Genomic DNA, 72,089 nt, shown 5'->3' with positions numbered 1-72,089 from the left:
ATTTTTTGCTACACCCCGAGGGATTGAGCCAATGAAGAGGGATTGTTTTGCTCCATAAATCTTACTACAAATCTTTTTTCAGCATCCAACACCATAACCTATACATCTTGCGTCAGCTAAAATCCATTTGTAGCACACTAGCACCCTGGTGTGAATTCATGCTTCCAATTATACTGTTGAAATCCTGCAGTATCTATTAGATGCTTATTTTATGGATTCAAATGTCACAACTAGAAGAGAGAACCCAGTGACAAGGTACAGATGAGGGAATGTATCATGCCAGCAGCCATTGCGTCACTCAAAGACTGCCAGGATTTGAGCATCTATACATCATTTTGTGCATCTACGTGAGGATAATACTGAACATAATTGTCGAAACAAAATAATTACTTCGATCCATAGGTCTCTTGGACTTTCATAAGAAACACAGAATGGTTGGTTTAGTTTTGCAGAAGAGATGGTTCAGTTTCAAGGAGAGTGTGTTGCAACTTGCAGCAGCCATGTATTCTCTGTTTGTATTTTGGCATAGGCTCATAACAGAATTGGAATTTTAGGTGGGAGGAAGGGGTGGAACATCTCAATATTAAAAGTTTTATCTGGTAGAGGTTCTTCTAACTATTTGTGTGTAAACTTTGGAATGACTTAATACCTTAACAATGTAGGTGTCAACTCGATTTGGTCAGTATGACATTGCTTCTGCAAATGGCTTTCAGTGACATAAAGCTTGTGCTAGAAACATCTGATGACAATTGCTTCAAATCACACTGCCCTCCACAGATAATTTCCCAAATTGTGCAGGCTTCTTAGCATACTGACTTGCTGGATGTAGATGACGATACCTTAAATGTGTCATAATATGGAGTACTACATCTGGTGGATATATGGGAGACAAAATCTACTAAATCATTCATGTTACGATCTTCTACATCCGAAGTCTTCCCCTTATCTGTCTTATGTTCGTGTAGAATTCAGACTGAATGACTGAACTTGCACTTGGACTAGATTTTTTTGAGACGGGCTTCTTTCTGGTTTGCAGGTACGACAAATGAGAAACAGCCAACTGCAAATCCCAGGGTAGATTCGACTTCTCAGGATGGTCGGAAACGGAAACGGGTTTCGACAGATGGAGATTCGGGAACAACCAGTGTGCAAGAGCAGTTGGTTGAAGTTTTGGAAAGAAATGGAAGAATGCTGAGCGCACAGCTTGAAGCTCAAAACACCCATTTCGAGTTGGATAGGGAACAGAGGAAAGGGCATGCTGATAGTTTAGTTGCTGTCCTTAATAAGCTTGCAGATGCTTTAGGAAGAATTGCTGATAAGTTATAGCAAAGGCCCATCAGAATACATAGAGTGTACATAGCAAAAATCTGCTCCATGGATTGTAGGGGAGGCTCGAGGATGGATTTGGCTGATTAAATTGATATTTTATCTTAGGATCACATTCAAGGTGGATCTTACATCTGCTTTTTCTTTTATTTTTTATTTTATTTTATTTATTTTCTCTTTTATTTGCCTCTTTTCTTTTTTTTTGGCTTATTGCCAGTATAGGGTTCATACACAGATAATAAGGTATAGAAATTTGAAAGGGTTACCATTACTTATGCTTTTTTATTCTGACATAATTCAAGCTCATATAAGTCTTCTTTCCTTCTCTAAATGTTCCTAGTGAGTGTACTGCTTGTTGCTACCACTAAGCTTATTATTATTATTTCTTGTTCTACAATCTCTCTCTCTCTCTCTCTCTCTCTCTCTCTCTCTCTCTCTCTCAAAAGACAAACGAAAACCACACACACCCACACCTTTTTTTTCTTTTTCTTTTTCTTTTTGGGAATGTTACTGCAACTTTGGCTTCTTGCTTAGATATCTTTTGGGAGTTCTTCTACTATGCTAACCCAGCCAAACATGTGAATGCTTTGTGCATTTACATGTTCAGTGAACAATGTGTTAAAAAGGAAATATTCATTTTTTTTATAAATAATTTTCGTTTTTTCTTTTGTTTGATACTGTATTTAAAAGAGAACTTTTTTTATACTCAGAAGAATATTCTGTCAAAAAAGTAAGAAACAACTTTTACCCAAAAAAAAAAAGGCCCTTTTCTTTCAGTCCTACGAGTGAAAAGTGTTGAAGCATGGTATATAACTGTACTCGTGCCAAGTTTGGCTAGAAAAAGAATAGATTAAATGCTAACCTCTGGCCACCGTTAGCTGTCCCACCATTAGGTCTAGCCCATTAGAAAGTGAGCTTTCTCTTGTGTGATAGGCTTGGGCCTATGGATTGGGCCATTTGCCTTATATGATGGGCCAACTTTGAAACTATCACCAGTTAATTACCTATCCATCGGCACAAATGGGCCAACTTCAGAAACCAAGTTGACGGGCCCAGTCAATCCCGTCTAACTTATCAACCCACCGGCCCATGGGACAAGGCACAATCCATTGTCGATATATTAGCTCGCTTTGTTATTGCTACATGGGCTTTAAGATGTGAGAGCCCATATACTATGAGTGTGTTTGGATATTTTATTTGAGGAAATGAAAAGAAAGGAGAATGCGAGGGAACTTATTTTTTATTGTATTTTCCTTCAATATTGAATACTATTGAAAATAAAAATATATTTTAATATGATTAAAAATATGAAAAAGTTAAATATTAATGATGTATAGAATCAAAATATTGTTCCTAAATTTGGTGTATCTTTTATTTATTTTTTTTATTTTCCTTAGTAACCAAATATAAAAATGTGAATTCCTTTATATATATATATTTTTTTTTCCTTAGTGTTTTTCTAATTCCAAATAGAGCCTAAAGGAAAAGTGTTTTTCCCCCCTCGTGTATGTGTACACAAATTTAAGTCACTGATGGAGTTAAAATTAAAAATGAATGGAACAAAACCTTGAATGGGAAAAACTAGCCATGGTCGCTATGTGCATACTCTACGAGTCTCTATTTTTCAAAACTTTTAAGAAATTATAGAAAAAAAAATTAATAGTATATGAATCATTTTGGGACATGTGTAGATTGTTATAGGGATATTTTGGAATAATTATGAATAATTATTGGGATAAATTTGACATAATTATAGGGTTATTTTGGGATAGTTGTGGGTAGTTAAATGAGTATTTTGGAATAATCATTAAAAGTTAAAATGATAAATTTGAAATTTTTTAAATAAGACATCAAAAGAGAAACCCCTTTATAATACTGAGAAAATAAGAACATGTGCCCTTCCACATTGGGTGACTATTTGTGTATGGTTTTAATTTGTATGTTGTGTTCTACGTCTTTAAATGGTCTATTTAGATTAAGGATTTTGTTTGGAGAAAAAGAAAGACAAAGAAAATATAAAGGAAATTATTTTCTATTCTATTTTTTTTATGTTAAAATTTATTAAAAATTTTTTAAAAAGTTATAATATCTACAATAATTAAATAAGAATAAGATATATATATATATATATATGTATGTATATATACATATATCTATATAGAATAAATAATATAAATATGTAAAGTTATTATAAGTGGTCTTTTTGCTAATGCCAATGGCCATGACCAAATTATAATCCAACACTCTCACCCAACCCCTTTCATTGATTTTAATATTATTTTTTATTTGTAAAATTAGGACTAAAATTTAATTGGTTTGGTAATTGCTATATTTCATGTTTGGAGAGCGCTTGGATTTGAATTTGGATTTGTATTATATTTGAATAAAATATAATATATAATTATATTCAAATTTGTCTTAATCAATCTCCAAATTTTAAAATTCATGCTTCCAAAAGGTAACATATTTGGAACTTTCATTTTCAAATTTTAAATTTTCCATTTAAATATAATGGTGATTTCATAAAAATTACAATTTTATTTCTCACTTTTCTTTTCAAGAGGTAAAATATAAGTTTTAATAAATAATAAAATAGATAAAAACAACAACCAAAATATTTTTAAAAAAAAAAGAAGTAAACATTAGCAACGACAACCATTATCATCACCATCTTCCTCACTTTTGAAGGACAACAAAAAACTCAAACACAAATATTATATCTTTATTATTATTATTATTATACTTTTAAAAATATAAAATATATATATTAAGATCCGAAAAAGTGTTGAATTTTTTTTCATAAAAAATAAAATTTAATTAGAAAAATTTTAATTTATATTTCATTCAATTGCAACCACTATTGGAAAACACAAACCTCACGTTTAGGAGCTTGAAATTTACGTTTTTGATTTAGATTTGTGTGGATTTAGACAAATCATAGTGTACAATTGTATTGAGTTTCATTAAAATCCACATAGTGTTGTGTTTGGGAGTATAGATTTTGGAATCTTGGATTTGAATTCAAGTGGCTTTGAGCAAAACATAATATAAAATTATATTAGGTTTCTTTCAAATTTATACAAATTTAAATCTAAGTTTTAAAATCAACTATCTTGAATGCTACCTAAATATTGAAAATCGACTAAAATTCTAATTTCAAGAGTCATTCGGTGTTATTATGCAAAGACAGTAAGTCGTTTCACTAGGGTCAGATGAATTTTGGGGTAATGATCCTATGGAACTTTATGTTCATGTTGGGATGTGTGTATTTGAATATGATAGATTTTTATATAACTCTAGTATTGTGTTTGTTGGACTATTTGATATATGTATATGTTGAAGCCTTCCGCTGTTAGTATGTCAGGTTCATATGATAAAAAGGTTAAAAATCAAATGTTAATAAATTGTAAAATATATTTTTTTTTCATTGATTTGGTGTCTTTTTTTTTTTTCTTAGTTTTCTTCAAAACCAAACATGAAATTTGAAATCCTTCATAATTTTCCTTCATTTTCTTAATATTTTTCAAACTCCAAGTAAGTCCAAGTAAGTTGTGTGGCATGTTTTTTTTGTTGGTTGGAAGCTAAAATTGGTCACGACTACACAAAGAGATGTTTCCATCTTCCATTCTATACATTTTTCCATCTCTCTTACGATTCGAACACAGTACTTCTGCATAAAAGTCCTAAACATTATCCATTGATATATTTCCTAAGGGTCTATTTAGATAAAAATATATATATATATTACTTAAAAAATAAGAGACCAAAAAAAAATAAAATTAGGAGAAAACTCATTTTCCATTGTATTTTTCTCCTATATTAAATGTTACTGAAAATAAAAGTTTGTTATAATATGATTAAAAATATGAAAAAAAAAATCAAATATTAATGATGTGTGGAATCAAAATTGTGAGTTCATAAATTTGATGCATTTTTAAAATTTTCTTGTTCACTTTTCTCAATAACTAAACAAGAAAATATAAAATTTTTAATAATTTTCTTTCCCTTGCTTAGTATTTTTCGAAATCCAAACGGATCCTAAAGATCCCTAAAGCCCAGGTAATGACATGTGATTAATTCCTTTTCAAAAATAAGAAAGAAAAAAAAAAAACTAGACAAAAAAGGGCACAGCATTCTCAGATGCATAAGTCTTTTGTCCCACTAAGAGAAAGATTATAACAAATATATAATTTAAGAGTCTCTTATTTGGAACTTGAAGGCATCAACTAAAATGGTAGTGTCCTGCCTTCACTGCTCCTGCCCTCTTTGGTCTTTACGAATTACAATGATTGAACTCTTGGGTAAAACAGGAATTTCACACAACCCCAATTGACCAATCTTTGAAGCTCCCTCCACTTGATACATATAATTAATTAATTAACTATTTTTATTTAAATTATTTTTAAAAAATAAGTATTAGATTGCCTGATTAAGCGGAATGCAATTAGATTAGTATAAAACGGAAGAGGAAAAGCAAGGTGGGAATCCTTTCCTTTGAACTTTACTGATCTCCTCTTATGATGTGTCCCTCTCTGTCTCTTCTTTTCATTTTTTTTTTCCATCTTTTTCTTTCTTTGTTCCTCTCCTCTCCCCCCTCCGCTTTTTTAATACATACTCTCGGCATCGAATTTAGGTTCGTCGTCCTTTAAATCTCAACTAATTACGAGCAAGTTCAGTTAAATCGGTCAAAGTTAGAAAATTTTCAAATTTTAAGGTCATTGATTACATTCAAATTTTGGTCCAAATAGTTCATATCATTGTTTAGGTCTCATTTGACTAAAAATTAATTCCAAAAAAATAATAAAAATAATAAATTTTAAAATTTCTTAGTCACTCACCAAATTTAAAAGATCATGTTATGGTCCGATTCTAAGATGATTACGAGTCAATCCTTCTTTTACTGATATATAAAATTCTTGTTCCCTAACTTGTGTTCTATATTTTGAACATAAAAAAATGTGCACAACTAAATTCTAAAAATATGTTTTTTTTTTTAAATCACACCAACCAACATATTTTGTAAGGTATCCAAGGCAGGCACTAGTTTTTAAAATAATGCAAGAGGTAAAAAGGGCCATACCAACATTGCCGTGTGATACAAACATTAATTGACCTTTTCAAAAACTACACCACAAATTAGTACATTTCTTTCTACCTCCCTTTCTCTAAAAAGAAAGCAAGTTAGCAGTAGTTCAAAAATGTATAAATCCTTTTACGGCTTATTTGGTTTAGCGAAATAATTATTAATATAATTTAAGATTTAAAATTAAGAAAAATAGTTATTTCTTATATATTTATAATTATTTTTATTTTATATATAATTAGAAATAAATAAATATCCCGTGATGAAATTTGAGAATAGTTATTCATTATTATGAATTTACAAAATGTTTCACATTATTTTTTTGTTTTATAGTAACAACATAATTTATTGTATAATTAATTATTACTAATCTATTGAAATTAATATATTCTTAAGACTAAGTATTCCTCAAACCAAACGTAACCTTATAGAGTTGGGATTAATATTTGGTTAAAAGGTTTTGACGACTTCTGAAATTTATTACATTAGTTGTGCAGATCTAACATGATTTCGTCATGTATACTAAAAAATTATCTAATTTAAAATATATACACATAGTGAAATCACTTTAGATCTCATGTATATACCCGGTGTACCTAATATTTTTGGGTTGCATAATAATTATTTTTTTGATAAAAATATGATAGAGTGAAATTTTGATAAAAAAAAAAAATAGTAGTTATGTCATATACATTCATTATTATTTTATTGAGCATACAATAAAAAAGGATAGATATTCTTATGATGAATTTTAAAAAATAGTTATTACTTATATATTTCTTCTTATGGATTCAAAAAAGTCTTAGGTTATTATTTGCTTTATAGTAATAAAATATTTTTTTTATAATATAACTAATTGTAGCTAACTTATTATAATCAATATATTCTTATGCTGCGTTTGGGAGCATCATATTTGAACAATGAATTTGAATTTGTGTCAATTATTACAAAATATAACACAAAATTATATTGAGATTCTACCAAATCAAATTCAATCAAATTCAAATTCATATCCTAGATTCACATTGTTAGGGTTATCCCACGTCGATTTTAGAAGGGGCTGGTAGTTAGTTATTAAATGTGAGATAAAGTCTCATCCCATAAGCTAACTTTTGGGATTGATAAAGCCCAAGACTGTCCAATACTGGTATCAAAGCCATGATTCAACATTCTCCCTGTGGTGCCGTCGATTTGGAGTCCGATGTGTGAGAAGGAGATTGTTGGAATTATTTCACGTCGGTTGTGGAAGGGGTTGGTGGTCAATTATTAAGTGTGAGGAAAATGCTCACCCCATGAGCTAACTTTTAGGATTGAGAAGGTCCAAGACCGCCCAACACATACTCCAAAACACTACATTAAGAATAAATATTTTCCAAGTGGTATCATAAAAAAAGTACATTAATCATTAAATCAAAATTTCATCTTACTCCTAATATGTTAATCAAATCTAGGCCTCATTACCTCACAAGTGAATCTTAATTAAAACAATCGATTTTACATTAGTTTCTTAGGCATGATCTAAACCTTCACTTGAACAGTGAAGATAAATTTTCTTAATAGAGAAAAGAGGGAGAAAGTGAAGTGTGAACTTTATATGTGCAATGAAATTTTTCCGAACAAAAGTAGAAGCAAGATGAGGAAGAGTTAAGAGAGAAAGTCTTTCTACATTATTTTTGCTACTAATTTAGTATTTAAGCCACCTAGAATTTGCATTGTAGCTCACCTTTGAGAAATTATAAAATGTATCTTTCCCTCCACTTATCTATATACTTTTTATTTAGAAGTGAGACAGGTAATATTTTATAATTATTAATTGCAAATCCTATATGCAAATATCATCCATTTTTTTTTCTTTATGGTTTGTTTGGATCAAAAATTTTGGTTGGGGAATGGAAAGAAAGGAAAATAAGAAAAAAACTCATTTTCTATTATGTTTTCATTTTATATCAAATACTACTAAAAAACAAAAATTTATTTTAATGTGAGTAAAAATTAATAAAGATTAAATATAAATTGGTTCTAAAACCATATTTTTGTTTATTGTTTTAAAATAATTTTTATTTTATTTTTTACTTTCTTTGATAATCAACTATGAAAACGTGGAATTCCTTCAATTTTTTCCTTTCTTTTCCTTAAAATTTTATAAGTTTCAAACGGTACCTTAAAATTATAGCATAAAGAACTTTCACAATAGATTAAACCCCTCCTCCTATCTGTTAGGAACCTGTGAGCATCCAGAAATATGTGACACCAGAAATTTAACGTGATTCGGTCAATATCGATCTACGTCCATGGAACACGCACCAAATATTCACTATTTCGCCAGAAAATTACAATTCTCACTCTCTCCCTCCCTCTCTTCCTCCTCTTTCTCCTCTCTAAGCTTCTCACTATACATATCTTGTATTCCTCAGCCTTCTATTTATAGGGCTGATATTTAAATTGCAATTTAATCACAATTAAACATAAATGGGAAGTTACAATGGAGATTAATTTCACCGCGTGAAATTAATTGCACCGCATTCCAACTCAGCTCCTGCTCCTGGCTGTCTCCTGGCTCCAGTTATAAAAATCTCCCACTTGGAGACCGAGACGCCTCCTCAACCAGTATCATGAATAAATGATGTGCTCAAAATACATCTTCAGTCATGAAGACCAACTAAAGTTGAACACAACTTCAGTTTCTCTGTAGTTACCACCTTAGTTAACATATCTACCGGATTTCTGCTACCTTGGATTTTTTCAAGTATCAACACAGTCCTCTATCAGAGATCTGACGAAGTGGTAACGCAATCCAATATGCTTAGTTATGGAATGAAATGCTATGTTTTTTGCCAGATGTATCGCACTCTGACTATCACTGTACAAAACATTTCTTTCCTGCTTTAATCCAAGCTCCGTTAACAAACCCTAAAGTCAAATCATATCTTTACTAACTTCTGTCACTACTACATATTCAGCTTGTGTAGTGGATAAAACAACAATCTTTGGTATCTGTGACATCCAACTAATAGCTGTTGAGCCAACAGTGAATATGTACCCGATGGTGCTTCTGCGATGATCAATCTCACCTGCAAAATCAGCATCTACAAATCCTCAGATTTTCATATCACTTTTGCCGAAACATAGGCACTTATCAATAGTGCCACGAAGATATCTCAAAATCCACTTCACTGCTTCCCAATGTGTCTTCCCTGGATTTGACATATACCTGCTGACAACTCCCATTGTTTGGCCAATATCCGGTCTGGTACCAACCATAACATACATTAGACTTCCAATAGCTGAGGCATATGGTACCTTAGCCATAAATTCTTTCTCTTCATCTTTCTGGGGAGACTGATCCTTTGAGAGATGAAAATGACCTGCCAATGGTGTCTTTACAGTCTTGGCGTTGCTCATGTTGAACCTCTGTAAAACACGGCTGATGTACTCTAACTGAGATAACTACAACGTACCTTGTTGCTTATCTCTAGAGATCCGCATCCCAATAATCTGCTTTGCAGGACCCAAGTCTTTCATATCAAATTCCTCTGACAGTTGTCACTTCGATTTCCTGATCTCTTCTATATTTGATCCTGCGACTAACATATCATCAACATATAACAGTAGAATAATATAGCTAACACGATACCTTTTGAAGTAGCAGCAATGGTCGGCATTGCATTTCTGAAAATTGTTCCTGTAACAACCCAAATTTTTAAATGAAATTTAAATAATAAAGGAAGGAAAATTTGAAAAAGGGAAAAGAAGGGAAGCTGCCGAGCTTCGTCGACGAACACAGGGTTTCGTCGACGAAGGCTTTAAATATTTCGTCGACGAACACAGGGCTTCGTCGACGAGAAAATACCGATAGGGGTTCTAAGAAAACCTGAATTTCGTCAACGAATACAGGGTCTCATCGACGAAATTTATGAAGAACTCATCGATGAAGATCGGGCTCGTCGACGAATTCTGCTGTCTATATATATATATGAAAAATCTGATTCTTACTTCCCAATTAAGCTTCCTCTCTCTCTCTCCTCTCTCTCCTCTTCGGCCCTCTCACCCTCTCTCTTCGATTCTGGGTTGGTTTTACGTCGGATCGAAGATCTGAGGCTACCACGACGCTCCTAGCGAAGTTCCCTGGGAGTTTGTCGCAGCGAATCGTCGGGAAAACGGAGTTGGGAATCATCCCAAAGTTGAGGTAAGACTTTTTAAGCCAAATTAGACTTTGTGATAGTTATAGAAATTGACGTACGCATGAAAATACTGATGCTTAGTACTAGAGATTTTGAGTTTCAGGATATTGAGTAGGAAATCCTACGGAGGTCAGGCTAAGATTTTAGGGGGCCTTTCTCAGTAGCCAGGTGAGGGAGTAAACTAAAACAGTTCTTTTCCATGCAAACTATTATTGATTATGAGTAGTTTTATTTTCAGAAGAACATATGATATATTCGTTTATTATGAATGAAATGTACGATTGGGAAAATACTGCTATGATGCTTTAAAAGTATATGTATGTATGAGATGTTAGAAAATCATGATTTTGAAATATGAAGTATGACTTTTAATAGAGCATGTATGGCATGAATATTATTTTACGTGAAATGAGATAAGATATGAATGCTTTTACGAGTAAAACACATTTTTAGGTATTTTGAAAAGATGGGTTATGTTATATTGAGTTGACGAATATATGATAAATGAGTCATTTTCAAATGTAAATACCTGAAATATATTTGGCGTGAGGCCATATTTATGTTATCAGAACGACCGTATTTATATGATTTTGGCACAAGGCCATGTATTTATGCTATCGGCACTAGGCCGTATTGACATTATTGGCACAATGCCATATTTACTATGATTTTGGCACAAGGCCATACGTATGATTTCGGCGCGAGGCCGTATCTATATTTTCGGCACGAGGCCATAATGATGTTATGTATGATCATGTAGTATATGTTATCATAATCAGGATGTTAGTTTAGCTTAGACCAGGAGCTCGGTACCGTAGCTATGGGTAGATCAGATTTGGCACGAGGCCGTATTAGTGCTAACCATTCCATGAGGGGATGGGAGATGGATAGTCGATGTGGCTTTCAGTAGAGTGTGGACGTCCACCTGGCAGTTCAGACCAGGGTGTGGCGGGCCCATCGTACTTACAAACATATTTGATTCGACAGTGGTCGGCCAGCCATTGTCGGGTCCCGCCTTCGGGCTGCACAACCCGTCATGGGGGGTAATGCATGACATTAGCTAGCTAGTCATCTTAGGTGTATTTTCGGTATTACGAGTCATAATAGATGTTTATGTATGTTATGATTTATTAACGAATATGAAAATACATGATTATCCAGCATAATATTATGATTATTTCCAAAGTTATGAAATATACTGTATATGTATAAGCACTTTAAATATTCACGTTGCCACACAGCTGTATTTAGTTTACTTTCTCTTACTGAGAAGTGTCTCACCCCCAACATTATTAAATTTTTCAGGAGCCCTAAAGAGACCAGCGGGTCAAGGCCGCCGTTGAGTTAGTGAGATTACCCATGAGAAGGGTAAGATTTTGTACTAGGGTTAGAGTTATTTTGTGTGACCCTAGAGATATTTTGATGTATATGGAGATTGTACATATGAACAGTATATTGATGTTAATAGAAAGTTCTGGTATTATGTTTTATGGATGGTTGAATGGAATTTTATGTTTACTACTGTTAGGTTTTCCGCTGTGTATGACAGGAGTCCCCGTTACCCATGGGTTCGGGTTGACCATTTATTTATTATGTTCTATTTTATTGAGGGATGTTACAGTTCCTCTGGATACAGCTGTCGAATTTCTTGTACCACTGTCTAGGAGCTTGTTTAAGCCTATACAAACCTTTTTTCAATTTGCATACAAGATTCTCTTTACCTTTTCCTGAGAAACCTTATAGTTGTTGCATATAGATTTCCTTATCAAGATCACCGTGAAGAAATGTCGTCTTCACGTCTAACTGTTCAAGATGTAAACCCTATGAGGCAACAATACTCATAACAGACCTGGTTGTCAGTTTCACAACTGGTGCGAAAATGTCGGTGTAGTCAATCCTTCTTTCTTCTTGAAGCCTTTAACTACTAACCGAGCTTTGTACCTCCCGGAGCCGTCATGCTCATCTTTGATTCTATAAACTCATTTGTTGTAAAGAGCCTTCTTACCATTGGGCAACTTAGCTAGTTCCCATGTTTTGTTAGAGTTAAGAGACTTCGTCTCATCTTTCATTGCAAGCTCCCACTTGCTCGCATCTCCTGCCTGACATGCTTCAACGTAGCATTCAGGTTATCCTCCATCTGTAAGAAGTAAATGGTTCACATACCTCCTGTTTGGTATGTGCTGTCGAGAAGATCTTCTAAGCTCTGGTGCTGGAGTAGGAGGTGGTGATGCAACAATCTGCTCCATATGTTTCTCTGCCTAAGCAATCTCAATAGTCTACTGAGGATTCTCTGTGTTTTGCTAGTGTATCCTTACACCTTTTAAAACATCATTCACATTTACAAAGGTTGTTTCAGACTCTGTTGTGTGTCTATCCTTGTACATCATCTTTTCATCAAAAATCACATCTCTGCTTCTGATCACCTTTTTGTTTTCATCATCCCAAATGCGATATCCAAATTCATCTCCACCATAACCGATGAAAGTGCATTTCCGGGATTTCGGATCCAACTTATTCTTGACATGATCATGTACATATACAACACAACCAAAAACTTTCAAATGTGAAAGTCTTACCTCTTTGTTACTCCAAACTTCTTTAGGTAGACAATAGTCCAATGGTACTGAAGGACTTCTATTAATCAAATAAGCTGCTGTGTTGACTGCTTCTGCCCAAAACATCTTTGGCAGGCCTGATTGCATACGCATGCTTCTGAGTTTTTCTGTCAACGTTCTGTTCATCCGCTCGGCTACGCTGTTGTGTTGAGGTGTACCTAACACAGTTCTTTCCATTATGATACCACTTATTAGGACCGAAGGAGCCCATGAGTTGGCTTGATACACATAGGTGAACACCAACTTGACCCCAAAGCTCAAACTATTTGGGTATTGGGTTCATCCATGTATATAAGCACTTATCATCCACTTTAATTTTCCAATATGGGACAAGCTCACAAGTGGAATTCTTAATAATCTCCCCCTCACTTGTGAGTTCCAGTTGCTCCCCTTTGAACGGAAACTCTCTCCCTTCTGGGACAATTCTCCAACAGTTGCTCAAGTGGGCCTTACCACTGGCACCTTACGTGCGTCAGATTGTATTCCACGTACCTCCGAACCACTCTTACCTCTCACGTATTGACCCTATTCGGATCCATCCGCAGCCTAGATGATCCTTATTGACCTCAGCCACACACTTGGTCCTCCAACCGTTAGCACGTCAGGAGAATTAGCTTCCCGTCTCGACTTTTACGATGTTGCTCACCCAGAGTTACGAACCATCGGCTCTAATACCACTTGTTAGGAACCTATGAGCATCCAGAAAGATGTGACATCAGAATTTTAACGTGGTTCGGTCAATATCGACCTACGTCCACGGAGCACACACTAAATATTCACCATTTCACCGAAAATTAACAATTCTCACTCTCTCCCTCCCTCTCTTCCTCCTCTTTCTCCTCTCTGCTCTCTGAGCTTCTCACTGTACATATCTTGTATGCCTCAACCCTCTATTTATAGGGCTGATATTTAAATTACAATTTAATCACAATTAAACATAAATGGGAAGTTACAATGGAGAGATAAAATGGAAATTAATTTCACCACGTGAGATTAATTGCACCTCGTTCCAACTCAACTCCAGCTCCTGGCTCCAGCTATAACACTATCCTTGCCCCTTTAATTCTCACCCATATCCCTTTGTTAGAATTGGAAAAAAAAAAAAAATCCTCCATGAGTTCCGTATAAAAATGCAAACCCTAATTTCCCGAATAGACAATCAGGAGATGAACCAATTGACTCAAGACCCGAATTCAAATATCATACCTCTTAACTCTAAACTATACTCAATGAAATACCACAATGAATTTGCCTCCTAGTGACAAATTCTTTGAAAGTGAAAAAGAAAAAGAAATGGGTAAGTAGTCAAAAAGCAAACAGAGGAGGCTATAGTCTTCATCATAAAGTTGTTCTTCCTCTTTCCTGCCTTTTGCCCTTTCCATCTAGTCTACACAGATCCCTCCCCTTCTTTTTGATCATTCACTATTGCATTTTTTAATCTTCCTTTGCACAAAACTTGCCGTCCCATATAAAAAGCAGAGACTGATAGCGCTTTCTCTGGCGCGGGCTTCTCCATCTTCCCCTGCTTTGTTAGCTAATGCCTTGCTGCCTCAATTATTATCCAAATGGTAGCTTATATTTACTTCAAATTCAGCTTGTTTAAAAATGTTCAAGTTTCATTTTTAATTTATACTTGATGAGTTATAATTATTCAACTCAAAACCCTTTCTCAGTTGAAATTTATTAAAAAAAATTCAAGTTTGAGTCAATTTATTTTTTTATTTTTTATTACTATCATAATGCAACTTTAGATATATATAGGACAATAAACTTGTCCTTAGTATTATAAAACTGCAACCATGTGCTTTACTAGTTCTTGAAGTAACTCGAGTCTTGACTCATTTACACCCCTAGATATTAGTGTTGCATAATTTTATGTAGGGGCAATTAACAATAAAATTAGAATTTTGTCACTGTATTATCTGTTCCGCCTATTACTCAAAGTAGAGAGAGAGAGAGAGAGAGATGTTCCCGATTTGGGGGTTTGGATCTAGGTGCGTGTTTGATTTGTTTTTTTTTTTTTTGGGTCCTTTTTTTGTTTGCCAACAATCAAATCAAAATGATAAGAAACTTTTCAAAGAAGAATTATACTACGTTTTAGGTATAAAATGTTAGAATAAGATTACAGGTTATTTCATGAAAACGAACTTTCTTTTATCTAAATCTAAAAGAAAGTAAACCTTTTACTGAATCAGACTAAATAATAACTGAACATAACTAAGCACGTCCATATCACGCATGCGTTATTGTTTTATCACTTGAGATGGCTACTAATATGTTCATCTCAACATTGTGATGAAACAAAAAGTCAAAATTGGGTTGATATTTGACTTATAGGGCATTGAAACCTAATGGTTCAAGATTTGGATTCGCTTTAAACTTCAAATTTGGGAGACTTTATGATTCATTTGGCATAATGTTAATAAAAGTCTAAGTAAAAATGTTGCATCATAGGTGTCTCATTTGAACGATTACAACATACTTTTTCGCTTTTGATATTAGATTTTGGAAAAAATTATGGAGACATTATATTTTAATTATTATAATATAATAATAAGGGTTATATGGTGGAAAATGGGTTTCTCCTTTTGTGCAACCAAATGTTTAGTTGACTTTGCCTAATGTATTAAACTAAATAAAAAAATTATTTAATTGTAACACAATAACTTCGTGTTCAACCATTAATTTTTATTTTTATTTTTATAAAAACTTGTGCTGTGGACTACAACTAAATGACTACATGTATGGGTGAGCATTTAGTCCACATTATTGAAAAATTCAGCTAAGAAATTGGGTTAATAGAACCGAATTAGCCTTTTAACAAAACCAATAATCGACCGATCAATACTTTAGTTAAATTGCTCAACTAATTAAACTGATTTGCATGGGTTGTCAATATACATGTATAAATATTAATATATACATTAAATTATTATATAGATATTACACGTAAATTTATTAATAAATATTACATATAAATTTTTAATATATATATATATATATATAGATAATTGGTTAATTTGGTCAACTAATCAGTGCGTACCAAACCGATAATGAGAAAATTGATTTTTCATGATAATAAATATCAAATTGACTAAATTACTTATATTTACTGAATCAAATAAACCAAAGTTACTCGATTTAGTCGATTAGTTCGATTTTAATCAAATTATGCTTAGCCATAGTTATGAGTCTTTTTCCATTTTCCTGTTATTTTTTTAAGGGAATGTTGAGAGGTTTGTAGAGAAGCCCAATAAATTTGAAGTTGTAAAATGTAGATAGCCTACTCCCCTTTCATCATTCCTTCTTAGTCAAAGTTCGAAAATGAAATTTCTATTATATTGTGTGATTGAGCCCATTTTTTTTTTTTCATAAGATACATCTAGTGTCATTACAGGTGACGGGAACTCTAAATTGAATATAACTTTTTATTCAATCATTTTGAGTGATTGTATTTTTTTTAATTTATTCATTTATTATTCACTGTTTTGCTTCCCTACTAAAAAAGTAAACTATTGTTATCTTATGACTAACCATTTATTTTTCCTAAAAATAAGCAATCAATCAAAAGTAATTATCTCATTCGGCGATAAAAAATTGTGATCACAAAAAGGTTAACATAGATCATTTATACAATATAGTGTAATAAATAAATTAATTTCATGATTGTACAATTTCTCAATTGTCAAATACCTTAGTTATTTAATTATGTTTTGTGAAACTATGGCATAAATTGTATCATTAATTTAATTAATGCCATTCGATATAGTCAAGTGCATTCGGTAGTTTATTGTGTTTTACATATAATAAATATATTTAATAAAATCTACTTATCTTAGTATCAAATTTGAACATACCGACTTCAAAGTCAAAACTTTTAGCCGACAAAGTGTCGGTATGTTTTGACTAAGTTCATATTCCTCTGACTTTGGGTGTATACATGTTTTTCTTTTTTATTATTTTTCCACATTAATCTCTTAAAACAATTTAGGTTTTTTTTTTTTTTAAAGCTAAATGAGCCAATGAGAGAAATGCAAGCTTTTCCACCCTTTGACAATATATATATGTATACATAAATCTTTGCGTGTTTATTAAAAATTTAACACAGACCAATTAAATATCATTCTTCGTTTCTAAATATATTTTCTTTTAATGGAAAGGTTTCATATATTTCACCCAAACGCTCATTATTATCTCATTTTGGCAATTTTTTTTAAAGGACAGTAGAAAATATTAATTTATTATAATTTTGAAAAAAAAGGGTTTGACATTACCATTAATTATTTGTTTTTATTTTAGATTAGTCATTTTTCTAGAACAAATATTTTGTTGTTTTTGTCATATATTTTGTGATTATAAATAAATATACAGATAATGTAATTTATATTTCTACCCATACATTACATGCGATAGTGCTAGTTAAAAATTTTAAAAGTGACCCGAACCAATGAAATATTATTTTTTTAAAAAATATTTTCTTTTAAAGGAAAAGGGCTCGTGTATTTTCACCCCAAGCACTTGTTATTATTTTAATCCGGTGAGATTTTAAAGAATAACTAGGGTGGAAATGTTTGACATTATCACGAATTATTTATTTTTGTTTTATATTTCTCATTTTTTTTTTCAAATAAAGAATTATTTTTTTGTTTTAAATATTGTAACTATAAATAAAAATATATGAATAATATAATTTATCTGTCTATACATGCATAATGCTGCCATTACACATTAAGAAAAATTTGAAGCTTATCTAGTTGCTTAGACTTCAACTATATGAAATGTCTTTTAAATACGGAGTGTTTGATTTACAATTAATAAGTACTTATTTCAAAATGTATTTTCCCAAACTATTTTTTTTTAAGTAAATTAGTATTTTTTGAAAAAAATAATTTTACAAACAAATTGGCAAAAATATTTATAATATGTGATTCTAATTTATTTTTGAATAAGTAGTATTTTAAAAGTCAATATTTGTATTCTATTCAATTCATTTTTTTTTTTTTTAATAAATGCTGGTTGGGACCCAGGTGATTTGCTGTCACTTCGCTTTATTTTAAATAAAAAAATAACAATAATAATAATTGTTTTTACCCTTTGCTGCTAGACAAGGGACTGGTGGGCGGGGGATTTTGTGCGCCCCACGTGCGCCCGTCACGTGATTTTTTAGAGATGGGAGATCGAATGTTCGGTCTCTCCTCCGCACGGACTTTCACTGAGCGTGGGGCGTCAGATCCAATAAGAGCTGGCCACGAGGCCCACCATGGTTCCTCAATTCGTTCACTCTCTTCACGCGCCATGTGTGCGATGGCCACGAAGCTGACATTTACGTAGTGAAACAATATTTTTTAAATGGATTCGAAATTACTGGCGTGGGAAATGAATTTCAAATATAATTTTACACTTAATTTTTTTATTACTGCCATTATTTTATTATTTTCTCAATTCCTTATATGTTTTAATTTTGTTATGTACTAGCCATGGGCATGTATAATGTGCGTATTTTTTTTATAAAATCTTATATATTTTTCTAAAGCTAATTATAAAAAATAATTACAAATTGAAAGACATTTAAATTTATTTTAAATATTAGTTGTGATGAATTATAAAAATAGTTTAGGATAATTAGGCATAGATTAAAGGATATTACCGCAGAGATTTGAAATTTAAATTGTGTCATACTTTTAAGACAATGTGATTTTACGTTAATATCTTTATTTATTATTTAAAGAAAACAAATTATATAATAATAATAATGACATTTATAAAAAAATGACATTAAAGGGAGAATTTTTTTTTGTACTAGAGAAACTAACGAGGGGTTTAGTCTTTTTAAATAGTTATGCTCTTGCCACTACGTATAACTTTATTTTTAATTGAAATTCATCAAATAACAAAAAAAAAAAACTTTACAAAAAAATAGTTTTCAAAATAAAACTGATTTTAAATTATCTTTTATTATTTTACGTAAAACTAATTCTTTTAACATGCTAAAAGTTTGAGAATCAAGTGTGTAACTAAGACTAATAAGAATCATCTATGAATTTTATGCTTAGAAGATGGATCCGAGTAGGGTTAAGATGTGGGAGGTATGATTGGTTTAGAGACATGTAGAATGCAATCAAAGGCACGTAAGGTACGGTGGTAAGACCTACTTGAGTAGCCGTTGGAGAGTTGAGTTTGCTCCTATGAGGGAGATAATTTTTGTTTAAGGGGGAGTAATTGAAACTCATAAGTGAGAGAGAGATTGTTGATAATTGAACTTGTGAGTTGATCTCATATTGGAAATTTTGAACAGATGATGGGTGCTTATATACATGGTTGCTCATAAGAATTAATAGACTTATACTTTTTGATCAAATTGATGTTCAACCATAGGTATCAAGTCCACCCATAAACTTCTCTGGTGCTAATAGTAGAATATCTAAATTATGATACCGCTAGATAAATTATTATACATGCTAACTTAGTCTCTTCACAATCTGAGTAATTAATTAAATATTGAGTTGTTAGATACTTTTTTTTTTTTTCAGAATGAATTATTACAATTAAGAATGTGATATGTATGAATGATTAAATAATTTAAATCTAAATTTTGTTAGACAATTTATAGAAAACTTATTATATGCTAATGTAATATGCATGAATAATTTATTATAAAAAATTACGTATCGTCTTTTAGATTAGTAGTTTGTAAATAAAATTATTCATTGTAATCAATTTGTTAGCGTTCCAAAGTGGTATGTCCCACTCCGATCAAATTATAACTACTCAATATTTTATAAGTTAACAATTTAGAATATTAGCCCATATAAATAACATCTCCTAAAGAAATGAAGCTCGTAAAATAATATATGCAACAATGATATAGTACAACTATAATGAAATCATTATATTATTAGTTGTGGATACCAAACCTCATATTTAGTGTTTACAAAAAAAGGAAATTGTGAGAAAAATTTTAAAATAAATCTGAAGATATTTTAAAAGTAATAAAAAAAAAAATTAAATAAAACTATCTTCTATTGTCTTAACCAAATGTTTACGTAATCAAACCCATGCAATGCGTGGAAACAGCACATTAATTAATATGAAAAATTCTAAAATAAAATCTTCTATTATATTTATGGTGACCTTAAATAATTACATACAAGTGCAACTTATTTGTCCAAATGTGTATTTATAAATATTTATATTTAAAATTATACATGCATATTTTTAAAAAATTATGGATTATATTTAAAGTAGGATGATAAAAAAAAAAAGCTTAAAAATAGCTTTTAAAGTTGTTTTCATTAATAGCATCGATTAAAATATTTTTTTTTTCAGAAATATAATTTTTCCTGTAAATAGAGAGAAGGGGGAAAAAATTGCGTAAAAAGGAAAAAAAAAGAAAAAAAGAAAAAGGAAATAGAAAAAGTCTGTATTGCTTTTATCAATGCATCTCTTGCGGGCATGGTTTCGATAGTTGAGGTTAATCAAGGGAGAATCGCCTAATCGATCCGTTCAATTCCCGAGACTCCATTGCCGCGACCTCTAATGCCGTGATCAAGATCCTGTTTTTCCACTCCTACCTAGGGTTTTTCCCTTCCTCGTTCTCTCTGCTGATCTAGGGTTTTGAAAAAGGCAGCAACAAAAAAATTTCAGTCTGAAAATTGCGAGCTCCCGGAGCTCCCCAGACTGCGTCGTTAATGGCGTGATGTTCGCGTTAATCGAGTTCCTGTGTGTGTAGTTTGCTATCTTTGTCATGTTTGTAGGGAAATTTTATAAACTTTGAGGTTTGAGTAGGGAGCTTTGTCTCAGCTTCTTTCGGTTCAATGGCGTTTGGGATCGGGCGAGAAGGCGAGATCTCGCTTGGTTTTGGGAGCATCACGGAATCGCGGCGCTTGAGAGATTTGGTTAGGCTCAATCTGAGATGATCTAGCGTTGGTGTGATGTTAATGAGTGTTCGTTGCAGAGACGACGCAGAATCACAGTTGCAACCATGCATTTCGCGAAGCTCGACGACTCTCCGATGTTTCGGAAGCAGGTCTCTCTCTCTCTCTCTCTCTCTCTCTCTATTTGTCTGTATATAAATTTTTAACTCATTGGGCATAATTAGCTGAAATTCGCAAAATGTTATAGCTGGCTTATTTTTTCTTTTCCATTTTTCATTTATTTTTCTCGTTTGAGTGGGGCTGCACAGTGGAATTCTAGTTGTATTTGTTTATTCGCGATTTACATTCCGGAGTGTTTAAAACATACAAGTGTTTGATAACTTGGGGAAGATAGTTCAGGTTTGAATTCTGAAGTCTCCAGGCAGCTCAATCGTTGTTGTTCCTAATTCTTAAGATGCAGATTGTAATTCTTTCCCTACCGTTAGCTGCTCATTATAGACTATCTGTACGCTTAAATTATAAAAAATTACAATGTCAGTTCTTGTGGAGACATCTAGTGTGGGTTGGGTAATGGCAAGTAGGGTTAGCTGCGAGCTCAAAGAATATGATAGTTGTCACTTGTAAAAAAATTTCTATGCACCTGGGCAATAGCATATCAATATCCATGTGGTGTGAATTTCTGAATAACCACCAACATGTGTTGTTTCAAATACACATGTTGTTGACTATAGCATTCAGCAGCAATTTTGGCAAAATTATATTCGTCATATAAGAATGGAAATAATGTGGGTCTGGGCCAATTTTGGGTGCTTAAATTCAAATCCATCCCATCCTAATTTGCAAATTCAAGTGCTAGTTTATTACTGTATGCAATGATGAAAATTCTTGTTTGTCACATCAACATTTTTGTAGTCTGAAAATCCTGCATCCAAGTACGAGTTATCTTCAAAAGATCTGTTTTATTAGTTCAAAAAAGCTGTAATCCTGATGGCTTTAGTTGGTTCTCTCCAGCTTGTTTGTGCCATAACATTGTAGAGTTGAGTTATTTTTTCAAGGAAATATTTATGGCTATTTTATTGTTTGATTATCATTTGTTAGATTGGTTTTATGGATATTACTATTTTAAATCAAAAGGTAAAGAGAGTACTTCTGATGTCTCCATTTGCTCTCTCTTTTCTTCATTACCATAATATCATTTTGCATTGTATTAAAGTAGGGTGTGTAAAATATAGAAAGGTTTTGAGCATGTTGTGCGATCATAAATCTTTAAAATTAAAAGTAAAGTTCTAGAGTAGTTGTGTTCATTGACCTTTAGAGAGATTGGAGGGAGGAGGGGGTTGTATTATTTTTATTAGGTGGTTGCAAATGAGCCAAGCTTCCTTGAATTTTTAACCATGCTCAAGCTTGAGCGCCAAGCTTAAACTGACTGGGTTAGAATATAGTTCTTCAAGCTTCTTTATTAAAGTACTAATTTGTCTCTACCCAAGCTGGAGCTAATTGTTGAGCTTTAGTTAAATTTTGTTTAAAGACATTTGAAAAATTTATCAAATGAACATATATAAACATATTTTTCAAATACAAGTAATTTATATAAAATTAACATTGTAATATTATAATATCATGAGTCAACTTAGAAAACAATGTCAAGGATATTTGAAAACAAAAGTATCATTTCTTAAAAAAAAATAAAAAAACAAGGTCATTTAAAAACCTAAATATTTTCCAGCTTGCCTTGTGTCAAAATCGTGTAATTTTTATAGGCCAGTAATTAGCCTATAAACATGAAGCATGAGCATGTAGTAACTAGACTATTTGTAATGAACAGCCAGATGATCCTATTCACAAATAACTCAAATCAAATGCCAACTTCAAAAATGGATTATTCATTTGCATACTATAAATGGATTGCAAAATTAAAACCTTTGCCCCCACTCCACTTCCGGTACTAAATGAGTCCACTAATGAGCTTCTAAATGTGCCTAAATTGATTAATGAGCCCAAAATGAGTTTGTGAATGGATTGATCATGAGCGTATAGGAGTCGAGCCATTTATTAAGTGTGCCTCAAAGTTAGGCTTGGGAATTGCTTATTTGTGCAAACAGGTGAGTCCTAACGAGCAGTCATCAGGCCAAGCTATTGAGCTGGTCATAAACAACTTTGGTTTGTTTGTAGCTCTATTTGTAGGAAAAGAGTTAATTTGTTTATTTTATTTTAACTATATTTTCTGCCAAAATAAATGGTCATTAAAATGGTTAACTGCGATTGATCAACCACTGTAACATAACTCCACTAACCTTGCTTTCTTCTCTCTGATTCAATTGTGTGGCTGTTTATTAATGCTGTTCTGTGGCAGTATTTTGGGTTATTGATGATTTTTTGGTGACAGATACAAATGTTGGAGGAAAGCGCAGAATCACTGAGGGAGAGGAGTCTAAAGTTTTACAAAGGGTGTCGAAAATACACGTATGTATTCATTTGTAAATGTGTTATGTTTTTTTTTGGTTTTGTTTTTTAGTGGCACATTCCATGAATAAAACTTATCTGTTAGGACTTCCTTTTTTTTCAATTTATTATTATTATAAATTCATTTTGATATCCAGCAATACAATTAATCTGATCAATCACTTATATCTTTTCCCATATTGGCATATATTTTTTTGTTTTTTTTATTTGTTGGGGATGGGGGGAGGGTGTGAGAAAATTTCATTGTTGAAAAATTTGCATTTTTGTTATAAATTTAGGCACTGTTTTGAAGCTGCTAGGCCTATGATTGGATGTCCTTTTGTTTCTAGAAAAGAGGATACATCTTAGGAAGATAGAATATAGAAATAAAATTAAAGAAAATAATCTACTTTGCAAAATTTTGCCATGCAAATCATTCCCAAAATCCCACCCCTGGCTTCACTTTCCTTCCCTTGCCTATACTAATAGTATGATAATTGAGGGTTTTTTTTGTTTTTTGTTTATTTTTGGGGGATAAATATAAATTTTCTTAGTCATAAGCTCCCTCAAGTATTTTTTCCAGTGAAAGACAAAAGGTAGCAGTGGTGTGTTGACTTGTTTTTCATTGATTACGAAACTTGCATTAGCATTTTCAATGGGAAGTTAGTTCATATCTGATGTTTCTTTCGCATAACATCGTTTCTTCCTTGGTCTTTTTATCTGAAGGATTTTGTGTTGTTTAAATTTCAGTGAAGGGCTTGGGGAGGGATATGATGGAGACATTGCTTTTGCAAGTGCCCTAGAAACTTTTGGCGGAGGACATAATGATCCTATTAGTGTAGCTTTTGGAGGTATGTTTGCTTGTTATGGTTTTGTCTTGGAATTTACTTCATTGACTGTGAAAAACATGTAAGTTGATTAATTTGTTTTGGTTCTTACTATTTAAGTGCTTCAATGTAAGTGCCATGGGTATTTTGGTTTTTAAACTTCTATTTTCTGTTTTTCTCTCACTTCGAAAGAATGATGTTTTGATGTTAGTCATATAGATGTGTGTGTGTGTGTGTGTGTGTGTGTGTATAAGAAAGCCAACTCCAAATTTAGTTTCTAAGCTTATCACTAACCTATATTTTTGTCCCTAAGCTTCTTTGCTTGTGATTTCGTTCTTGAACTTCACTGTTGCATGCAATCTCTAGCTAGTAGATAACTAAGGTGTGAAATCCATTAAATTTAATAGTTACAAGAAAGTGCATGACTGTATTGGTGCAAAAATGGAGAAGGGACGATGTCTGTGGTCTTTGGTCCTGAGCAAGCCATGCTCTGGATGTTTCTGAAACTTCACTATACTCCCCCTGTATCATATTCATATTGCAAGCAGGCCTCTCACTCCCTTGGTGTGTACACTGGGAAGTTCTTTGCTTCGCATATTAGCTTATTCACGCTTTAAGCTCAAACACTAGTTATTTACAATCACTAATCTTGTCCACAACTTTGATGGCAGGCGTTTCTTGCTTCTAAGATAGTTTTTGTGCCAATTGATCTCATTACCTTGCAAATTGTAATGCATGATAATTTTCTTTAAATCTTGATAATTTTATTGAATTTCAATTGTGTACTGCTCTATATCAATAAAACAAGAAAAGAGAGCTGGTGAGTTAGGGAATTCCTGTCCTTAATGCCTTGTTTGGTTGCCAAAAAAAAAAAAAAAATGAAATTCTTTCATGTTTCATGATTTGGGGCTTTTTAAGAAGTTCAACTGAGCCTGCTGCAAGTAATTGACTTATTTGTTAGTTGAATGTTTGCATATAATAGTAAATCATTACATGCTAATTTATAATTTTAATGTGCCATTTGACGGACAGGAAAATGCGGAAAAGAAAAATAGAGATACATTTATAATCATTTCAGGCAAGAGAAAGGAAAGAAATTCCTTTATTTTAGCCTCATATGATAATTTAGTCTAATTGAAAAAAGCAGCAAAGAAACATAACAAATAAAAATGCTGTACTTTTTATTTTTTAAAATTACAATTTCTTGTATCAAAGGATTAGGGTTTTAAAGACCTCATGTGGCTGGAGCATGGTGTGCCGAGGCCAACAATACTCAGGGACATTGCTGCTTCTTTGTTTTGGCACCAAAGCAGTCACATGATATCGTGATATTGCTAACTTTTAACAAATTCCATTCGATGACTTAGTTCTCTATTGGAGTGGATTATGTAATTATAGAGTTCAAGGATCAAATTTTCAAGCAATATTAATTTGGGAGCAAAATAGAAGAAAGTGCTAAGTTCAAGGACTCAAAGTTGGGTTAGGCCTCAAAAGAAATGCGTGTGCATGTGTTTGAAATTATCTTTGAACGATCTGTTGAGGAGTTGAGCGGCATCCTATTGATAAGCCGTTTATGTGTTCTAAGTTATTGAACTTACTTTTGGTGTTAAGCTGCTGGAACTTTAGAAAATTTAGGCTTGTGAAATATATATTTTTTTGGATGGAAGAAGAAGAATATATTCATAGGGAAAGAATGTGCAAGACTGGAGAATAAGGAATCCTCCTAAAAATAATAAAAGAACAAAATCAGGGAGAAAAAATAGCAAACCAATTACGCTGAACATCCTGAAAAGACAATGCCTTGAAACAGCCAACAACAGCAACAGATGTAATGAAGCCAAATATTGAATCTTATCCCTAATCAATGATCACGAAGTCTTCTTTCCCTTAAGTACGGGTGTTCCTTTCAAACCTAACCCCAACAAAAAGGCATATACTCCGCGTCTCCAAAAGGCTGATCTGTCTTTACTCCTTCTGAACATTGGGAAAAAATGGCCAACATATCCTCACCAAACCCGGACAAACCTAACTTTCCCTAGCGACACCAAGACTAATGCAACCAGGGAATGTCCATAGTGGGACCAATGGCTTGGATATTTTGATGGTCTCAATTCATGGAAATTTCGATAGAAACTTCAATTTTGATTTCGATTGAAGTAAATGATGGAAATTTATAGTGTACCTCTGGGAAATATTGAAGAAGATGATTATGCATAATTTGGATCCAAAATAAATTAAAAAAATTCATACATGACAAGTTTTAGTACGTACAAAATATAAATTGCATATTGCAAAGCAAGCAAGGCTGTAAAGAGCCTTTGTAAGTGTTTTTTATAATAATAATAATAATAATAATAATAAGGCTGTAGTTAATTATGGGGAATAATAATAATAATAATAATAATAATAGGGTAATTGTTACTAATGTGCTAATTTACATATGGTATGGGTAAATGGAAGGGGTAATTGGGATTTTGAAAGGGGCAAAACAGTAAAAAGGTGGGGGATTTCAATTAGGCACTGGAGTGTTGCACAATGACATGAGGCAAGGAGCACGAACAGTCCATAGACTGCATGGGGGACGGGCTGTGAGGTGCGAGGTGCGAGGTGTGAGAGCCTGCAACAACGCCCCTTATCTTGTTTGCCTCCTGCTGTGGGTTGTCGAGAGACAGAGCAAGGAGCTGCAGTGCTTGCTAGGATTTCGTTGGAGTTTTGAGCAAGAGAAAGAAGATGAAGTGATGAGGTCTGCTGGGTTTTTTCATCAAAATTCGAGCTACAGTGCCTAATTTACCGAAATTCTCAAAATTTTGGTTGAAAATTTTAAAAATGAATCTTAAAGTGACTTTCCATTTGATACCAAAATTTTGGTGTTTCAACTGAAATTTAAGTCCTTGACTGAGACCATTTGAGCTAAATCCACTGCCCCTCTCATTCCTAGTTGCAGCTGCTCTTATGCCATAAGTTTCCTTGCACGTGGCTTGTCTGTGATAACTTATTTGGATTTGCATGAACTAGCGGGCTGATCACTGTGGGGATGCCCCTTCCAGCATGAGCGAACCTTAGAGGAGAAACAACAATGCAACAACAATTAGAGGCAGATTCAGAACTATCAAAACAGAGAACACACATATCTGGGAATAAAGCCTTAGAAGGCCTCCTATTCTGCAATTATGGAAGGAAAATCAATTTGTGGAGGTTTTATGTGTATTTATTACCATGACATGTTTGATTTTTTGTGAACCTTTAATGGTGACTGAGAGCTGTGGGACTTAACAACACCTCTTGGAGGTTTAGAACCATGATCTCAGTTATGCAGGGCTTGAAACATCAACATTGGTTTGAAAAATTGTTCCTTTGTGTGTATATAGATTGATTTGTTGTAGTTCAATGGAGTTATGGGATACTATTTATGTTTTGCTTGTTTTCTGTGGTCAAACTCAAGAAATGTCAGCTTGCAGAGTTTAATACCTCTGCTGGTGAAAGTTTGTTAATGTCTAGGTGTCACCATCCTTCGTCGGGTTTGTACTAGGGAGATCTCATCCATGTAAGGTTGGATATGGTTTCAACCTTTTGATGTGCTTTTTATCGAGCAAAACGGCCCAGTGGGCCAAAACAGATGATACTTTGAGTTGTCCTGGGGTATTGCCATTTGGGTCATACCCTACACAAAGAAGTGGGCTATTTTGATGAGGGCATCATATATCAAATGGGGAAGTAGCCCTATATCAGGTGTGTACTAGGGAGATATTGGCTTGATAAGGATGGATTTTATTTCAACCTTATGAGGGTTCTTTTATAAAATCGTAAGGCCTAATGGGCCAAAGTGGAGAATGCCTCATGGGAGTTGGGCTGAGACCCTTACATATATTTGTTTTAATCTAATTGTGTATTTTATTATTTCCAAGGATCTGTTAATTATTGGCTTGATTTTTTACTGAAAATTTCACATATCTGCTTTCTTTTAAAACATTTGGTGTTAATTAACACATTTACTTGCATTATTAATGAAGTTCTTGCTTGTTTTGCAAGGCCCTGTTATGACCAAATTTACTATTGCATTGAGGGAAATTGGGACATACAAGGAAGTTCTTCGATCCCAGGTAAATCTGATGCTCTTTGATTTGATGAAAGCTTACACTTAAATTTTTGTACAAAAATAAATAACTTGTTCTTCTTTTTGAATGTTGTCATAATAATAGCCTTTGTGGTTTCTTTTTGGCTGCTTTTGTGATGGCTTTTTAGGTTTGCATGAACTTTATATGGGTACATCATTTTTCTTGAGGATATCTCATCCTCTTTGTACTTTCTTCCTTCTTAATAATTTCTTCTCTTTTCTAAAGGGTACACTTTCGTACCTTAACTTTCTATTTTGATAACTTTGAATAAGGAAAAGTGTTTATGGCTTCTGTACTAGGCTTTCTTTTGCGTGTTAATAATTTATTTTTGTGTTCCATTTGATAGCAAAGTGGTCATAGGATAGGTGTTATGGTTAGCATAGGGTAATAAGAAAAAAAGTATATCATCTGCCATCTTGATTGTTGGATTCTTGTTAGTGTGAAGTTGATTGTGGAGCAACCCTAAAACTCCAGTTCTTCGTCTTTTCAATGTTGGCAGTGAGAAAGAAGCTTTAGCCATGGACCTTTTGCATTCTTCAGGGGGTTCTACTATTTTTGTTGTACAATAGGTTAGAAGACTTCATATTTGTGAGTTTATTCATCTATTTAGTTACTATCACGTGTGCTCCGCTTTTGATTTTGATTGACAATACTTTGTAAAAATCATGTATAAAAGATGTGCAAATAATAATTTAAATTTATTGTCACAATTTAAACTTTTAAATTTTAAATTTTATTTAATTGAAATGAGGGCGGGCCTTGAAATATTTGTTCAATGTCAAAAATTGAAACTTCAAGATGAAATTTTCACAATCTAAAGCATAGCTAGCAAAAGTTTAAAAATTTATGGTATAATTTACCCAAAACTGAAATGCTTCATTTAAAATATTTATTTTTTGTTAATGAAAAATGGATTTTAAGAATGTCTAAATAAATGTATAATCATATAATATGAGAGAGAGAGAGAGGGGGGGGGGGGGAAGAGAGAGAGAGAGAGAGAGAGCTTAGGCAGTAAGAATGGTGGGATAGGGTCTCATGAGCTGTTAAATTGACGTACCTAAAGCAAGGGGCCTCTTTCCTTATGTGGCCCACTAGTGCCATCAGGCGGACTTTCTCCCTGTGCATGAATGAATTTGTCTTGGATGTTTATATTTGCTTTATGGTTATGGTTTGCACTTTGCAGTGACAGGAAGAAATGCATTTTCCTTGCTTTTCCATTTTGCAGGGGCACCTTCTGGCCATCGCTCCTGCCAACAGATCTAGTAATAGAGGGGCAGACACTTGATTGGCCTGCCCCTCTTTCTTTTCTCTTTGTGCAACAGGGCCTCTATAGCAGAGGGCTTCCTGCTCTGCCATCAGTGCCTGGCAGCGCCGCTGCGGTGCTGTCTCTAGCAGCTTCCAGTGGCCGGGGATCAATCTTCTCAATGGCGAATGAAATTTGGAAGGAGATTGATATTTCTATGCTGCATTGTCAGGTCATAATTATGTTTTTTGCGTGAGAGGTGAGGGCATGAAAAAAATAGGAGACTATGTTGAAGCATTTTTTTTTTTTAAATTTAAAATTATGTTTATATACATATATTATTGGAAAAAAGCTGTTCAAGTTTTGAAAATTTGTATTTATAGAAAGAAAAGAGAGGTTTTGGGGGCTTTTGGCTCAAAATATGCACGTTTGAAATTGTTTTGGGTTCCTTTATTTGAGAGAAACATCACAGAAGGGCACCAAGGTGGAGGGTATATTCATGTTGCGGGCAATAAGCTTCAGCTATTTTTGTGACTTATGGGATGTCATCTCCTACTTTAGGAGGCTATGCACATCTTATTTGGGGAGCAGGAAAATGATAGGATATTGTGGAAGGTTAATAGATGTAGGACAGTAAGCAGGTAGCTGGATGGGTCATTTAGACTCAATTTGGAGACCAATTCAAAGAACAGGGTCAAGGGATTGTTGGTCCTAAACCCAAATGTGTATTTCATTTGTTGCATGTTTGTCTTTATTTGGGGGGTTCGTTTGTAACTATAGTGAGTTTTAGGGGTTTATTTGTAATTTCATGTGTCATGTATTTCCTTCTTCCATGTACCTTTCCTCTTTTTCTTCTTCTTCTTCCTCTCCTCTATATCTCTTCTGATTTCTCTCTTTGCAGTAATTCTCATTGCTGTTCTGCATACAACAAGGACAACAACAAGAAGCCTCAAGTCCCACTAGGTGGGGTCGGCTACATGAATCCTTTTCACTAATTCACCCAATCGAGAGCATTTTCCTCTATTAGATTAAGGGCTTAAATCCTTCCTCACTGCCTCATTCTAAGTTATTTTAGGCCTACCCCTATCTCTTTTCATGCCAGAAACAATAATTAACTCACTCTTCCTTACAGGTATCGTATACTTGCGACTCGATTGGTGAAATAGTATCTCTCTACGAAAAAGCCTTTTTTTTTTTTATACCGATGCACAAAGAAAAGTAAAAGTTGGATGAGTGGTATAACATTGAAAGATAAATTAAGGAATGAACATATTCGTTATAAGTTAGGTGTAGCTCCTATAGAAGATATGATAAGGGAGGGACGACTCAGATGGTATGGACACTTGCAACGTAGGCCACATAGTATACCTTTGAGGAAGAGTGACTTAGTTACTGTGGGGGGTAGTAGAAGGGGTGGGGGTAGACCTAAAATAATTTGGGAGGAGATAGTGAGTAAGGATTTAATATCCTTGAATCTATCAGAAGAAATGGTCCATGATTGCATAATTTGGTTTTGTTGTTGTTGTACAAAGAATTTTTTTTTTGTTTTAAATGCCCAAACCATCTAAGCTGCCCCTCCTTTATTTTGTCTTCAACCGGTGCTATGCCTAAATTATTGTGTATATGCTTGTTTCTTTATTTTTTAATTTTATACTACTCATCCACCTTAACATTCGCATTTTAGCAACTTTAACTTTTTGTACAAGTTGTTTCTTAGTTGCCCAACATTCTGAACCATAAAGCATAGCCGGGCGTACAGTCGTCTTATAAAATTTTCCTTTTAAATTTAAAGGTATTCTACTATCATGCAACAAACCTGATGCATGCCTCCATTTTATTCAACCTATTTTAATTCTATGTACTTCATCTTCTTCAGCTTCCCCTTCTGCTTGCATAATAGATACAAGATATCAAAATCTATTAGTGCTAATAATTGCTATTCTGCGTCATTTGCTCAATTTATCTTTCCTGTTCTGCATCACCTTTCTTGGTTAAGTAATTGTATAACATCCCATTATTTGTCAATGGGGAGAATTTCCTAATGAAAGTGGTGTGGGGGATCTTTTATGCATTTGAAAGTAGCATATTTTGTAAGGTCAGCAGTTGAGGATAAAATGTGGATAACATGATATCTAGGTATTGGTATGTGCGTAACACATGTTTGAAGTTAAGACAATAAAGGAAAAAGGAAAAAAAGGTTGCAAGCTAAGAGGGAGGAGACTCTGTTTACTCTCCTTTCAGTTGTCTCACAGCTAATACGCTCCTCCTTAATTGCCTTACTGTTAATTTGAATGGTCTTTAATTATTTCAGTCTTTGTGCTAGTGTGGGTTTTACTGTAATTGGCTTGAGATTTGTGGCACATATCACAGATGCCTGGTAGTTGGGATTTGTGGTAAACGTTTTTTGAGTGCTGACTATGTTTATGAATTTTGTGTGCTTCAATATTCAGGCATATTTCTAGGCTGTTTGTTATTGTCCTCTGCGGGGCTTTAATCTCTGCATTCTTCCCTCTTTTAAGAACTGTATCATTATATATTCTAGAAGCTAGAAAGATTTTATAGCATGTTTATAAGATGAAGCAATGCATATTATTCTGGATTTATCTTGTGGCTTACTCTCCACATAACCTGGGTACCCAGCTGAAGTAATTCTCAATGAGAGTGCAAACACAAATAAATGTTGGAAGTTCCTTGTAATATAAGTTGGAAGTTCCTCTTATCTTAAGAAAAAATGCGTCTAGATCTTGAGCATGCACATGCTTAACTAACTATTGAAGAATATGTTTACTTACATATTTTCCCCTTCATTTTGTTCTTGAAATTTCTTGTTTAGTTGTGAATGACATGTTGTTTTCTTGTCTGACATATTCTATTCTTTTCAGGTTGAGCACATGCTAAATGACAGATTGTTACAATTTGTCAATATTGATTTGCATGATGTTAAGGTACTATATATTCCTAAATTGCTGCCACTTTTGGCATTCTTTAAGTTATGATCCATACCTACTACAATTTTTTTTTTTTTCTTTCTTCTGCTTTGAAGGTTGTCAAGTGAATTTTAATTCATTTTCTTAAGGTCTAACCACTGTATGCAGTTTCATATTCTCTTATCTCATGTAAGTTTTTTCCTAGTCTGTACTATAAGGGATCTTGTCCTGGTGCAGGAGGCACGGAAGCGTTTTGACAAGGCTAGCCTTCTTTATGATCAGGTGCATTCTAATTTTTGTTGTTGAGGCTTTTTTTGGCACTAAGAATTTGTGGCATGTTCATTAACTATCCAGTCTTTGTGTCATATTGTCATCCTTTTAATGGACTGAACCAGAATGAAGTTGACTGTAAATAACTTTTAACTGAAGTTTTCTCCAGAAAATTTGTAATGTTCTTTTATCTTCAGGCTGAAAGAAATCAACAGTGTACTCCGTCCCTTTAATTTTGCAATTTTGAATAATTGGTGTTTGGATCTGATCCAATGAATGAGGAAGGGATTTCCTTATATGGTGCTGATTTGCAGGCCTATTAACAATGTTGATCTTCGCTGAAATTGCAATGCACCAGTGATGCAAGCATGGTCTTAAATTTCCACAGAATTGTTAAAATTTCTGCTTTCCATCATCCTTTAAATTGAAATGACAATCAATTTCTGTCTTGCATAAGTTTCAAAGAAACATCCAAAATTTATCGAAATCTCGAAATTTTAACGAAAACTGTTGAAATTTTAACTATAGAATGAAATTTCCTTGGAATTCACATGTGAGGTTTAGACACAAAATGAAATTTCTCTCTTAATGCATCTTATTTTTTTACTGAAACAAAAGATTATTACAAGGGCTTTTGAAATTATTGAACTCACAGCAACTTTTATTTAACCATTCATCTCTAGATTATCTTTATTTGTATAAGAAATAATATTTTATTGATTTATGAATTTCATTTATATTGACTGAGTATGTCCAATACTCCAATACACATTATTTTATGAATAAGTTTAATACACATATTATATTGTATTGCTACTATTGCACCCTATTACAACAGAGATGTATTTAATTTGTACATTTTAATCCTAAACATTACATTATCATGTCCATCAACCATTTCTAAAGTTTCATAAAGGAATTCTATCCTTTACAACTTTTCCTATGTTCTTTTATCTTCAGGCCAAAAGAAATCAACAATGTGCTCTGTCCTTTTAATTTTGCAATTTTGAATAACTAGTGTTTGGATCTGATCCAATAAGAAGGAGGGGATTTCTTTATATAGTGCTGGTTTGCAGGCCTATTAACATTGTTGAACTTTGCTGAAATTGCAATGCATCTGTGATGCATCATGCAAGCAGGACCAACAAGAATATTGCACAGGGACTGGTAGTAGTAGTTCTTTGAGTCAATTAGGGTATCTAATGTACTTCCTTTTTATCCTTGGTTTTAGTATTTATGAAAGTTTAGAAAGCAGTAGTCCTTTTGTGTGAATAAGATGCTGAAAGCCTGAAACTATTGAACACATCCTCCTGCATTGTTTATGGGCCTGAAATCTCTGGGATCTTGCTGCTCTCTGATTAGGCAGCAGTGTGTAACTGCTTAGATGGTGGAGAATAAAATCTGGGCCTGGAGGGGTATTCATAAAAAAGGAAAGCCTTGATTCTAATTTCCCTTACCATTTTTGGGATTGTGTGGAGAAAAAGAAATAGAACAGCTTTCGAGATTAGCTGAAAGATAGAGGACTACCACTATAACTGGTTGGGATAGTGGCTTGTATATCATAGACACTTATATGATTTTTGACACCTTGTGTTATGGGCAATACTTTTATTTTGACACTGTTTGTACATGGATGGCGCCCCCCTTGGTGCCTTTTAATGAATTTTTCTCTTGCTGATCCCAAAAAAACAAATATATTATTATGTTGGAATAGTTTTGGAATTAACCTGGCGCAGTTTATATTGTTTCATAAAGATTATAAATAGGTTAACATGAGTGAAAGAATCTGATGGACTTGGCCGTCTCTCTCTCTCTCTCTCTCTCTCTCACACACACACACACATTTCTGCCTCCCACCTCTCTCTACCCCTTTTGTCTTTTGATCCAGATGTTTTTGTCACTTACTGCCTCATATTTTCTCTCTTTCTTTTCATTCTCTCTTTCCTCGGGGCAATGTCAAGTGAGTGGAAGGAAAGTGGCGCTTGAAGGAGAGGGGGTGGGGGGTTGGCTAGGGTGTAATGATTAACCTGAAGAATCTTAGTGGAGGTTAGATCAGTTTTTTTAAAGCTAGTTTAGCTAGGAAATAACTTTTGTGTATGCAGTGATGGCTAGAGATTTGGGGTGAGCTTTTGTCCTCTAGTCAGGGAATTATCAACTACTCTTGGTGGAAATGTGAAGGTTATGCATACATAAACAAACTCATATTTTCATCCATGTTAATATTGTAGATCTTTATTTTACCATCCATTCCTATATTTGGTTGTGATGTATGTATTTTAAAAAGTTTGGGAATTTTAAGGCCTGATGCATCTCCCATGAATGCTTTGGATTCTAAGCTCTAAGGCACAGTTTTGTTCAGGCTGCACTCTTTTGTGAGCTTTCAGATGTGATTCTCAAATGATCTTAAAACTATGCTTGGAGTTATTTGCACTGGTAAACTATAGCCTTCAGGTGCTACATCATAAATTGGTGTATTTAGCTTCTACTATAAGCTTCATAAATTTATCCGGTTCTCAGGTGACACTGAGAACTTTATATATATATATATATATACGCACACACCCAACATATCTAACTGAATCAATCAAACCTATCCAAGTCAACCTTTGGTCACCTGAGAACCGGATAAATTTTTATATATATATATATATATGTAAAATAATGGAAGCTTTTCTTGCTTGCTGAGTCTGTTCACGTGGTCAATTTTTTGTTTCCCTCTCTTCTTAGGCTTAACTCCAGCAACAAATCTGATTCTTTGTATCTGTCTCTTCAAAATTAACAACTTCCATAATTGCATTCTTCATTCTTCATCTGTCTCTTGGTTTTCAGTGTGGCCTTTTCAATTCCCTAAAATTTCTCCTTTTAAATATTAAGAATTATCTCACTTTTTGTATCATTGCTTCTACCCAGATCCTTCACACTGACTCCCACCAACCTTCTGAGTTCTCATAAGAACTTCCTACACTTTCTCCTCCCTCCCATGCCTTCCTCAACCTTCTCCTGAACAGTTTTCTGTCATTTCACCTACACCTTTCCATGAATCTATTTCCATATATGTGAAAAAATGAAAAAGAAAATATGAGAGCAGGCTTTTGAAATGCTATAGCAATGCTGCTATGAAAAAATTGTAAAAACAGTAGGGAGAGACAACAAAAGGGCAGTGGAAAAGCAAAGGTAGGAGGGAGGGAGGGAGGGTAATGAAGCTGGTAGAGACGGCCACTCGCAACTGCAGCTATAGCAAAGTTATAGCTGCAGTTGGCTTTTGAAGCAGAGAGAGAGAGAGAGAGAGAGAGTTATGAAGCAGGCAGAGAAGGCCACTCGCAACCACGGCTACCTGTTCAACTCTCACTGTGCTGATTGCATCAGGCCCATCACCAGATCTCCTGAACTCAAAATAAATAAATAAATTAATAAATAAAGCAGACCAGTTTGAGAGCAAAAGAGATTGAGGAAGGAGAGAGTAACTAATTGAGTCCATCTGAGAGAGAAGGAAGAAAGATTGATGTCCATTTTTAGTTTATTATATTTTATATGAGACCCAATATCATTTATCTTTCCCTTTTCATTCATCTCCTTCTATGAATGAATTTAATAAAAGGAAATAATGTTACTTCATTTTGTGAAATTAAATAGGATAGGAATTGGAATAAAGTTTGATGTCATGTTGTATATTGACATGTTGTTTGTATACGACTTAATTATTATGTGTCATGGCTGTATTTGAAATACAGTGGAATATGATTATTCATTTTTTTTTGGTTGATTGACTTGAGTTATGCCCCATAGTTGAATGAGAAACACTATTACATGTATGAAAAATTGATTAGCTGTAATAATCTTACTAATAGGTGTAAAAAATCCTAGGCGTAAAAATCCAAATACTGGGTCTGACTGTCTGAGACACTTTAGTACATCTTCATTGCTTCCCATGGTTCCCTCGATTCTGACATTTTACTATTTGCATGTTTTGCAATAGAATGTTTGAGACACTTTAGTACATCTTCATTGCTTCCCATGGCTCCCTCGAAGAGATTCTGACGTTTTACTATTTGCATGTTTTGCAATAGAATGTTTTTAAATTATTGCATTTACATAAATAATGCTGTGCATCGCGCAGGTTAATATCTAGTATATATGCATATAAAATTGTAAAATAATCAATTACATAACACCGTGGGTGAAAACTAGGTCAGTATTTTGTAGATCAGTATTTTCTATGGGGCCTAACACAGACTTGTTTATTTAACTTGGGTGGGTTGGCATGTTTAGTGTGTAAATTCTCAACCCTCTTTTAATCTAAATTAACTAAGGGAGTTGGATAGTGTTGCGTAATTTGCTCAAACCCCTTGGAATCACTAACTGTTTTCCCAATCTATTCTTGCTGTGTTCGTGATCAGTGCACAAAGAGTTGGGAACTGGAAATTTTACGCACTTAATCCAGTTGTTATTAATTTGATTGGTGATCCATTTTGAATTTCTGCTTACCATCTATTAGACATTTTTTACGAGGCACTTAGGGTTGGTTATTTTTTCTTAGAGACCATAGTTGTCAAAATCATATGATTCTCAATTTCAAATGCGATTAGTTTTGATTAGCTAGCATATTGATCCAAATCTAGTGGCGACTCAAAATTATCAAGAACCGTTCATGATTGAAATCTTACAGTTCGTGATCTAGTAAGCATTCACATCCAACCAAAATTTAATGGATCCAGTTTGTTGTCATCAAACCTAACTTTTTAAAAATCCAAAAAATCACTTTTTTTTTTTAATTACAAAATGCCTTAGAACCTTTTCCGAGGGCCTTTTGAATCAAAATTAAACAAAATCCTTTATTCATCTTTTGAATTGTCATCAAAATTTGGTTTCTGAACTTTTTTTGAAGAGTTTTGACATTCCCATAAAGTCTATATTTGTTTGATTCTCCCACAAGCAGTTTATTTTGAAGGTAGAAGTGTTTAGTTGTAGAGACATTTTAACATTTTGACATTTTAAAAGTGAGGTTCTTTTACCTTGCAGGCTCGTGAGAAGTTTCTATCTTTGAGAAAAGGGACAAAGTCTGATGTGGCTACTCTTTTAGAAGAGGTACTCTCTCTCTCTCTCTCTCTCTTATTTGTTGTGCTGGCATAATGATGTCAAATTGGTCTAGTGCATGGAATTGTAATAAGTTGAGCATAAATATTGGTTCTTCAAATTCTAATATAGTTTGGAGATATTCCAGGACCTTCATAATGCAAGGTCTGCATTCGAGCAAGCTCGCTTTAACCTGGTAATTAATTTTTCTTCTCATATCTATGCCTGACAATTTTTTGTTTTGTGATTACATATTTGGATTTTGATTTTATGGCAGAACATTAAGACATGTGGATTTTGTTAATATGCATCTCTTTGGGTGTAGGTAACTGCTCTTTCCAATGTTGAAGCCAAAAAAAGGTTTGAATTCTTGGAAGCAGTTAGTGGGACGATGGATGCCCATCTTCGTTACTTCAAACAGGTAAATTATTTGGTGAACCGTTTTTCTTTGTTTGCTTCATGACTTGTACACTTTTAATGACCCTTTGTTACATGACGTGTAGGGATATGAACTCTTGCATCAAATGGAGCCATATATCAATCAGGTCTGTCAATATTTTTCTCTTTAGTTTTGAAGTTATGGCGGCTTATTTCATTAAAACACTGTAGCTTGTGGGACCATAATTATATTTTTAATCATTTTCATTTGGTAGGTTGATTGACAGAATCATTTAATTAAAACTCTTTTACTTGTGTTGGTTTTTTTATATATTCAAAAATGATATAATTAAAAGATATTTTTAAAAACAAAAATTTCCTGCCATAACTGAGGATGTTGCTTTGAAATGCTAGAATGATCGAGGAAGTTATATATTGACACCCAAACAATTGAACTAACAATTGACAAGATTAGTAGACACATTAAGATGTGGAAGAAAATAGGAAATGTTATGAAATGGCATAGCTTTTGTCCGGTTTTTCAAATTAGGTGTTTTTCATTCAAAAATAGGAGAGAGAAAAGGGAGAAAATATGAGAAAGCAGATAGTGAGTCTGTCTTTCAGGGCTTCAGGGGAGAAGATAGAGACAGCTAAGCAGAAGGGAATGCCAATGGAGAGAAGGTCAAAGCCCTTCCCTTGAATCCTCTTCATTCCTTTTTGTTTTCCACTGCTCTCATTTTGCCACAACTTGCTAAGCTTGGATATAACAAGATTGCACAGGATTACTGTCTCCTGATCACTGTTCTATATTAAATTAGTGGGGGTGATGCAGCAGCATGGACAATTTTGTTTCTAGTTTCATTTTTTATTTTTTTGTTTATGATATTTTTATTAGTATCCTTCAAGATTCTAGGGCATTCTCATGTAAGGAACTAGTATTTTAGTTAATTTAGGTTTCCGGGAATTTTTGTTTATTTAGGTTTCTTAAATTAGTTTCCTTGTCTTCCAAGCATTATGAAGCTATAAAACTGCCCCAACGTATTGGTTTTATTCATAGATTTGAATGGAGACTGAAACATATTGACTTCTAGGCTTTTAAACCATACCAGCTAGATCTCTCTTGATTATCTGAATACATTGGCGTAAACTTTTTGTGTGCTGCATGTTGAGGTAGTCTTTGTAATATAAAAAAAGTGAGGAAATGACATTATAACCCTAAGGTCACTTTAAAAAAAATGCATGATCAGTAGGATCTTCAAAGACAGACTAATGCAGAAATTAATTGATCTGATTAGCTGGTTTGCTTGGTTTTTTCATGTGCTTTCTGTGCTTCTACATCTATTAATCATTGAAGTGCAGGAGCTTCATTTCAATTTTACATATCTACTTAATAGTTCATATGTCCCTAACAAAGTGAAAGTTGGAGGAAGAATTTGTGTAGTATACCTAAAATTGTTGCATTGGTGCTTTTCATTTAGTGGAGTAGTTTGTACACTTCTGCGCTTTTTATTTCTCTTCTTGCTTGAAAGTAGATATGGTCCTCTGGGTAAGGCAAGAATGATGATAAAAAAAAATTTTTGTGCTGTTTAAAATAGTCAGTGGAAGGCTTCATCAAGAAGTTTACGAGTTCAGGTTCCTTACTGTTCTGAGTATTGACTATCATTCATTGTTGGAAACTGAGTGCTTTGTTTTCCAGGTTTTGACTTATGCACAGCAATCAAGAGAAAGGTCCAACTATGAGCAGGCAGCTCTTAATGAGAGGATGCAGGAGTACAAAAGGCAGATTGACAGAGAAAGTAGGTGGTGTTTAAATGGCTGTAATGGGTCTCCTAATGGAGATGGTATACAAGCCATTGGTAGAAGTTCACATAAAATGATAGAGGCTGTTATGCAATCTGCTTCCAAGGGAAAGGTCTGAAGGAGCAGTTTTGATTCTTAAAGAGCTCTATTTATAATATCACACAGATTTTTTATTTGTCTTCTATCTTCACACAAACACCTGAAACTAAAGCTATGTTTCAGGTTCAAACCATTCGACAGGGTTATCTCTCAAAACGTTCCTCAAACTTGAGAGGTGATTGGAAAAGGAGATTTTTTGTTCTTGATAGCCGAGGAATGCTCTACTACTATCGCAAACAGTGCAGCAAAGCATCTGTAAGTAGTTTGTTTGGAAAGTAAGTTGGCGCATGGAGGCTAAGCACCTGAAGTTGATTCTGTTTCTTATCCGGACCTCTGCTACCTTGTTTTCTTTATCCTGTTTTCTTTAGGGTTCTGCCAGTCAACTCTCTGGTCAAAGAAACAGTTCTGAACTCGGTTCTGGACTGCTCAGTCGGTGGCTTTCTTCTCATTATCATGGAGGAGTACATGATGAAAAATCTGTTGCTCATCACACAGTGAATCTGCTGACCTCAACAATAAAAGTTGATGCTGACCAGTCAGATCTGAGGTTTTGCTTCAGGATAATTTCGCCAACAAAGAACTACACTTTGCAGGTAAAATCTCATTGAAGTTGGGAAGTTGTGACTGCTACGCAGCATGTATCCTATAAGGGTTCTGTGCTTGTGTCTTGTCAATGTTGGACAGATACTCTGAAACACTCTTTTAAGTACTTTATACTTCGTGAACATGTCCACTATTTTGAAATGTATTTTTAATGTTAAATGCTTGGTCACATTGTTACTTCTTTTGAAAATACTTTACATAAATATAAGAATACATTGTAATATGTTTTTTTATTTTCTTCATGAAAATCATAATTATTTTTTGATCAATAAAAATATAGTTCATTAAAGGGCACATAGGGGGTACAATGCAAGGACAAAAACATCGCTGAAAAAGAAATTCACCCCTATAACAGGGTGTCAAAGAAGTCAAGAACAGTAAGGGAGTCAGTCATGTACAGTCCACTATACCAATTAGTAATATTGCTAGTTCATGAGTCTTCGATCATATTCAGCGGTGTAGCTGATCCTTTGAAGGCTCTTCTATCTCTTTTTGTCCACATGATCCATAAAATGCTATGGAGAATAAGAGTCAGAGCTGTCTTTTCTCTCTAATTGACCGTAAGCTTTTCCGAACCCAGATTTCTTTGTTCACACCCATAACAGTGATCACTGCTGCCTGGACAGTGCAATGGCTAATCCCAGAGGTGTCTGGTCGAAGGAGAGTGCAGAAGAATATGGTTTGACTCTCAGGCTCTCAGCATCTTCCTTGCACAAATAGGCATCTGTTAACCAGTGGCAGTTTCTTTTATTTTTGGCCTAGGAGGTAATCCTTGGAAAAATTATGAAAACCATAATTATGAAAGAACCACAATGTCAGGTCTTCCAAAAGAGAAAGATAAAAACTTTCTCAACATTTGCAATAAAAGACAAGATAAACTTTCAGAAAAATAAGAAGGAATGGAGAGGGTATATATATATTTATATTAGGTTTTTTTTTTTGATACAATGTGTTTTATAAAAGTCAAGAACTTAGCATTTGTCATATTTAAAAACATGGTGACCCAGCACACCTGCGGCACAAGTCTTCGACCCTATAAAGATCTGGTGAGGGTATGATGTGTTCATTTTTACCTGTACATTTGGAGAGGCTATTTTTGTGACTTGAGCCTGTGATCTTCAAGTTTGAGTGTCATTGGGTCAAGGCTTGCTCTCTCATGTTTTTATATATATATCTATATATAAAAGCTAGCATGCCCCTGCCATTTTGTATCCTATATATTAATGATTTTTTGTCCTTTTATTCATATTGTGTTGTTACTGGGCAAGGCTAGTACTTCAGTGAATATCGGATTTGGTATAAGGTTAATGCCTCAGCAATTTCCAAACAGGTATATGTTAATGCTTGTTCTGTATCATTTACTCAAAATGTAGCAGTAGTCCAACATATATCATAGCAATGGTTGCTATAAGGTTCTGGATTGCACACTTTGTTGTCCATGCTTATCGTCTCTTTAAACTGCATCTGTGGGGCTTGTTAAGGCTTGATACATGTAGTATATACTTTTTAGTAGTGTGAGGCTTGATACCAACCAATGGTTGATAAACTTGTACAATCATTCTAGGATCAACACTAAAAACTTATGCTGTGAATGAAAATGTAACGACAAAAGAAAGAGAGGACTGATTGTACAATCATTCTGGACCTTCTAGCAACCATTCCTATGGTATTTAGTCTGAACAGTATTGTCAACAACTATATGCAGATGTTGAGGCTTGTTATATATAGTGTTGGCCTCAACTTAATAGGATAAGTTTTCAGGTGACGAGGTAGTCTAACTGTACATGCATTTTGGATTTTGGCATATAATTGTTCCGAATAACTAAATTGATTATTCTTATGCCTGAACTGAATATTTTTCTTAAGTGTATTTTTATCAGTGAAAATTAAGTGTTATTGCATTATGACTTTCTTTTGAGTCATTATTAATTCAACTATGAGGAATAATATTTTTAAAATTTATAAATACCTCAAGTCAAAACATAGTTGAGAGAGAGAGAGAGAGAGAGAGAGAGAGCAGTGGCAAGCAAGTAGTATACATTGAAACAACGTAATTCATTAACAACACCTCCGTTAACATTGTGTGTTTAGCAAGGGAGGCAAGTAGACTAAACACGTTGACAATAGCTAGTGAGTTTTACAAGATTGATGAACACTCACCCTCTCCTAAAGAGTTTTGCATGCAATTCTCATCCTGACACTTGGAAACATCAAAGTAACCGAGGAGTCATATTGCCTTACTTGGCATATAGGGAAACAACTAGTACGTAATGAACCTACACTAATATTTACATGATGGAAACCCATCCCAAATGCACGAGACAAGCGGTCACAAGCAAGCATAATGCTCTGAACAAGCTCGGCTCGTGATGCTCTCTCACTTATGCGGTTGACGTCCTCGTAGACTTTGACGCTGGGTACACTTCTACTTTGTCCACGGACGATTGCATATCTTTCGCGGAAATCCGACTGATTTCTTCATCACCAAGGCCTTTCCACTTCACTAAGAACTCCCACCGCTTCTTCCTTGAGGATATGAACTCTCTTTCTGCAATGATATCTTCAACTTCACGCCTGTCAAGTTGCACTGTCTTCAACTCTGCTCTGCTTCATTGATTTTTGCTCGGATTGTCGGTGTTGGCGTTGAATGACTTGAGGCAGCTGACATGAAACATACGATGCACTTTCATCCAATTCGGAGGGTTGATTTTGTAAGAGGCCTTCCCGATTTTGGCCAATATGGGGATTGGTCCTTCATAATTGCGAAGTAGTCTCCTGTCTCGTCCTCATAGTGACTTGATCTATTTAGGATTGAGCTTAACAAGCACCAAGTCACCTACATCGAAGTGCTGCGGTCTTCTCCCCTGATTTGCCCACTTCTTCATCTGCTTAGAAGCTTTCTTCATATAAGCTCGGCCCCTCGGGCAATCTTTGCATTTTGTCTCCATTTTCTGGTGAAGATGTACGCACTGGAATCTTTCCTCTACACGGCTCATCCATCGTGTGAGGTAACAGCGGCTGTTGGTCTGTAACAAGCTCAAAGTTGGTTGTTGAGCTCCTTTGGGCATTGAAACAAATCTGAGCCACATCAAGTAGTTGCACCCAATTCTTCTAGTTGTTGTTGACGAAATGGCGCAAGTACTCTTCCAATGGCCCATTGAATCTCTCCGTCTTTCTATCTGTCTGTCAATAGTAACTCGAAGAGATTTCAAGTTGTAATTGAGGATTTTGAAAAGTTCTGTCTAGAAGTTGCCGGTGAATCTTGAGTCTCGATCACTAACAATGTCTTGTGGAACACCCCAAAAAAAAAGGGCAGCCCAATGCACAAAGCTCTCGCGTATGCGGGGTTCGGGGAAGGTGTGGACCACAATATTAGGGAACACCCCATTATTTCACAATTTTCTTAAAGAACAATTGTGTCGTCTCCTTTGTTAAACAGTGCTTCGGTGCGGCTATGAACGTACCATACTTTGAAAACCTGTCTATAACCACAAGTATAGGTCCTGCATCTCCCACTGTGGGTAGGTTGGTGATGAAGTCCAGGGAGACTTTCCCACGGTTTAGATGGTACTGGTAGCCTGGTAGGGGCTCTAGCAGCCCTACACTTTTCTTCTGCTCCACCTTGTCTTGTTGGCAAGCATCATCACGCATGTGTGGCCATAATACCTCTGCTTCATTGGTTCTATCATTGGAGTCATTCTCCGCGAATACCCTTCTATGAACTTCGTGTAATAGTTGGTAAGGCCAAGAAAGGAACGAAATTCCTTCACTGTCGTGGGCATCTTCCATTCTTGAATCGCCTTTACCTTCTCCATATCCTTCCGGATATGACCTTGCTCAATTACATGACCAAGGAATTTGTTACACCTTTCGTAGATGCTCTTTATGTTTCCTCTGAAACAACACCGGTGCTCCCAACGGTGTTGTGGAAGGGCGAACATATCCCGCTTCCAACAATTCATAAAGTTGTTTCCTCCACTCTGCTAGCTCTGGAGGCGCCATCCGATATGGCCTGTAGTAGGTGGTTTCATTCTTGGAAACAACTCGATCTCATGCTCCACACCCCGTTGTGGAGGCAAATTGTGAGGCAGCTTACTCGACATCACCTCTTTGTACTCATGCAACATTGCTTGGATGGTCGTAGGCACCATCTCTTGGCCTACTTCTTCATCTACCACCACTGTGGCTAGATATGTCTACTTACCCTTTTTTAATCCCTTCTTAAGTTGCATGGCTGAAAGGAACTTCCCATCGTCTCCTTTCATTGCAACGGCTTGCACCATGCAAGGGTGATCTCCCATCAGACATAGGGAACCTGTAGAAGGCATCAGCGCTGCCTTTGTCCCCCTCAGGAACTCCATTCCCAAAATGACTAGAAAGTCATCCAAAAGCACAGCTGTGAAATTCGCATGACCTTCCCACTGTCCAAGCTTCACAATCACTTGCTTGGCTATTTCCTAAGTAGGTTGGGCCACAGAATTCATTGTTTTCATGCGTCCTATATCCTTCCCCAAGGATAAGTTGAGTCTCCATGTTTCCAGCTGCAAAACAAAATTATGAGTAGCCCCAATATCCACCATAGCGCGGGTGCTCTTCCCATTGATCCTCAAGTCCACAAACATTAGTCCTTTTGCTTGTGTAACTTTTGGAGCTTTTGCCCGTTTTTCCAATTCACTCACCTAATGCATTGCACCCACCCTCGGGGTATCCTCCTCTTCCTCATCACTTTCTAGCACTTGTCCCGAAGTGGAAGTTTGTAACGCATTGAGTGTTCCCTTGTGTGGGCACTCAATAACTCTGTGAGGGCCTCGATACAAGTAGCATGAAATTTTACCCTTTCCATTGGGTGTGTTGAACCCTCGAGATGATGAAGCTTTCTTTGAAGTTGAGGCCCCACTTTTGGGTTTCCCCTTCTTGAAAGACTTTCTGCTGTTTTCTCCTCCGCCAAACTCTTTGGACGAAATGGTGTTATCACCAACATAGTCAGTCAAGTGTTTTGCGGCGGCTTGTGCGGTAGACAAGTCTTGAACTCTTTGCCTATGAAGTTCCGTTCTTGCTCACGGTTTTAACTCCTCAAGAAAATAGAATAGCTTACCTTTTTCAATATGTCCCGGATATCCAACATCAAAGCAGAAAATTTTTTCACGTATTTCCTGATTGACCTAGTATGTTTGAGGTCTCTCAGCTTTTTCCTAGCATTGTACTCAACATTTTTCAGGAAAGAATTGGGCCTTGAGCTCTCTTTTCAAGTCTGCCCAACTATCCACTACATAGCGTGAAAGTACTCACCATTCGAGTACATGGTCACAGTATCCACTTTCACCTGTTCTGAGGCCGTCCTTATAGCGTGAAAGTATTGCTCCATATTAAACAAGAAGTTCTCCAACTCCTTGGAATCACTAGCACCCCTATACGTCCTGGTTCTGGTACCTTGGTCTTGCTAAATCTCGGAGCGTTAGAGTTTACCCTAGTAAGAACCATCAGATTCATCTTTGCATCTAGATCAGCTGTCTGAGACTGCAAAGTTTCCACAGTATGGTGAAAGTCCTCCGACATTTTTCCTATCAAACTTGCTTGATGCTTTTGTGATTCCATCACTTCATCAATAAGTCCCCTCAGTTGGGCCACCTCTGTGGCCACATTGTTGGCTGTTGTCTTAGCTTTTGCTTCTAGCACGCTGATTTTCTCAACATTGGTTGGTGCCATGGTCATTTACCAAAACTTTCCCAATCCCACAATGAAGGTAACTGAATTCACGTAGCATTTCATTGAGCTCTGATACCAGGTGTCACGGGCAGACTATTTCACACCTTTGTGAAAGGGCTGTGCGGCGCTAGCTAAAGCACTCTTGCTTAACTAGCTAGTTTATCGTTTACCATAATTCATCCACGAAACACTTTCATTATCATTCAATCAAATATCAGCGGAAGCAGTAAGCAATTATGAAAGTAGTGGCAAGCAAGCAATAAACATTAAAGCAACGTAATTCATTGACCACACCTTCGTTAACATTGTGTGTTTAGCGAGGGAGGCAAGTACGCTAAACACGTTGATAGTAATTAGTGAGTTTACAAGATTGATGAACACTCATCGTCCCCTAAAGAGCTTTACATGCAATTCTCATCCTGACACTAGGAAACATCAAAGTGACCGAGGAGTCATACTGCCTTATTTGGCATATAGGGAAACAATTAGTAGAAAATAAACCTATACTAGTATTTATATGATGGAAACCCATCCCAAACGCATGAGACAAGCAGTCACAGGCAAACATAATGCCCTGAACAAGCTCGGCTTGTGACCATGGGATGCATTTTGATGTTTTGTGTGAGGATGTTATTTTCTTGCATTTGTAGTTGTTCTACCTTGTTAATATCAAAGTGATTCTAGTTTGTTTTACTCTTGAATTTATTTGAATTTTTTTTCATTTAATAAAAAAATTTAGAAATACCTCAACATCCTCTTTTAAATACAGTTGCTATTATACATTCATTTGTATATGTGTGTGTACAACGACAAAAATAACAAGCCTCAAGTCCCAATAAGTGGGGTCAATGAATCCTTTTTCACCAATTCACTCAATCCAAGCATTTTCTTCAACTAACTCAAGAGCTGTTAAATCTTTTCTCGCTATCTCATTCCAAGTTATTTTAGGTCTGCTCCTCCTTCTTCTAGTATCATTAATAGTAATTTGCTCGTTCCTCTTCACTGGTGCATTAATTGGCCTACATTTCAATGTCCAAACCATCTAAGCTGGTGCCCCTCACTTATCTTCCACCGATGCTATGCCTAATTCATTGTGAATATGTTTATTCCTTAATTTATCATTTACTGTTACACCACTCATTCACCCTTAATAGTGATCCCAAAAATTTCCTTTAGTGGGGCCAAAGAAATATATAATTAATGAAATATAAATAATTTTTCTATATTTTCCAAAACATGTAATTAAAATGCACATAAATTCAATTTACACAAGAAATAATTGTTTCAAATAACATTCATTTACTTAAAAAGGCTTTCAAAAGAGATACTCCCTAACATTTTGTCACAATTAATTTCCCTATTTTGCGTAAAATTCTAAAGTTATTCCTACTTTTTGTGTTTAAGAATGGGGAGAAAAATAGTATTTTCAATGGGGACAATCTCTTAGTTTACCAAAAATTCCTTTTAATCTTCAAAATTTTAGCAGGAGCTCTTGCCCCCACTCAACTGTATGTGGGTCCACAACTGACCTTAGCATGCGCATTTCAGCCAGTTTTTCCTTTTGAATATGTCATTTCTTAGTTGTCTAACATTCTAATCCGTATGTCATGGCTGGTCTTATAGCCGTCTTATAGAGAACTCTCCTTTTAATTTTATTAGTGGTATTCTATGATTGCATAGCACACCCAAAGCACTCCATTTTACCCGACTTGCTTTAACTCTATGTATTACATCCTCTTCGATTTCTCCCTCTACTTGCATAATATATCATAGATATCAAAACCTACTATATGTGTAAACATTAATGTGAATATATATGTTAGTATGGTTGCATGCATGCATGCATGCATGCCTGTATGTTTGTGTGTGGGTGTATCTACTTCTATCCATTTCATTGCACAAGTTGTATTCCTTTCCACTTGACAAACTTTTATTGGGCGCTTGTAACAAATTTTTCACTGGTTGCCTGTGTCAAACACCTTTGGGATGGTGAAGATTCTTTAAAATTAGAACCTTAATAATTCATGTCTTCTTGTCAGTGCAGGCAGAAAGTGCCCTGGATCAAATGGATTGGATTGAAAAGATAACGGGGGTTATTGCATCATTACTAAGTTCCCAGGCTCCTGAAAGGGTAATAATTTTGAGTGGACAAAGTAACTGTGCACCTCATGTTTTCCAACCATTTGATGATTATATTCCATATATATTTCAGTGTTTGCCTGCTAGTCCCATGGGAAGTGGTCATCATCGGTCTGCTAGTGAGAGTAGTTCATTTGAAAGTGCTGATTTTGATCACAGTGTACTTGAAGAGTACGCATGTGATAGGAGCCATGCCACATCACATCATGACCGCCCATCCAGAAATTTGTTACAGCAGCGGTCCTCTGTAAAAAGCGAGAAGCCAATAGATGTGTTACGAAGAGTATGTGGGAATGATAAATGTGCTGATTGTGGTGCTCCAGAACCAGATTGGGCATCCTTAAATCTTGGTGTTCTTGTCTGCATTGAGTGTTCCGGTGTTCATCGTAATCTTGGTGTACACATATCAAAGGTGGATTATCTATAATTAGTTGCCTTCCATGTCTTAAATTTCCTTGAAATTGTTGAAATTTCTGCTTCCATCCCCACATGATTGAAATGATAATCAACTCTTGCCATACAAAATTCCCATTGAAATTTTGATAAATCATCTATACTTTATCGAACTCCCAAAATTTCAATGAAATTTGTCAAAAATTTGAGCATGGAACGATTTCCTTGAAATTTTGTATTAATAATTTTTTTAACTTTTGAAAATAAAAATATTACTAGAAGTATGTAAATAGTAGTTTTCAGACTCTTGAAAATTTTTGGATCTCTGAACTTAAATTTGAGCTATAATATTTATTGTCTAAATTAGTTGTATTTGCACAAGAACTGATATTTAACTGATTTATGATTTTTTATTGATATTAATTAAATATGAATTCAATATGGTTATTGTATTATATTGCACCCAGGCCCTGCGTGTTATTGATGTGTTCTATTTATATTTTAGTTATAAACCATGCATAATTATATTTATTAATTGTTTCTGAAGTTTCATTGAAAAAAAAAAAAGGTCCATGCTTTGCCGTTGATTTCCATTATTTTTAAAAATTGAAATCAAAACCGAAATTGAAATTTCTGTACTTTTTGAGCCATCAAGATTTGAAATCAAAATTTAAGACGTTAATGCCTTTTTAACAAGTTGATCTCATGAAACTTGCTTTCTAAAGCATATTTCATGTGTGTTAATGCCTACTGTCAGCTCTTAAACTTCTAATTATGCGACACCTTTTGCTCAATTGTAATTGCTAGAATGATTACTGAGGATTTCTTGTACTGGACAAAGTCATCTTGCCTCCCATTTAAATCAAGCCATGTGCTTCAAATGTAATTTGCGTACAGGATCATTAGCAGATAAAGTACCCTGCATAATATTGAACCCCGTTGGGATACTCTAATTTGTATAGCACTAAGTCTGATTATTTTGAATCAGTATAGCTGAAGGACGATAGATATTTTGTTTCTTGATTTATAAGATTTGAACTCTATTCCCTTACCTTATGCCGGGCCGTTAGGAGGCCGTTACCTTGTAATAGATCTAATACATGCCATCCCCTGCATTCACATTGGTGCTGAATTTGCACTGTTCTATTTGCTCATTTGTGCTGCTGTTTTCATGTTTGGCCTCCCCTGCAGGTAAGGTCACTAACCCTTGATGTTAAAGTGTGGGAGCCTTCCGTTATATCTTTGTTTCAGTCTCTGGGTAATACATTTGCAAACTCAGTCTGGGAGGAACAATTGCAATCACGAGGTGCCTTTCAGGTTGATCTCGTCCCTACAGGGTAATTTATCCTCAGTACAAGTTGCATTGGGTTTTTTCATCCTGAAGAAATATGAAAATATTTTTAAATTTGTTTTAAGTTGGTCTAAAATTTGGTTTTTAGGCAATGTTACTAATATTTTTAAGTTATCATTCTTGTTCTGAAGCTTATACAAGGCTGAAAAGTCACATCTTCTCTTTCTAAGCAAGCCTAGTCATGCTGATGCAATTTCAATAAAGGAGAAGTTTATTCATGCAAAGGTATATAAGATCTTGTCCTTTTCTTCCAGTTCTTTTGGTATTTTATTTCTTGAAAACAATTGCATGCCTCTAAGAATGCTAGATTTGTTGCTTAAGTTTTTATGCATCTCTGTGCAAGTACTGTGTTCATAGTTTATGATGTCAAACTCTTGCCGAGATGTAAATGAAGGCCTGCTTAGATGTAAATATGTCAATTTATTGGAATTTTACACTTTTTAATACTAGATGATTCTAGTCAATGTTTACACATCATCACTGACAGGAATATATGCCTTTATAGACATAAATCTGCCACTATATTGATTTGTGTTTGTGCATGCCCACATGTGTATGTGTGCTCACATATACTGTAAGGTGTATGTCCTTTTAGAGCATAGGTATCTCAAAACTTATCATAGGGGTGGTCATGGTTCAACTCCCCTGCTTATTATTTTTTATTTTTCATTTTGCGTGTGCTTATGTGTCTACTTCTGTACTGCACCTATGCGTCTGTGCATCTGTGCAGTGTTAGGCTTGCATATGCCACTTCCTACTGTAGAAATAGTGGAAACTTTCTGGGACTAGTGAAGTATGTTCCTGTAAGCTCCTACTACTAAATTATTATGTTGACCCTTCAAGTAATTTCATTTGTTCTTTCATAAGTTATGTGCTGTTCTTTAGAAGCTATGAGTAGAAATATATGAGAAATGAGGAATATCAGTTTGCTATACCTGTTAATTGAAATTTTATTTTAAGTCTGAACTCTTGGAAGGACTTCTTGGTAACAAAAGGAAATGGCAGATTGAAACTAGCCTCTTTTTTCCTTTATTAATAGTGGACATTTTTTTTTTGGGATCAGTAAATAGAAATTATGTTAAAAGAGGCATCAAAGGCATGCCACCCAAGTATAAGTTAAAACAACAGGAATGATCAAGAAAATCAAGGATTACTAGAGGGTCCCTTCCAACATAATGCCAGCCATAGATCATAGCAATCCACTGGTCCATGGCAGGCTGAATAGGAGAACTAGTTCCTTTGAAGGCTCTTCTGTTCCTTTCAAGAAAATCAAGGATTACTAGAGGGTCCCTTCCAACATAATGCCAGCCATAGATCATAGCAATCCACTGGTCCATGGCAGGCTGAATAGGAGAACTAGTTCCTTTGAAGGCTCTTCTGTTCCTTTCTCTCCACACTGCCCAAAAAATAGCAAGGGGGGGCCGCCGTTCTTCAAAACAGCTTCCAAGGGAAGATAGTGCTGCTCTCAGCTGGGAACTAAGGTGTTTCTAGAATGAGTTAGCTGTGAAGTTTCCATCTTTGCTCAATGCCCATATGGACTTATCAGAATTAGCCTCACATTGAGTCTAATAGAAACTGCTGAAAAAATATGTAAGGGTATCAATTCCCAATCAAAAGCATTCCTATTCATAGGAATATACCAAACAATCCCTTGACTGTTGAATTCCATGTGCTGTCTTATATGAGCATCTTTGTCATATGCTAATCTGAAGATGGAAGGGAAAGAGGATCTGAGTTGGGATTTGCCATCCCAAATATCGTGCTTTAAACACATCCTCTCCATTCCTCACTTGAATGTAGATGAGAGGGAAGAAAATCTCCATCCTTCCCAAATATATCTCCAAACACCTGTACTATGAGCTTCCTTTGAAACTTTTGAGGTCCAACCATTATGATGGAGGCCATACTTAACCGCAATTACATCTCTCCAGAAATGCTTTTTCTCTATCATGAATCACCAAAGCCATTTCCTCCAAAGGGCTGTAATAAGAGATCCAAGGCCAAGGCTGATTTTTGTAAATATTGTTTAACATCTCTCCATTTATTGACATGATCTTTGAAAACCTCGCCCATGTTTCTCCGAAGGAATCTTCTTTGGATGCCCTCCAATCTCTTGGCAACCACTAGGGATAGGGAAAAACGAGACATGAAGTAAACCGGGAGATTGGACAGATTACTTTTAGTAAGAGTGAGTCTGCCACCTTTAGACAAAATGTTACTTTTCCAACCTGCAAGTTCTTTTCGAACCTGCCGACATTGGGATCCGATATACCCTATCCTTAAACTTGGCTCCTAAAGGGAGGCTGAGATAGGTAATGGGTAAGGCTTCGAGCTTACTGCCAAGGATAGATGCAAGCAATGGATCACAATCGCAGATCCCCATTGGAATGTTTTTTTCCCTATGTTCACTTTTAAGCCTAAAACTACTTCAAAACCGAGGAGGATACATCTTAGATTAAGAATTTGCTCAGGCTATAGTATCATCTGCAAAAAGGAGGTCGGTGATTTCCATAGGGATGGGGCCAATGCTGGCCTTCCAAGAAGGTCACCTTCATCTGCATTAGTTATCATCAGACTCAGCACTTCCATGACTATGAAAAACAAAAGGGGAAAAATGGGGTCACCTTGTCTTAGACCACGAGGCAATCTCTGAAGAAACCAGAAGGGCAGCCTTTACCAGAACCGAAAAAGATGAGGATGATATACACTGATGGATCCACATGCACAAGTTTTCCCAAAACCTATTCTTCTGAGAATGTACGATATATATATATATATAATATCAATAATTTGGGTCACCCATCTGGACCAACCTGATGGCTATACTGGCTGATCAAGCGCCTGAGTTTCAAAACAGTGACCATTCTAAGGCAAACAGCTATGCAAAAAATTTTATTAATCCATAACATGGAATAGACAAGGAATGACTACTACCAATTTCCACCACGGATATAATTCTCATCATATTCCATATTGGATAGAATATTTACCTCTAGCCTGATTGCATGCATAATAGTTCCACTATAAATTGGCGAGGGAAAGTTTTGGAGTCCTCCATAGCAGCCTTCTTACAATCTATTTTGCGTGTGAAAAGAATTTTGCTTTAGAAGGAAAATAGTTGAGATTTTCCATTATCGAGTCCAGTAGTTAAACCTCATGGCTTTGTGTGCCTGCTATTTGGGAAAATTGGTTAAATTTCCAAATTAGTCACAAAGTTAAACCTGTGTCTAATCCCCACATTGAACATGATATGGACACCTAAACTTGTTTCAATTGTGAGTAACCCATCTTATTGCCATCTCTAATTCAAGGAGGCTGTTGGCAATGCTCTCTGTATCCCCCCCTCCCAATAACCAAAAAAAAAGATGTCTGCATCTCTCTCATGTGATCATTTAATTTTCGTATGAAAAGCTGAGAAAGATAAATAGTGGACTGGACGTTTCTCAGCCTGTCTGCTCAATATTGTCCTGCTCAATTTAATCGAATCAATTCTCAGGAATCTCTTAGTTTTCCTTGAATGGAGAATTGAATAAGACCTCAGCAAGTGTTTTCTGTGAATAATGTGTCCTTGTTAAATATATGTGTTCCCTGTTTATTGATCTTCTAAGGTGTTGCAACAGGGTTAGTCTGAGCATGTGAGACCCTTTAATATTGTCCTGTGCTACTTGCTGTTTCTATTTGTTTGTTTCTTTTTTGGGAGTTGCACTGGATATGTTAACAGGAAGGTCTTTTCTTTTCTTTTCTTCTGATTACAGTATGCAGAAAAACTTTTTATTCGCAAGACAAAAGATCATCAATACCCACGTTCTTTGGCACAACAGATATGGGAGGCTGTTCGTACCAATGACAAGAAAGCTGTATATCGTCACATTGTTAATTCTGAAGCAGATGTGAATTTTGTGTATGCGCAAGTGCCATGTAGCTCATCAATAACACTTGCAAAAGTGATGCTATCGCAAGAGGAGAGAAGCCTTGACCGCAGCTCTAGCTGCTTGACAGGGGACTTGTTAGACAGGTCATATGCAAGCTCATCAAACTTGGCAGGTAATAGTGAAGGCCAGACTTTGGAGGACTTGGATGGGTGCTCTCTGCTTCATCTTGCTTGTGAAACTGCTGATATTGGTATGCTGGAGCTTCTTCTACAGTATGGTGCAAACATAAATGCATCTGATTCAAGAGGGCGAACACCTCTCCATCGCTGTATTCTTAAGGGCAAGGCTACATTTGCAAAATTGCTGCTTTCAAGGTATTTTTTGAGTCTTGCTTCTTCATGGTATAATGAAAGCTTAGGTGATATTTCTGTTAGGAAATTTCATTTGAGGTTGCCATTATCTTACCTGATGTTTGGTATGCTGTAACGGAATGAGTTACGAGTGAAATGGAAAAAAAAAAATATATATATATATATATAGACGAATATGTAGAATTATACCTATTCCATTATTGTGTACCAAACAAATCAATAGTTATTGAATTTATCCTCTAATTGTCAAGTCATTCTTCTTCTCTGGCGCCATCTGACGGTGTCCTAATTAGCCATCATCTATGAATGCTACTCTTAAGTTCTTCTATTTTCTTGCAGGGGAGCGAATCCACGTGCTGTAACTAGGGAAGGTAAAACTCCCTTTGAGCTTGCAATAGAGACAAAGTTCGATGATGGTGAGGTTGTAGTTCTATTATCAGACTCAAACAGATGACCATCTTCTTATGAATTGATGCTCTGCCCTCGTTGAAGTTGGTAGTACCATAAAAAGAAGGAAAGTATCTTTTTTCTTGTGTAATTATATTTTCGATGTGTCTGAAGGCCGATTCTCCGGCGAAGGGGAAGCACCCATCTCCACCTGGTTTGAGGTCATGGTGGAGATTGATAGGTTGGGATGCCTGCTGCCTGCCTGCCTGTGAGTGCAAATTGGCCCCCAGCAGTGTAAGTTAATAGTTGCCCCCAAAATGATTCTCGATTGAGAGCTTCAGGATGCTTTCTGTCCAGGAGGCTTCCTGTAATGTAATTTGCTTTTTTTTATTTTTATTTTAGTTTGGTTTTGAGGCTTGTGGGTATTATTTAGGTGAGGTCATCGTTTGTTGTTGTATATTGGTTTCTTTTGGTAAATCGTCAGTTAGAATGAAGAGGTTTGGTGTAACAAAACTCTGAATGTTCTTATTGGATTAAAAAAAAAAAGAAAATGAAATTTTGATTTTGTTTTTGGTTTTTTCCTTGTTTTAAAGGAATGGTTGAGAGAATGGTTTGGCATTTCAAGTTGGCTCTACTATTCGTAGAGAAAAAAAAAACTAAAAAGGAAAAAAATATAAAGAGAAAAAAAAGTTGAATGCATAGTCAGCTTGTTTCTATAGGTTTCATTTCTGAATGACATCCAAAGCATTCATCCAAAGGATGTGTTTGTAACCTTCAACGCTTAGGAAATGACCTAAGCTCTTGGCTAATTGTTTTTTCTACATGTGAAGTGTAAAGATTGCACGGGGTATGGGAGTACCAAGATTAATTTCATTGAGATTAGCTAATGAAAGTGGTAATAAAGAGTTAGTGCGGATGGTAAATTATTGTTGCATTACGTCATTTGTCATTTGATTAGAAGTACTCATTCGGGCTAGTTCAAGGTTTCCAAAAGTTCCGAGAGGAAAATGACATTGAGGCTAATATTCGAACTACCAAAAAGACCAACACCTGTTTTGGTATGGTTGCAGAAGACAGAAGAGAAAGTTCGTTTGAATAAATGGAGGAACCAAAAGAAGGGGGCAAAGTAACAGTGGAAAGGATCCTCTTTAGAGCAAAACTCCAGCTTTGATGTGAATCAATTGATCCTATAGGACACCTGGTCAGTCTATGTTAATAGTTCAAGTCTTCTTCTAATCATCATAACTCTCAAGTAGAATTTGAGTCCAATTGAACTTTGTGACTTGAGTTGGTTGTCCTAATACAAGTATTCCACTCTAGTATTCCTTTGATGCATCATTTGTACGTGTATTTATTTCTGCCCTAATTTAATTTTCAAAATTATTTCTACTGAAACACTGTTGGACACACTTCGCAGTTAATTTAAAATAGAGGTAAAATTCATATGGTTTTCTTTTGCGAACACATTTAACTCAAATTATTATAGCAAAAAACCGAATAGGGTGAATGCCACCTTTCACTTCTTATGCTCTAGGATTTGCAAATATTATATTCATATGTAAAGAAAAATTATATTTGCACCTAAGAGTTAACATGTCGATATGTACTTTCGCAATATGCTTAAAACCACAAGCTAGAAAGCTTCACTATAATGTTATAATAACTACCTTAAAAGTTTGAACTTTCAATCGTCACATAAAAATATATAGTCCTCGTATGATATATAATGGAAAGGTTTTAGGTCCAAAAGGGCCTAGGGCTACAATTAGGGCAGTTTAGTATGTGGAATGTCTTTCAATGTTCATAAGAATATGATAAAATTTTATGAAAATACAATAAAAATTTAATTGTATACAAGTGTAATAATTTAAAAAGAAATTGCTCATGAAAATTTGTGTTATTACATCTAATATGAAAGAAAAGAGAAATATATAGACATTCATATGGTGGAATTTGGATACCATCATTTCTTGATTAATAAAAATCTTTACATGGTTATTACATTATATGAGTTGCCATTTCACAGACCTACATCTTATTTATACGAATTACAAAGTGTAATGCATTTAAAAAAACAAAAACAAAAACAAAAGATATATATATATATATATATATATATATATATATATATAGCTAAAAATAAAATTCTTATTGTATCTGTACAGGAAATCTCCAACTAGTACACTCCTTTTTGGTACTCCGGCTGACAGAACTCTCCACCCAGATCATCACAAGCCTCAGCCGGGAACACCCTGTAAAACCCATTACCCAAAATAAGTATTTTTTTATTTCTTCTGATAAATAAATATTTAATTATCATTTTATTAATTAATAATCAAAAGTTTCTGAGGTCTTACGTCTTGGGACCGTCGTACTCAAAATAGTCTCTGTCTATCAACTCTGAAGCAGCCTTGGCAGTGTCGGTATTGGCCTCTGGTTTCAGTTTCACTTCAGGATACATTTCCACATCACAAGCCTCTCCCCCAATCGTCTCACATGCTTCTGCCGGAAACACGCTCCTACCGTATCCACATCCATGTTCAAAATAAGTTACTATATCTCCACACTCTAAAATACATCGTATGCGTGAGCGCGCACACAACAAATTAAAAGAAAAGAAAAATATATACACAGATGTAAATACGAAATTCAAAATCCATGCACTCAGGTAACAGTAAATATACTATCCTCCCATTTGTGATCTACCCAAACGAGGAATTGGTTAAAGTAGAAGTGGCTTACGAGGCCATGGAGCCGTAATCAACGGTGGAAGTCTCAGAGGCCGCAGCAGCTGCTTTGGCCGTGAGCTGGGGGGACCTGCAAGTTTGGAGTGCAGGACTAACGGAGTTGTTCCATGGAGAGGCAGGGTTATTCTTGGAGGGCGGTGTCCTCGCAAGGGGGAGGGCTGCTGCTGATGGTGCAGAGATCAAAGCTGCTGCCTGCATTTTTTTTGTCTGACGGGTTTAGGGTTTTAGCTGATGGTATGGCGATGAGTTGGGAACAGCTTAGTCTGAAGAGTGGGAGGATGAGTGAGGGCCAATTTATGGGGCAAAATGGGTAGCCGGGCAGTGAGCTGAAGAGATAAGGTGGGAAGATTTTTGTGGGTAATAGACAAGGCTTGATCGATGCAGGACACGCCCTCCCTCTGATATTTGTGTACAAGCAAAAGACTAAGACGTGTGTGTTGTTTCATTCTTCAAAATATCTCTAGAGTGAAATTACCAAATGAGTGCTTTGCATGGGAGAAAAAGTATTGGCTAGCGCATGCTCTTCTCATGTGGCACTATCAACTATCACTCGCTCAAACTTTAGTGAGATATTGTTTTTTATTCGTCTCATAGTTTTGTCTTATTAAAATACACATTAGAGTCTAAATAGTCTTTAAAAATTTAAAATTTTCTAGTACACATTGGACTTCTAGCATTCTCATCCCAGTACTTCTATGTGAAATCTGATGCGTGAGTTATTATTTGCTTTGATCCACTAATTTGATAATTCTAAATCATTTTTATAAGTTTAAGATTTTGTTAATAGACGTACGATCATAATCAACATTCCTCAAATTGGAAAAAATAAAATCACCCAATAAGACACAGTTCTTAGGATTATTTGGATTTCGTAAAACTATTTATCTCTTTTTTTTTAAAAATAAAAAGTAAAAAACAATTTATTGGATTGTTTAATGGTGCCGAACAATTTTTAGTCCTTGTGTTTTTTATATTTTTTTTAAAAAAACTATAAAAATTTTGCCTTGTTTCTAGTTTTTAAGCATTTATATGAGAAATTTTTTACAAATGATAAAATGATCATTTTCAAATTTTTAGAAAAAAAATTGAAAATGAAAACAAAAATTAATTTTTTTTAAAAAAAATTCTATAACCAAAAGACCCTAATATATGTTTAGGATGCTAACTTAAGCTTGTGTGTGTATTGTATTTCAAAGAAACATTTGGCTGCAAAATATTTTCATTATTGCTAAATTATAATGTTGGCCAAGTTGAAATTTGAGGCTCATTTGGTACTTTTGTTTTTTGTATAATCTAATAAGTAATTATTATTTTCAACAAGTTAGACAACTCTCGACTCTCAATCTTACTTTTACCGTTAACATTCAATTATACTAGGTAAAGACTTTTGACAGAAAATAAGGAAGAATGTTTTGAGAGATTAAACGTTATTTTTATGTGGCCTTTTTAACGCTAAAGTCGATAAGCTTGAATAAATTGAGGAAGACAAAATAAGAGATTGTATGACACAACAAAAGAGCATATGTGGGTACAATATAGTGAAAAAATATATATTTATTTGGATTACTAAAGTGCTTTGCCGCTCACTCACTTAGTAACATCAATGTGATGATCTCATTATAGTCTTTTACATTTTAAAAACTCTTATAATTTATTTACTAAGGTAGTAACAAAATAAAACAAAGTAACCCTTTATAAGTTTAGTCACTTAAATTTTTTTTTTTTATTCTACTTTCAATTCATTGGTTACTTTCAATTGCAGGTTGGGCATGCTTCTTTCAGTGGCGGTGGGGAGTACTGGTCCAATGCATGATCTTCCACTGTCCTCGCATGCTTTTTCAACACACACTGCTGCCAAGGTTGCCCCTGCATGAGCATGTGGCTTTCCAATTACAGAGATAACCCTTCTTCTAATACAAAATTTGAGTATGTAAACGCAAGTTATATGGCAGATTTATCATGTGCTTCGGAAACTCTTATAAATAAAATTGTGAAGTACTAGAGTGTGTTGAGAATTACACTTGTGTGAGTTTGTTTTATATTAGAAAAATTGAATAAATGATGAGTACTTATATACATGGTTGGACTCAAAACCCATTAAGCTTAAGTTTTTGAATCAAATTGGTGTTCACTCATGTGTACTAGTGGTCAGTTATTAAGTGTGGGGGAAAACCTCACCTCATGAATTAGTTTTTTGGGTTGAGAAGACCCAAAACTTCATAATACTGATATCAGAGATGACGGTTCATAACTCTGGGTGAGCGACATTATAGAAAAAGTCGAGACGTGAAGTTAATTCTCCTGACGTGCTAAGAGTTGGAGGATCAAGTGTGTGACTGATGCCAATAAGGATCATCTAAGACCAGGATGGATCCGAATAAGGTCAAGACGCGGGAGGTAGGATTGGTTTGGAGGCACGTGAAATGCAATCTGAGGCACGTAATGTGACAATCCGAAAACCGCTCTTTCTAATCTCACCCACGCTTTCGCTACGCTACTCTGATTTTTGACTATGCTTCACAAGATATCTGAAATGTATAATAAAAATTAGGGTGAGACATCTCTCAATATGTAAGGACTAGATTATTATTAGTGTGTGGCTAAAATTAGCTTTAGTGTAGAAATAATTTAATAATAATTTTAAATAACTTTACTATACTAGAAATTACATCTATAATGTAAGAACCCGAACCGTGATATGTGGGTTTAAATAATTAAGAGAAGGGTAAAATTGGAATTTGAGCAAGCTTCGTCGACGAAGTCAGATCTCGTCGACGAAGCCAAATCTCGTCGACGAAGGCCTTGTATTTCTCATTGACGAAGTTTAGAGGCTCATCGATGAGGAGAAGCCGAGAGATTTCAGGAAATCGGGAATCTTAGGCTTGTCGACAAGGTCACCGTTTAGTTGACGTGCTGTCTATATGACCTCGTCGATGAGGACACCATTTCGAGCCGAGTCAAGGGCTATAAATATAAATTTCTATTACTTCTCAGCTAAGAAATCTAAATATCCTCTCTCTATCATTCTATAAACTCTCCATACACTTCCTCTCTCTAGATTTCTTCGCCATTTATTGTCTGATTCGACGATCCGAAGTTACCACGAGAATCAGTGAAGGATTCTTTACAAGTTCAGCGGATCGGAAAGTCGTTTCGGAGATTTTTGAGTTTCAGCATAAAATCGAGGTAAGACTCATTTTTCATTTCCGTTCTAATAGTTTTGTAGAGAACGGAGTCATGAGTATATTCTGTACTATTGGTTGTAGGTTTTGGAACTCAGTTCGCTGTTTAGGGGTCTTAGAGTTTCGGATTTGCCATTTGGGGGAAAGGTAAGGGAAATCTGTTTATGTCGGTTATTTTCAAAATCGGACTCAGTAGAACTGTGGTTCACGGTCCTGTGTGTGTTTTGGCTACTCATTTGGGGGGATCTAACGGGGAAAAACTATGGGTTTTTCATGATTACAGTTTTGGGAAAAAAGGGGCAATAGGCTGCATCCCTGGTTTTGTTGAAAACCGAATGTATATGTTGATTTATACTGTGTTATAGGGGTGACCGTGCCTTGACTTGTTTGAATTGTATGTGTTTGGAAAATCATGATTTTAGATTACCAAATGGGCATGGTTTGTTTGGTTATATGAGCATTCATGTTTATGTTGTGTTTGGTTGAAATGCGAGTAGGAATGGGGTTCCAAATTTGTTCCAGGTACTGAGAGTGTCCGGCTCTATATCCAAGGGCATATGAAATCGTTGGCCAAATTTGGAAAGAGTGTCCGACTCTATATCCGAGGTCGTGAGCCTTACTAACTGATCACCGAAGGGTGTGGATCCATCAGTTTAGCACCAGTACGATGCCATGGGAGTCTAGGACTAGTTATGTGTCGGTGGTGCTGTGTTTCGCGGGTTGGCTACGGGCCAACGCTGTATGTTGCGGGCCGGCTTCGGGCCGAAGGGTGTGATGACACCAAGATTGCTTGATCATGTGTGTGTGCGTGTATGCACTGTTGTGAAATTAGTACTGGAACTGCATTTAACTATATATGTGTTGCATCATGATAATACTCAAATGCCACACACCGATATAACCTGCATTCTTCCTTATTGAGAGGTGTCTCACCCTTGTTGTATGTATATATTTTTCAGATCCTTCAAGAAACCGGAATTAGTGTCCTTGTGTCGGGAGCGTAGTGGCCGGTGTACTGCCGGTAGCGTTTGGGTAAGTGTTAGGACTTGTGTTTTGTGGGTTGCCGTTTTGAGATATGTTGGGCACCCGGTTGTACGTTGTATGATAGAGCCTTGTTTTTGCTCTTGTATAGACTTTGGTATGGTACCATGCTTGTATCAAAAGACCTTATTTCTGCTGCGTATCTTTGGATGTGTATAGGGTGCCTGGTAACCCCACGAGATTAGACCCTCATTCATTGTATTGTATCTTGGATGATTTGTATGATACAGGAGCATGTTAGATTACATTTTCACCCCTGGGTCCCATTTTTGGGTTCGGGGCGTGACATATAAGCCTTGAATCACATATTTAAATAAATACACGTACTTTTCTTCAAAACAACATATAGGCCTATTTAATGGCCAAAGTCATATAAATACACAAATATGTATAAAAGAATAACTTTTGACCGATGCATGTCATGTTTAACTCCCATGACGGGTTGTGCGGTCCGAAACAGAACTTAGCATTAATTGGCTGACCAAAGTTGAGTTCCTGAAGTATTAGGAAAGATCTTGATACTTATATATATATATATATATATATATATATATAATATTATTATATTATATTAATATATTATATTAATATATTATATCATATTATATCATTTAATTAATAATAATTATTTAATTATTATTATTATTATTATTACACTTACGTGTATATTATTTTTGGGATTGTTACACGTAAGGTATCAGTGGTAAGGCTTACTTGAGCAACCGTTGGAGAATTGAGCTTACTCCTATAAGGGGAGTAGTTGAAACTCACAAATGAGGGGGAGATTGTTGAGAATTCCACTTGTGAGTTTGTCTCACATTGAAAAAATTGAGTAGATGATGGGTGCTTATATACATGGTTAGGCCCAAGATGTAACGCCCTGAACCCATACACCCGGGTCTGGTGCGTTATACCTGATAAAATCCTGCTAATCCATAATCCATAATATACATACGCAGCGGAAAACATAAACATAATTTCCATAAACATAATTTTATAATACCAACATTCCATAATACTAGAGTTTACTATATCCTAACTAGAAATCCACAAAATCCAACCATCGCATGCATTTCCATAAATACATAATTTCATAACATTCCAGTATGTCCATAAACATTCTTTTCTCCACAGACTTAAAACATAAAGACTTATAACATAACATATACATCCCCAAAATATTATCAACATATACCCTATTTCTTTATATAGTCCTCCAAAAATGCTAAAAATACCCTCGAGCTCCTAAGCCTAACCTCGAGGATGTCCTGAAAAAGAAACATTCATATTCGGGTGAGACACATCTCAGTAAGGGAAGAAACATACATATTAAAACAGCGTGTGACCAACATGAGGTAAATCGACATCATTTTAATTTCATTTGCAAATAATCACGTAACATTGAAATCGTTTTCTGAACCTACATAATCATATGCAAATATTTAACCCACGAGATTACCTAGGGATAGGGGTGATTACCCGCCCATACAAGTAGCACTTCTCTGCTCTGATACTTAGGTAACCCTAAGGTCATAACTAAAGCATACCAGGGCACTCACCTTACTCAGTAAGCCCTCAAGTGTTAGATTAATCTCATACTCACACATTCAATAATAGTTTACTGGCAAAGGCCATAAGGATAGGGAAATCTATCCATCCATACAAGTAGGTTCCCTCTGCCCTAGTACGTTATGCAACTATTGTCATATCTGAAACTACTAGTGCACTCGCTTTACTCAGCAAGCCCCCGGGCGAAGAATTTGCCTCGCCCAATCATAACATGTTTTACATACATACATACTTCTAATATCATAATACATCATTCTTTCTATTATTATTCATTCATACACATTCATTCATGTTCATAGCTTAACTTTACATTTTGTTTCACTTTAAGTGACTCTTTCTTATTTGTATCGTTCACATTTCACATTTCATTTCATTGCATTGTCATTGCATTGTCATTTCATTGCATAACATTTTTATTTCATTCCTTCGTACTACAGCTGGTCTTTAGCCATTATTTGTTAGTTTCCACATAGAAATGTGCTAGAATCTGCTACAGTTAGTTTCCACATAGAAATGCGTTAGAATCTCCTAACATGACTGTCTTTCAGCTGTCTTACATTTACATGATTGCATTTAACATACACACGCAACATTGTTCATATCATTTTTATTCATATAACTTTACTTACTTAACCCGCATCTCGTATAGTTAACATATATTCACACAAAATCTCATGCCACACAATTTAACAGTAAAATTCATATACATTCCTTAAAAAAAATAAGTCAACCAACATTTAACATTTATATACTGAAAATAGATTTCCTTCCTTACTTACTTAGAAAATTCTTTTTCACTTTCGTTCATTTACTTTCACATATACATAACTATATAAACATTCCTAAGCTCAGAAAACATAAATTTCATGGTTGGCATTTTAAACCCACATAAAAACATATATACATAAATAACACATAATCCATTTTAATTCATGAAAAACCTGATTTAATATATAAATTTTCCCCTTACCTGACTTTCGAACTACATTGGCAGGATCCCTGAACCGATACCCGTAGCGTTCACTTGGACCCTGAATCCAAAAATCCTAACTTAATTAAAATAAATTCCAATTTAACTTAAATCTTAAGGAAAATACTTATCTACTACTTCCTAGGTTCCAAATAACAATATTCCGTAAGAAAATCCCAAAATAACTAACTTACCCTGATTTTGGGATGTTTCCCAAACCTCACAACCCAACGATCAGCTCTTACAGCCTTGAAGAGAATGATCCTACGAACCTCGTGGTGGTTCCGGATCGTCAAATTGGGTCAGAACCGGCTCGAAATCGAGGAGAGAAGGGTGGGGGAGCAGTCCTAGATAGAGAGAGGAAAGAAGGTTCGTATAATTCACGCAGAAAATGAAGAAAAACCCTTTTTATATGCAGGGCTTCATCGACGAGACACGTAGGTTCGTTGACGAGAAGATACCTTCATCGACGAATTTCAGGGTTTCCAAAATTCTCTCTCAGGATTTTTTCGTCGACGAGAAGCAGACTTCGTCGACAAGCTTAGAAAGACACTTGTTGATGAATACAGGACATTCGTCGACAAGGCCTGCTTTTCCTTCTTATTTCTTTCCTTTTTCCTTCATTATCCATTAATCCATTTCATTTATTGTAACGCCCCCCTTATAAACTCATATAATATAAGTAAAATGAATAAAATGAATAATACAGTCAATTCATAGTAGAAACCTAAATAGCAGTAGATATAAATCACATTCTCAAAACCATAATATATATAATACCAGAGTTAACTATAAACCATCACGTTCTGTATTGATATACAATCACCAAAATACCCAAAACCACCAAAAAGTATTTCCTTGGATCCTACAACAAAAATCGTTGATCCTAACACAACACTTACCCTCCTAGCGGGGTAACTCAATAAACTCGACGGCAACCACGACCTGCTGGTCCTTTTGGGTTTCCTGAAAATCATTTAATGTTCGGGGTTGAGACACTTCTCAGTAAGGTAAAATAAACTAAATACAGCTGTGTGGCAACATGAATACTTAATGATAATATAGATATACAATATAGTCTTCATACCAGAAAACATTCATTATTTAATAATTGCAAAAACGTATATTTTCATATTTCTAATACATCATACTAATCATAACTGTCTAGTATAACTAATAATACTGAAAGCATACCCAAGATGAATAGCTAGCTGATGTCATATATTACCCCCTATGACAGATTGTGCAGCCCGAAGGCGGGACTCAACAATGGTTGGCCTACCACTGCTGAGTCAAAAATGTTTGTAAGTACGATGGGCCCACCACACGCTGGTTCAGATTTCCAGGTGGATGTCTACAACTCTACACTGAAAGACACATCGACTATCCATCTCCTACCCCCTCGTGGGGTGGTTAGCACCAATTTGATCATAGATATCTGATCTATAAGCTACGGTACCGTGCTCCTGAACTGAACTAAACTAACATCCGGGTTCTGATAACATATAATACATGATAATATAACATTTAACATAATTAGATTGATAGCATTTCTATTATTTCATAAATACGGTCTCGTGCCGAACATTTCATAAATACGACCTCGTGCTGAACATTTCATAAATACGGCATCGCGCCGAAATCATACGTAAAACACTGGCTCGCACCGACAGTCAATCATGGCCTCGTGCCAAATACCTCATACTTATCATTCTGAATAATAAATCAATTATCATGTATTTTTGACATCATTTTGTACTGTAATATTTCATATTCTTGAAAACATGCTTCATTCATAACATAGTCATATCATAATACTTCTCACGTAAAGTAATATTCATGCCACACATTTGCTGCATAGAAACCGTACTTTATATTCCAAAATCATAATTTCTGGCATCTCATACATATATATACATTTAAACATAATAGCAGTATTTTCCCAAATGTGCATTTCCTTTGTAATATACAGATATCATACATACTTTTCTGAAAATTAATTTATTGATAAACAATAATAATTTTGCATGGAAAATAACTGTTTTAATTTATTCCCTTACTTGACATTGAAAGAAACCCCCTAAAATTTCTAGTCCTGCACTCGCAGGGTTCCCCGTTCAACTCCCTAAAAACTATAACTCGCAGAACTAAACTTCGGTATTTTCACATGAATATCATTTCTTATAACTACAGTAGGACCAAATTTAACATAAAAAGTCTTACCTCAACCCAAGGATGAATTTCAGCTCGCTTCCACCAATGATCCGCTCCAGCAGATTTGGAGGAAACTTCCCCAGGAGCGTCGTGGTGGCCTCAGATCGTCAATCCGGCAAGCGACAAAGCCGAAATCGAAGAGAAGAGAGAGAGAAACCGAAGGGAGAGAGAGAGTGTGAGATTTTTCTTAATTTTGGCATTTAAATTCGAGTTTTTGCTATTTATAGGATCGGATTCGTCGACGAGTCCTGTAAAAAATTCATCGACAAACCTGCACCTTTGTCGACGAATTTCAGACTTCCAAAAATTCTCTTTTAGTATCTTCTCGTCGACAAATCCCTTGTTTTCGTCAACGAGGACCTGATAAATTCCCTCGATTAATACTCCCAAAGTGCAATGTCATCGACGAATGCTTCAAGTCTACTGCCTCCTTCTATTTTTATTTCCATTTCCCTCCCTTTTTATTATTTAAATACCATTATTCTTCGGGTCAGCACATTTATCATATTTTCTAATTGTGTAAATTCCCGGGTCATTACACAAGATCCAATAAGCTTAACCTTTTAGGTCAAGTTAATGTTTACCCATGTGTAACGACCTACTATTTAAATGGATTATATATATATATACTATAGAATTTAAAATGCTTTGATATCATACTAGATTAAATTCAATCATCAACCTAAGCAGCGAGAAGCAGAAACCAAATAAACATAACCATATGTAATTATATACAATACGAGAGTGCTAAAATGTTTCCCAAAATATACATATATGACTGTTGTCACGACCTGCTCATTTTACACATTTTTTTTTTATATCAATAACACCAATGCCATATCCAACTCAGCAGGTCACCATTCACCTGAACCTATGGGTACCAAGGATAAAACATAACATACAGCAGAAGCCTACGTAGTAGAAAATATACAATCATATTCATTTCATCATAACATACATCACAATGTACCAGAGTTACTACAGTTACTGTACTTGTAAAGACCTGAAAAATTTAAAAAGATTAAAATAATTTGAAAAAAAAAATAGATAAATAAATAAAAGGAATGATGTGGGAAAAAGAAGAAAAAAAATTAAAATTAAAGAAATTAAATTAAATTAAGATAAATTAAATAATTAAATAATTAGTTATTAAATTAAACATTGTTACATTGGATTTAAAAAAAAAACTAATTGAAATAAGAGAAATATATACATACTTATATAGTAGGTTAATATAATATATAAATATATATATATATATGTATATATGTATATTTATATATATATATATAATAAGTATAAGATAAGATTTATATATATATATAAAGTAACTGACACTGACAAGAAGATAAGAAGGAAGAAAAAAGAAAGAAGAAGAAGAAGAAAGAAGAAGGAAGAAGATGAACGGTGCAGCACCCCCCAACTGAATATATTTTCCTGCGTGCGCGCCAGCTACCTTCGTCTCCGTCTCTCTCCTTCTTTCAATTATTCGGCGAGTTTGTGACAAATTGAGAAATGGAAGGTACCGTTGGAATCCTGACTCCACCACCGATATTTCTACTGAAGTAGATTTTTCATGGGAACGGTTTAGGCACCGCTCCTGGGAAAAGGTAGTTTTTCCCTATTTTCTCAATTTCGCCGTCAATATGTGGTTAAATCGACGAACGGACACCACCACGAGGTCCTAGTCGTCGTTATCGTCATTTTGACGTAGGTAATTTTTCAATTGGGGTTTTCTAAGCCCTACTCCAAAGCGAGAGTGGGATTTGACAATTTGGCTAAATTTAAGGAGATAATTATTTATTGGGTATTTAAAGGCCTAGGAAGTATTAAATTAATATTTTATTCAGGAATAATTTATTGGAACTAAGAATCTAATTTTAGGGTCCGGGTGAGCGCCGCAGGTATTTTTCGGAGTCTCTGTTGGCGTAGTTCAAGAAACCAGGTAAGGGGAAAAATATATATATTAAATCAGAATTTTTATGAATTTAATGGAAAAATAAATTGTGTTATATGTACGTGGATATGTTTCAGTATAGGTAAAATGTCAACTGTTTAAATTTATATTTCCTTCGAGTTTAGGGCTGTTTATTAGATATGTATATGCGAAAATGAACTGATGAAAGTGAGAAATATTTTCAGGATAATTAAATAAGAAATGAAAGGTATTTTCAGTATATAAACATTAAATGTTGGTTGGCTTATTTTACAGGTAGTGTATGAATTTTATTGTTAAATTGTGTGACATGAGAATCTGTGCAAATATATGTTAAATGTATGAGATGCAGGCTAAGTAAGTAAAACCATGAAAATAAAATATGATATGGACAATGTTGCCTGTGTGTGTTAATGCAATCATGTAAACAGCTGAAAAATGCTGGGTAAATAGCTGAAAGATGTTGGGTAAAATAGCTAAAAGTGGCTAGGTAAATGTGTCACAGCTGAAAGTGGCTGGGTAAATGTGTCACAGCTGAAAGTGGTTGGGCAAATGTGTCGCAGCTGAAAGTGGCCGGGTAAATGTGTCACAGCTGAAAGTGGCTGGGTAAATGTATAACAGCTGAAAGATGTTGGGTATGAAATGAAATGAAATGAAATGAAAAGGGAAATGAATGAAATGGAAATGAAATGTAAAATGTGAACAATGTAAAATGGGAAAGAGTCACTTAAAGTGAAATACAATGCAATGTTAAGCCATGAATATGAAGAGAAGTGTATGATTAAATAATGATAGAAAGAATGATGTATTATGATATTAGAAGTATGTATGTACATAAAACATGTTACGATTGGGCAAGACGTACCTTTCTCCTGAGGGCTTGCTGAGTAAGGCGAGTGCACTAGTTGCTACAGATGTGGCAGTAGCCGCATAATGTACTAGGGTAGAGGGAACCTACTTATATGGGCGGGTAGATTTCCCTATCCTTAGGGCCTTTGCCTGTAAGCTATTGTTGAACGGTGTGAGTACGAGATTAATTTATCACTTGAGGGCTTACTGAGTAAGGTGAGTGCCCTGGTATGCTTTAGCTGCGACCTTTGGGTTGCCTAAGTATCAGAGCAAAGGGGTGCTACTTGTATGGGCGGGTAACTACCCCTATCCTCGGAAAATATCGTGGGTTAAACATTTGCATGTGTTTGATTAGGATCTGGGAATGATTTTGAAAATTATGTTAAAGATTTTCAAATGTTAAATATTATGTTATATATAAACTCATGTTGGCCACACACTACTTTAATATATGGTTTCTTCCCTTACTGAGATGTGTCTCACCCGAATATAAATTTATCTTTTTTTCAGGATTTCATCGAGATCGAGCTTAGAGAGCTCGAGGTTCTATAACATTATTAGGCAATAGTAAAAGAAAATGGTGTATTTCTATGTTAATTATGAGATGCAATATTTATGTTTTATGTCCTTATATTTTTAGTTTGTGGAGAAAAGAAAGTTGTGAACATACTGAAATGTTTTGGAGATATATGTAATTATGGAAATGTAGGCGTTGGATGATTTATTATAGATTATAGTTAGAATTAGTAAACTATGGTATTATGTTATATGGAGATTATGATCATGTTTTTCTGTTGCGTATGTTTTGGAATATGATTTATGAGGATATGATCAGGTATAACGCACCGGACCCCGGTTTAAGGGTTCGGGGCATTACAGTACTCCCATATATACATCTCAAAAATGAAATCTAAGGACAATTCCCACAAAACCATACTATCCCTACCAAAACTTACCCTTCCAAAGAGGGCAAACAACTGATCTAGTTCAACGGGGCTTTTCCCGCTCTCCTATCAGGAGCTCCTGAAAAATGTATGAAATTTAGGGGTGAGACACCTCTCAGTAAGGGAAATAAACTAATACTAGTGTGTGGCAACATGAGTAATCCGTGCTCTACATATACCATACATATCATATCCAATACTGTTTAACAAATCTGGGAAAACATACGTATATCAAAATCATGGCAGAACATACTGCATTTCATAACATAACTCATCTCATATCATAATAATAACATAAAAACATCCTGGTAGGTTAGCTGGCTGTTGTCATGTATTAACCCCACATGACTGGATTGTGTGGCCCGAAGGCGGGACCTGACAATGGTTGGCCGACCACTGTTAAGTCGATAGTCTAGTTTGTAGGTCCGATGGGTCTACCCAAACTAGTCCGTACACTAAGGGCGATAACAGCACACTCCTCAAACATAACCACATCGACCATCCAATCTCACACCACTCCGTACAGCGGCGTTAACACAGATATCATGATCACGAGGACCATGGAGACATAGCAACGGTACCGTGCAAGTGCTAGCCTAAACCAAGCCAACCGGGTTCTGATATCATATACATATACTGAAATTGTGATACAGAGATATATCATATCTTTCATTTTCACATTAATCATATCATTTTACATATATAAGTGTATCATTAAAATCATCGGCCCGTACACCGGTATTACACATTATATCGTAGCTCGGCTCGTACACCAGTTACACATAGCACAGCCCGTACGCTGGCAAATCACATCACATAGCTCGGCCCGTACGCCGGCAAATCTCATCACATAGCACGGCCCGTACGCCGGCAACTCACATCACATAGCACGGCCCATACGCCGGCAAATCACACAAAATCTCATCATAAAAATCTCGGCCCATAAGCGGGTTTTCCCATCATAATAACCATATCACCACATTCCCAGAATAACAGTATGTCACAATCATTACTACTCATGCCACACTAAACCAGTTTTCCACGTATACAACATATCATTATTTTCAACAGGGTTTTCTAAAGTATAAAACATATACATAAACATATGTATTTTTCCTGAAAACGAGTGTCATAAATATATACATACATATTACAAAAAGAACTAGCTTAGTTTATCCCCTTACCTGATTCCTGAATAGCCCCTAAGAAAAATTTTCCCCGCCCCCATAAGGTTCCTAAATCAACACCCTGAAAATAGAAACTCACAGAATTAAACTCTAGTATTTCAACGTGTATAACATTTCTTATAACTGCCATTAAGTCAAATTTGGCTTAAAAGCCTCCCCTCAACTTAGGGATGATTCACAACATTTCCAACCAACACTTCTGGAAACGAAAACTCTCAGTATTAAATTTCAGTATTTTAATGTATAAAACACTTTTCTCAACTATCACAAATTCAAAAATTGAGTAAAAAGACTTACCCTGGATTTGTGATGGAATCCAACTTCACTTCCTTAACAATCCGCCCCGACAGACTTGTGGAGAATTCCGCCAGAATC

At 35.1% G+C, this 72,089-nt stretch overlaps 3 protein-coding genes across 3 annotated transcripts in view; 2 read left to right on the top strand and 1 right to left on the bottom strand.

The window, feature by feature from the left end:
• LOC131144880 (trihelix transcription factor ASR3) overlaps window positions 1–1,665 on the top strand; it is a 3,759-nt gene extending 2,094 nt beyond the window's left edge. Inside the window, exon 3 of the mRNA XM_058093808.1 lies at window positions 1,037–1,665. Within this exon, the coding sequence (XP_057949791.1) occupies window positions 1,037–1,326 (290 nt within the window). The 3' untranslated portion in view covers window positions 1,327–1,665. The remainder of the gene's footprint in view (window positions 1–1,036) is intronic.
• Window positions 1,666–20,595: 18,930 nt separating this feature from the next.
• On the top strand, window positions 20,596–55,652 carry LOC131144878 (ADP-ribosylation factor GTPase-activating protein AGD3). Its single transcript, XM_058093806.1, has 20 exons — window positions 20,596–20,926; window positions 21,006–21,231; window positions 23,466–23,542; window positions 24,272–24,372; window positions 28,378–28,448; window positions 32,589–32,651; window positions 32,871–32,915; window positions 37,923–37,988; window positions 38,125–38,172; window positions 38,302–38,397; window positions 38,480–38,521; window positions 40,051–40,266; window positions 40,377–40,508; window positions 40,622–40,846; window positions 48,607–48,693; window positions 48,775–49,113; window positions 50,286–50,431; window positions 50,577–50,670; window positions 54,201–54,691; window positions 55,028–55,652. The coding sequence occupies exons 2-20, from the start codon at window positions 21,187–21,189 to the stop codon at window positions 55,140–55,142; spliced, it is 2,499 nt and encodes an 832-aa protein (XP_057949789.1). The 5' UTR covers window positions 20,596–20,926; window positions 21,006–21,186; the 3' UTR covers window positions 55,143–55,652.
• Window positions 55,653–57,019: 1,367 nt separating this feature from the next.
• Window positions 57,020–58,219, bottom strand: LOC131144879 (light-regulated protein, chloroplastic). Its single transcript, XM_058093807.1, has 3 exons — window positions 57,818–58,219; window positions 57,433–57,594; window positions 57,020–57,327 (listed from the first exon to the last, which is right to left on the bottom strand). Exons 1-3 carry the CDS (start codon window positions 58,018–58,020, stop codon window positions 57,252–57,254), a joined length of 441 nt encoding a protein of 146 aa, XP_057949790.1. The 5' UTR covers window positions 58,021–58,219; the 3' UTR covers window positions 57,020–57,251.
• Between the last annotated feature and the right edge of the window lie 13,870 nt (window positions 58,220–72,089).

Source organism: Malania oleifera, chromosome 12, assembly GCF_029873635.1.
Source record: "Malania oleifera isolate guangnan ecotype guangnan chromosome 12, ASM2987363v1, whole genome shotgun sequence".
Classification (NCBI taxonomy): domain Eukaryota; kingdom Viridiplantae; phylum Streptophyta; class Magnoliopsida; order Santalales; family Ximeniaceae; genus Malania; species Malania oleifera.
This window is presented reverse-complemented; position numbering and strand designations above follow the sequence as displayed.

Bases quoted from the DNA above. Each gene is read 5' to 3' on its own strand.
- LOC131144878 (XM_058093806.1), top strand. From the start codon at position 21,187: ATGCATTTCGCGAAGCTCGACGACTCTCCGATGTTTCGGAAGCAG. The intron at 28,449-32,588 runs GTAAATCTGATG...TATTCTTTTCAG, and splicing joins AGGAAGTTCTTCGATCCCAG to GTTGAGCACATGCTAAATGA. The intron at 40,267-40,376 runs GTCTGAAGGAGC...GCTATGTTTCAG, and splicing joins AATCTGCTTCCAAGGGAAAG to GTTCAAACCATTCGACAGGG.
- LOC131144879 (XM_058093807.1), bottom strand. From the start codon at position 58,020: ATGCAGGCAGCAGCTTTGATCTCTGCACCATCAGCAGCAGCCCTCCCC. The intron at 57,595-57,817 runs GTAAGCCACTTC...TGGATACGGTAG, and splicing joins GATTACGGCTCCATGGCCTC to GAGCGTGTTTCCGGCAGAAG. The intron at 57,328-57,432 runs GTAAGACCTCAG...TGGGTTTTACAG, and splicing joins GAGTACGACGGTCCCAAGAC to GGTGTTCCCGGCTGAGGCTT.